This window comes from Hylobates moloch, unplaced genomic scaffold (assembly GCF_009828535.3).
Source record: "Hylobates moloch isolate HMO894 unplaced genomic scaffold, HMol_V3 SCAFFOLD_13, whole genome shotgun sequence".
NCBI lineage: Eukaryota > Metazoa > Chordata > Mammalia > Primates > Hylobatidae > Hylobates > Hylobates moloch.
Genome location: NW_026652288.1, coordinates 7,325,908 through 7,397,996, shown reverse-complemented (window position 1 = coordinate 7,397,996; position 72,089 = coordinate 7,325,908). Strand labels below are relative to the sequence as shown.

At 41.0% G+C, this 72,089-nt stretch overlaps 2 long non-coding RNA genes across 3 annotated transcripts in view; both read left to right on the top strand.

Annotated features, from left to right (window-relative positions):
• LOC116480523 (uncharacterized) overlaps positions 1 to 4,122 on the top strand; it is a 13,062-nt gene extending 8,940 nt beyond the window's left edge. The window contains exons 4-6 of the long non-coding RNA XR_004251319.2: positions 1,100 to 1,173; positions 3,082 to 3,116; positions 3,827 to 4,122. This is a non-coding gene — a long non-coding RNA (uncharacterized LOC116480523). The remainder of the gene's footprint in view (positions 1 to 1,099; positions 1,174 to 3,081; positions 3,117 to 3,826) is intronic.
• A 14,566-nt stretch (positions 4,123 to 18,688) lies between these two features.
• On the top strand, positions 18,689 to 57,746 carry LOC131380968 (uncharacterized). 2 transcript variants are annotated; one of them, XR_009209326.1, is made up of 3 exons: positions 18,689 to 18,753; positions 53,683 to 53,863; positions 57,609 to 57,746. It is a non-coding gene; the product is annotated as an uncharacterized LOC131380968 (long non-coding RNA). The 2 variants fall into 2 exon arrangements; XR_009209325.1 differs by lacking the exon at positions 57,609 to 57,746 and adding an exon at positions 54,363 to 54,527.
• The last annotated feature ends 14,343 nt before the right edge of the window (positions 57,747 to 72,089 follow it).

Sequence of the window (72,089 nt, the reverse complement as noted above, 5' to 3'; positions counted from 1 at the left end):
ACTAATGAAAGACAGTTATAAAATCTTAAATTTTCAAAAAAATTCACATCTAGAATACATAGGAGCTCACATAAATCAGGGAGGAAAGGAAAACACAACAGAAAAATGGGCAATGAGTATGAACAGTCAATTTATAGACCTTGAAATATTAGTGATTAATAAATATGTAAAAGGAATGCAAATTCATGAGCAATGAGAAGGATACTGATTTTGAAAAGCACATGAGGTCATTTATTATAGCTTCGTGTAAGGTAGACATCATGACATATGTGTAATATGAGATGCTATTCAATGACCTGAGTATGTAAAAATTGAAAAAACATAACATTGTATCAAAAGCTTTTAAAAGACTTTTATTTTATGTTTAGGGTGAACACAAGTCTTACTTTGGCAAGGATCATCCCAGTTTTTGACTGTTATCTCAGAGTGAATATTACTAGGTGCCCATTTCACTCTCAATATTCCCTGTAAAATCAGTTATATGCCCACTGTACTTGCTGCACAAGACCATTAATTTAAATTTAAAAACACAAAGCCTTCGCACTCATTTTCCAAAGAATACATTGGTTTTATGTACATAAGGCCCAAAGACAAACAAATGGACAAAAAGTATGTGTCGGGGTAGAGCGGAGGGTGCAAGGGATATTTAAGAATAACGTAAGGAATCTGGGACTTGGTGCTCAGGTTAGAATTTAGGAATTTCCTACGACCCCTTCTTTCCACAGTCAACAATTAATTTCCAGATTATGTAAGGGCCACCCATGCTTTCCTGGATAAACCTGAGAAAAGCAATGCTTTTGGAGGACAAAATGGAGTCCTTCTCAGAGGAGTCAAATAAATCCCTCTGTAATGGTATGCAGCCTGTGTCTAGGATGCAAACCAATCTCAGACGTTAATCAGAAGTCTCAGCTGTATAAACCAAAGTTACAGGATGTTAAACTCAGGAAATCTCATTTTACACTAAACAAACAAGGAAAGGGGGTCTAATTGGGCTCCTCTGCAATCAGATCCTATTGCCTTCTTGGGCTCACCAAGCTGTGCTGAGGGATGGTCTGGGGGAGCTCATGCAGCCTTGGGCCGTATGTCTCTTCCTTTACAGGTTTGCACAAAACAAAGGAAGGAATGTGGAACAGAAGTTTCAAAGACCTCTATGGAAAGATAAAGCTCTCAGAGGTATCAACCTCATATGAAAGGGTCTTTTAAAAGGTCATTTTATTAAAGCTATGGAGAAGAAATAACCTTTGGAAATGGCAGTTTTTCATTAGATGGAATATTTATTTTCCCTTGATTTTATACAGTCTACAGTGTACTTTGATTCCTTAACTTATTTAATTGTCAGAACAACCCTATGAGATAAGTAGGATTAGCATTTCCACCCTTGTAGGAGAGCTGGTATGTCAACCCTTGTCTCTTGGACATGAAAATCCATGTTCCTAATTATTATATCAGGATTTGGTCAGGAACACAGGAGCAACTCCAAGTATTGTAAGTAAGGGAAAGTGAGCCTCAAATCTTTTATCAAAAAATAGAACAGAAAATAAAGAAGCACGAATTACAAGCAAATACCTTGTTAAATGGGATCTTTGTAAGCATTGCATCACCTCTTCTATCTTTGCAGGTGTCTGGTCTTTTGCAATAGACTGCAGGAGGGGCAACCTTGTGTTCTCTATATTGTGCCTTTTCCTAGGATCTCAGAAAAACTACATTTCCCAGCCTTCCTTGCGGTTAGGTTGGGGCCATATAACTCAGTTCTGTTCAGTGGAATGAGAGGGGAAATGATGTCTATCACTTTCAGACCTGTACTTCCTCTACCATCTTTTTCTTCTACCACTGAACCCTTGGATTCCAGATTTTCCAGATGCCGTGGCTACAAGCTGGAGGAGAGCCACTTGACCTGTAGGGACTTTGAGTGAAAATAAATAAACCTTTATTGTGTTAAGCCATGCAGATATGGTAGTTGTTATAGCAACTAGCTGGTATTAATTACCCTCTTAAAGGGATGCCAAGACATTGGTATATTTTATCTTGCTTAAGAACAATAGACAGCTGTCAGTCTATTTCCTCTGCTTCCCATAAATAGGAAGAAATCAACACCTGGTAATATTATTGGGTTCCTGACTAGCTTATGGAGTCCTTGTGGGCAGGGATGTTGTAAAACTTCATTTCGTAGCCTTCTCTTCTTCTATTAGGTTGGTACCTGACACATTGAGGGTAGGCAGTAAATGAATCTACAGGGACTAATGAATGATTTGATGAGCCATAATTTTGATGTATTATCATTCAATGCAGACTGAAAGTTTTTAATTATTTGAATGGTAAATAAGACTTGTTGTTTTGCTAAAAAATGATAAGCAACTAAAAGGAGGACTATAATCTCATTTGCACTAAAAATGTAAGCTTATTTGAGTTTATTATGTTTAACATTTTTCTTATTGATTACCACAATAATGAGGAATCATTTGTGCCAATCAAAATCAGTATGGCCTCCACACACAGGGAGCTCTGATCACTGGCTGTTACTTCTGATAAATCTGAGACGCTCTGTGCTCAGCAATGCTCAAGGTTCTGTCAACACGAATATCTCCTTACCCCATGGAACCAAAGGAAACCAATGATGTTCCTGACATCTACAAGAGTGCCTCTGAAATGGGTTAACTTTAAAAAATTTTAAATACGTGTCTTGTCTTTTATAATTCAGTTGGTGTTTGGATTTAAAGTTAATTATCTGGGCCGGGCACGGTGGCTCACGCTTGTAATCCCAGCACTTTGGGAGGCCGAGGCGGGCGGATCACGAGTTCAGGAGATCGAGACCACGGTGAAACCCCATCTCTACTAAAAATAATAAAAAAAAATTAGCCGGGCGTGGTGGCGAGCGCCTGTAGTCCCAGCTACTCGAGGAAGCTGAGACAGGAGAATGGCATGAACCCGGGAGGCGGAGCTTGCAGTGAGCCGAGACTGCGCCACTGCACTCCAGCCTGGGCGACAGAGCGAGACTCTGTCTCAAAAAAAAGTTAATTATCTGATTTCCTAAACTAACTTCTCTGTGCATTTTTCTCCCTCTGATTTTGAACATTCCTAAAGATTGGTTGGCCTACAGTATCTAAGTGGTCTATAATGTAAGTTGGAAGGCTGTGATGCAAAATGGAACTGGAGTGGCTTAATCCCTCCTCTTAGTGACCTAAGCTATTTAGAGGACATGAAGAAATGCTTGAAACGCTTTTAATTAACCAAATAGCTGTTGGAAAGCCATGTAGCCCACTGCCTGCCAGAAGCTGTCATAGCTCAACTATTTCAGGGTTTCTTTCACACAAACAAGACTGATTAAAAGCGACCAAAGTTATGTAATTGCCATTGTCTTGTTCATAACTATAAAGGTTTTCTCAGAGAAGCCACTGAGTCTGCTCATTTCCACAGTTATTGGCTGCTTCTCCCTGGCCGTGGAGATTCAGCCCCTAACTGGTGTCTGGAAGGAACAGTCAGGAAAGCTTCTGCTGAATGATGTGTGCTGTGTGCCGTGTTCTATGGGCCACGTGCTGTGTTCTGTGTGCTCCTGCCACACTGGCAGGCAGGGAGGTGATAGTAGGGAGGAGATGGGCCTGGGGTAAGGAGGAGGCTGAAGGAGAAATGGCCAAGTGGGTACATTCATTATCTGCCCTTCTGGAGCAATCGTGGACTCTAAGAAGAAATTATTAAGGAGCAGGCATTTGACTGTCATTTGAGTCTCATTTGTACTTTTAAAAATGATTATGAATAGTAATAATGAAAAATAGAAATGTTTAGGAATATAATAGTGCTAAAGACTGTCCATTCAATCTTGTCCTTTTAGATATTTGTAACCCCAATGACCTGCTGCTGATGGACAATCAAACCATAGCGACTAGGAAATCATTTCATCATTCCGTAAAGATCTGCTGAGCCCCTCTAGGTGCTGAGGACTGTGGAAAGAGGCCGCAGGGAGGGGAGATGGTCTTTGCCCTTAATTGCTCAAGAATGAAGTGGGTGCAATCCTGGAACTCACAGTTGTGCGGGGGCAGTTTTCAGATATGACAGGCCTGCTTTCCTGAGGTATGACTCAGCCCAGAATAAATATTTGTGCTGCATCTAAGGGTTTTACCATTAGAAGTTCTGTTCATTGTTTTCACTGATGCCCACATGACCAAAAGTGAATATAAGGGTTTGACTTGTCTTTTATTAAATCCAGATTTGCCTTTCCAACCAAATAATAGAGGCTTGAAGCTAGTATAATGTTTAGGTGAATATAAAACATGGAACTACCACAGGCAATGATATCTAGTCCTGAGAGTTTGTATTTATCAAAGCTTTGAGCCCAAAAGGGAAAAGGAATCAGAAGTCTCCCACCAGCAAAAATCTGGTGCTGTCTCCTGAGCACTTCTGGCTACACTGCACCTTCCTAGGTGAGAAATGCTCTTTCTCTCCATGGGGCTGGGTACCACTCTCCTTGTTTTGAAGGCTTCTCTCCCTAAAGTTTGACAATGGAGAAGGGCACAGCCTCTTGTTCCTACAAACATTGGTCCACATGTCTTTTGGGTTTTAAAGATTGAAGCACAGTATTTAGGGCCACTGAGTTTGGATTTGAATCATATCATATTTCCATCACCATGGCTGTGTGGCTTTAGGACCTGTGTACTCTTTTAGACATTCCGCTTTAGCTTTCTCATCCTTAAAAGCAAAAATAAAGCCATTCAAAGGAGAGCACTCGGCGTGCCATCTCATGCAGATCACACACTCTGTAAAGAAACTCTCCCTTCTTCCTGCCACCCTGTGCCAAAACTGCCTCTTTTAGAAGAGGGGTGAGGATTTACACTCTGCTACATGCTTTATGTGGATTGTTCCTTTACTACAAAGTTATAAAATAGGTGCTTTTAATATTCAGAATATGGATGAGAAAGCTGAAGGCAAGGAGAGAATGAGAAATATACTCAATTTTACCCAGAAGCAAGCACTAATGGCAAGATTTGAACTGAGGCATTTACAACCTAGAACCCTTACTCTCTCTTATTTTTTGAGAGTCTGACATTTGTGCTTCTCTATTTTCCCTGGACACAATTATTGGACATTGAAGAACAGGACACACACACACACACACACACACACACACACAGAGAGAGAGAGAGAGAGAGGAAGAGATAAAATTCTCTATTCTCAGTGGGAGAGCTGTAATTTATATCTTAGGACTCCAACATATAAATTGCAAAGGTTGAGGGGAGCTTAGTTCAACCCACAACACACAATCATCTCTACTATAAAAAGTCACATTTCTGAGCATGACTTTTCCTCTCTAGTCTTCTGTTTTGCTTAGCCCCATCACCAACATGGTAGCGATGATAAGAACTAGCAGAACATGCTCATCTCTCTGTGTAATGCACAAGCCAGTTTTCTAATTCAACCTTCCCACCCTCTCTGCAAGGCAGCAAGGTGTGTCCAGATCACACACCTAGAGGATTGTGTGATCTTGTAGGGCCTTAACCCCAGGCCTTCTCCGAGTGTTGTGTTCTTTTCATAACATCCTGCTGTTCTGCTGTTAGAAATAACCAAGTGTACTGCTGGAAAACTAGTGACGTGGTTGGGGGCAGTCTGAATGCACTGTGATTTCATAGTAGCATCCCTTTCTCGTGCCACCAAAACATAGATTCACAACAAAAGGAGAAAAGATGCTGGATGAGGACTCGTTTAGAGCAAGAGTGGTGAACCCTGCCAAGGGCCAAGCCTCTTCCGGTGAATAAAGTTTTATAATAACACAGCCACAGCCATTCAGCTAGACTTTTCCTGTGTCTTCTTCCATGTTGCAATGCAGGCCTGAGTAATTGTGCTGAAGACTGTGTGTTCCTCAAAGCCAGAAAGCAAGGGGGCTCTCAGAGCACTCAGTGACTAAGGGGATGATGTCAAAGGACATTGAAACTGGAGGGAAGGGCTCTGGATGTCCTAACTTGGGACACTGGAGCATGAAAAAGGAAGAGGATGGAAATTGACATATTGAATACATAAAAATCCATGAGCCCATAGCAATATTCAAAATATTAATAAGAGAGACAGGGCAGAAAAATAAAAAGTGTGGAGGGGAAGAAGTTCTTTAGCAAAGAAAGCCAGCTAATAGGTGAATAATAGAATTAGAAAACCACAATTCTTATTGGTACTGTTGCTATGAAAAATATAAAATAAAGGTATCTTGAAGACTCTAATTACTGTATTAATCTGTAATTCTTATAGGTAAAAGTATTATAATGCACAGAATAAGAAACCCAGATTAGGAATCAAGGAAAAAACAACAAAATCAAGCCCTTAGGCTTCCTGGATGGTATTCACTGGCCTGCGATGGAGTCGAGCCTCTTCCTGTAAGTATGTGGCAAGGCCCCAGGCTGGGTAATGGAGGAGATTCCCCCCCAGTTCCCTCCCTACCCCCAGGCTCCTGGCTTCCAGATGTCACTTCCCAGGCCCCCTTGCTCTTTGCTAGGCCAGGACAAGCCAGAGTTGAATGGCCCCTAGAGGAGACCATCCTGTTCATCCCCCTCTCTTTCTGCAAGATGTGACAGTGTTTCATTTGTTTGATTATCTCATTTTGTAACTTTTATTTGAAAGGGTGCAAATTTTGCAACTTCCCTAGTGCTGATGTTTGACAATCCGTATGCATGGAGTTTCTCCTCCCTCATAGTTCACCTCCATCTAAGGGTTTTCACTGTTCTCCTCGTTAAGACTTCATGCAGAGTCACCTAGGTTGTTGTATTAGTCCATTTTCACACTGCTGATAAATACATACCCAAGACTGGGCAACTGGAAAAAAAAAAAAAAAAGGTTTATTGGACTTACTGCACCATGTGGCTTGGGAGGCCTCACAATAATGACGGAAGGTAAAAGGCACATCTCAGATGGTGGCAGACGAGAGAAGAGAGCTTGCGCGGGGAAACTCCCCTTTTTAAAACTATCAGATCTCGTGAGATTTATTCACTCTCGTGAGAACAGCACGGGAAAGACCTGCCCCCATGATTCGATTACCTTCCACTGGGTCCCTCCCACAACACGTGGGAATTCAAGATGAGATTTGGGTGGGGACATGGCCAAAACATATCAGTTGTCATTATCTATTTCTCAAGTCTCCATGACAACCAAGGGGCTGCAATGTGTGATGGACTGTACAGTCAGTTGACTTAAGTTTGAATCCAGATTCTGCCATTGATTTGTGGTGATGGAGGATGAGTTACTTAGCCTTTTGAGCCTCAGCTTACTCATCTGTAAAATAAGACTATTCAACACTGTATCTATTTGCTAGAGTTGTTATTACAAAGTACCCCAGACCATGTGGCTTAAATAACAGAAATTATTGTCTCACCATTCTGGATGCCAGAAGTCTGAGATCAAGGTGTGACCAGGGCTGATTCCTTCTGAGGCTGCAAGGGAGAATCTGCTCCAAGCCTCTCTCCCTGGCTTGTCTTCTCCTGTGTCTTCTGCATCTTCTCTCTATATCTTTTCACATAATTTTCCTTGTGTGTGTCTGTCTCCAAACTTCCCCTTTTCATAAAAACATCAGTCACAGTATATTAGGGCCCATCCTGATGCCCTCCTTTCAACTTGGCCATCCCTGTAGAGACCCCATCTCCAAATATGGTCACACTCTGAGGTATTGGAGGTTAGGACTCCAACATATAAATTGCAAGAATCGAGGGGAGCTTAGTTCAACCCACGACACACAATCATCTCCACTATAAAACCCATTGGAGATGAAATGTTGTGTAGAATTTAGATGAGAGCCTGCTTCACGGCGAGGCCTGAGTAAGTGTTATTTATTATTAATACATTGACTCTCTCCTTAGTGCTCCTTGAGGAGAGATTTTACTGCCTCCAATCTTTTCTGCAGGTCATTTCTGAGCCTCTAATTATCTTTAGAACTCTCCTGTGAACTCTCTCCTAAAATCCCTTGACTTTTTATTTGCAAAGTCTAGAAGTGGGAGATGGAAGACAAGAGATTATTTGAGAACAGAACATCTCCAAGGAGGGTCTGGTGGCCACTGGGGCCTGGGGGTCCTGGTGGCAGCCTTTGGACTTTCTCCCGAGTGGTCACTCCATACACTCAAGTCCTCCCTGCTCCTTGCAGTAGGAGTCTCCTCCCTTCTCCCTGGGCCTCCATCCCACACCTTTCTTGGAGCAGACCTTGACCTCTTCAGCTTCCACTAAGCAGGTGTAACTTGTCTGCCTGTGAACCAAGTTCCCAGTTTTTCAAGAAGGGAGGTTAGATCTGACCCTAGTGAAAGTGGACCTTGCCTGTCTATCTTGGCTTCAAGCAGTGCAATTAGGTGAACCCTTCAGGCTAGGGATGTCCTAGCAATTTCCTCCAGCCTCTTTGTATTTCTCATTTATTCCTGCAGCCGACACTTTCTGGACCCCTACTGGCCAGTCCCTCCTAGCACTGGTTGTGGGATATCCCAGGTAGGCCAGACATGGCCCCTGCCCTCAGGAAGCTCACAGGCTAGTGGTGAGGACACAAAAATGTCTGAGGCTGCCCCCTTTACTTCTGGATACCCCTCCTGTCCTATGGGGTCAAGATTTAGCCTTCTTCTCTGGGAAGCCTTTCCTGACCATGGGAGTCTGAAGGGTTCACGCCCTCTCTTAATTTCCTCCTGCACTTGTCTGTCCTGCTCAGCTATCAGCCCTCACCTGCCTTCCCATCTCCAACACAATGGAACTCTCTGCAATCCTGCCCCACCAGACTCAGCCTCATTTCTGACCGCACATATATGAAGAACTGCAGCTGTGTTCTTGAAGTCACAGAAAACAGCGAGGCTCCTATCACTGCCTCTGGTTGGGCTGGGCTTCACACCCTGACGCAGCCCTGCTTACCTGTGACCACTGCTGGTGGTGGCGTCAGAGTCCCTGCACAGACCCGCACCAAATGTCCCTGATCTGCTCTTTTACAGAGCTTTTATACCAAGGCACAAGCCATGGTAAGAAAGAGCTTCAAGAATAAATGTGAGCGTCCTCGGTGCCTTGTACTTGAGAACTGCCTCTCTGTCTCAGCCCAGGAAGCAGCCTGGTGTCCCATTGCCCTAAGGGCACTAGGAACCTGCATTGGTCTTGCAATCTAGTAGGACTACCACAGAGAAAGTCAAGTGGGTGGCCTCACAATTTTAGGAAGTCTTTTAGACCTCATCTCTGTGCACCTGCCTTGCCTCTGCCCTGCCACTCAGCGAGCAGATAGAAACCCCCTTTGTTCCTCTCTGGATTGTGACATCCACCCACTAAAGTAACTCGGTCCTTTGGGCTGGATGTAGTGATGATATTTTACTCATGCAAACAATACTGACAAGAAATGAACCTGTGGGAGACTGCAGTTATTGGAGCTCCGTGATTTCAGAAGAAAATTAAAACTCACCAGGAAGTCAGAAATGCTGTCCCAGCCTCCCACTTCTGCCTGCAATAATTCAGGCCCTTCCGCTTTCTGAGATGCTGATGAGTCTCGGTACAAAGAGACCCCCACGTAGGCCTTCCTACTTCATAGCTTCCTGAGAGTATGGATAACAGAACCTTGGAAAAAGACTGGGTTCAAGGAAGTGATTTGTTTAATCATTAAGTTTCTGGCTTGACTCTAGGATATGGATTCCCAGTCACATTCTTTCCATGCAACTAGCCTAACCTAAGCTGGCCTATGGACACTATTTTATCGAGTTGATTGTTGTTGTTTAGTCTTTGCATGAGACTAGAAGGAAAACCAGAGAAAGGTGAGGCCCCTGTTAAGACTTTCAGAGGAAAGGGAATCCTTTAGAGCCCGCATTCCATATTTAACCACAGTGCCACACACATACTTCTTTCTCTGCTATTCAAAAGAGGAAATATCAGAGAATAATACACCAAAAAATGTATTTGTATTCTGCTTGGGAATGGTGTTTTCAAGTTCTGCAGTTGAGAAGGAGTGTATTGTTATACCATTTACCCTCTCATAGAAATTTTATTGTTTTATTGAAATAATTAATCTACTATATTAGGAAGACCAAACATTAAACTGAAACAAAAGCCTAAAGCTGTTTTATTGATACTTAATACAATAGTACTTGAAATCAATTATATACTATCCTAATGGCTTTCTTCCAACCTCTTCAACGCCCCCATTACTATTCTTAAATACACACACATGAACACACACACTCAGGAACACACACACACCAGGAAGAGAAAGAAGCTGTTCCTGCTTTCCAATTCCCCAAGTCCCCTCACCAGAAATTCTTAATTCTTAAACTCAGTATGGATAAAATAACCAGGAACTTGTTAAAATGTAGATTTGGTGCTCAAATCTCCTAGAGATTTTGATTTAACAATACAGTTGATATGGTCCATGAGCTGTCCTTGAGAAACACAGCTCTATACCTACAAATTCAATCTAAGCTCACCCTGGCCAAAGCAAAGCATTCTGCAGGAGCTTCCATTGCACCAGTGGCTAGCACCTTTCATTAGCTGAACTTTCAGTGTCTTGGTCAATGCCTGTTAGCTCTTCAGGCATTACCTGTGATGAGTTACTGTGCTGATCCGACAACCTCTAATGTAAGACATAACACAATACTTACCAACGAGAGATTCTCAGTCTGAATCCTGCACTGCAAGGGAGGGCTGGCCTGGTTCCTATTTTAAGCCTTGGATAGGATGGTCACTTTCCTGATGAGATCTCTCAGTTTGTGAACTTTCACATGTTCTTCTCCTGTGGTACTTATCACTCAACCTTGTATTGCAATTTATTTAGTTCATGCTCGCAGGGCCTTAATTAGGTTTAGTTTTCACCTTATGTAAAACTTAACACAACGACTGGCATCACCATTAAATTCAACAATGGAATAAATAAACTCATTCAAATAAACATCAACCATACTTTCAACCTCTCTGGCTACTAAAAAGATAGATCACTAATTCATGCTGCCACTCAACCAAAGCTAAATCTCCATTTACATTACTTCCTCATTATTGAGGTATTTACGAATCCTTCAAATCCAATTGATTAGTCAATGAATTTATTTGCCTAAACAGACAGCAGATTTCTGCTTTGTCCTCCTAAGCTGCATGGCTTTTATCTCCCAAGGCTTGAACTCTTTCAGCTGGAGGCTCATTCATTCATTTAATTAGGTGACAAATATTTATTGAACAATTATTCTGTGATAGGCATTAGTGTTAGCACAAGGGATACAGAGAAGAAAATAAGTAGTTTCTGTCCTGAAGAAATGTAATCTAGGAAAGGCAGAAAAGCAGGCAATCAAATGATTACCTGCAGCATGTAGAGTTCAGGTGTGCACAGGGAGCATTGCTCAACTCTTTCTAGAGGGAATAGGAAAGAATTGAGAAAATCCTTAAAGAAAACAGGCAGAGTGGGAGAAGAGCATCCCAGATAAAGGTCATCTAGAAACCTAGAAGGGAAAAGATGCACTATATAATATAGAAATCCTAAGTGACTTCAGTTGGGTTTCCCAGGGCACGGATCTTTGAAATGGAGATTTGCATGCAATACATTTCTTGAGGAATTTCCCCCGGGATCACCCAGTAGGGTTGCACAGAGGGAGCATGTGAACCGTGATTAGTTGCAATGCAAGCCAATCTCAACAGGAAGCTCTGGGGGTGGGGCAGCCTGCAACACTGTCCTGCTTAGAGCAAGGACCAGGCTTTCACACACGGAGCCTTCATAAAGTTCAATCCCTACCTCTCCCCTCCTCCTGCCCCAAAAGGTATTGCTTTAAGCTAGGTAGGTCTCTTCCTTTGGCTGGGGACAATTCTTGGGGAAGGATTTCCCTGTAAGCTGTCCGCTACCAACAATCCCAGCAGTCGGGGAATGAATGTGTCAGTCCTAGAAGTGCACCTGGGCCATAGGACAGCATCCACTCCAGTAAGCCCAGGAAGTATGAAGTGTGAGAGTGGCAGATACCTTGTAGAGGGGACAGGAAATAAAGCTGGGGAAGTGGTCAGGAGTCAGATTGTAAAGGACACTTGTACATCAGAGGCTTGGATTTATCCCAAGAACAATGGAAGCCATTTACAGGTTTTAAGAAAACAAACAAATAAACAAACAAAAACCATGACCAGTTTTGCATTTTAGAAGGATCTGTAAGTATAGTATGATGAGGATGGTTGGAAATCACTTAAGAAACTTCTGAAAACTTTCAGGTGAGGGGTAAAAGGGAGGTAAGGATGTGAGAGCTTTTTAGAAGGTAAAAGAATTAAAGATGAGTGGCTGATTATTTGTGATTAATGTGGGAGAGGAACAGAGTTATAAAACTGGTGAACAAAGAAAACTTTGGCTCCTGCAGTAAAGAGATTTGAAACCACACACAGAACTTCTTAGTTCCTAAAGCGTAGTTCGCTTAAGAGAGCCGGCAGTGGAAAAGATGCCTCCAGAGTTGCGAGGGAATAATGAATGTGATGGTTTGAAAAAGAGAGATGTTGTTTTCATGTTTCAGTAATTCATGTATGACAAAAAAAACCACTGGAGGAGACTGGTGGGCACTTGCTGAACAAATTGCATATTTTTTAAGATAGCAGACTCAAACTCAATTAAAATTATTACTAATTAAGGACATGTGAATAAATTTGAATATCTAAGTGTGTGTGAAGCTCTGTATTTATGATCCTCATGGTCTCCGACTAATAGATTCCTCAACCCTAAAGCAGTTGTGTGTGGGGTTATCTGGTGGAGGGAGAAGCAGCAGAGGAACTGAGGAGAGAAGACATCCAATTAATTAAAAGGGTATTAGTTCTTGCTCCTAATTAAAATCAACTAAAAATAGGAATTTGACAGGTGTTTGGCCAGAAAGAGCATATTAAACAATATTCAATCTTTAGGGAAAGAGCAGAAAAAACCCACAGAAGCATCCAGAGGCCATTTCCTAAAAGCTTCTCTTTTGCAATATAATGCCTTCCACATATTTTAGGAACCCCCTCCCCGCTTTTCCCCAGAACCAGTAGAGAGCTATCCTACTCTACACAACTGAGTTATATGGACTCACACCTAACCATACATCTTCATAAAATTTGTTAAATTATCTTATTATATATATATATATTAGAGTTATAACTGGACAGAAAATAAGTTAGACAAAATGCTCGAGCTGTCAATTTGATTATTCCTAAAAAGCAAAGTTTTTCATCAACTACATCGAATATGAACTCTATAAGGACATGGATTTTCCCTCTCATCTGTTCACTGATGTATCTTCTGTGTTCAGAACAGCACTGGGGCCATATTTTCTCTGAAGGCTATAGGGAAAGTTACTTTCTGGCCTCTTCCAGCTTTTGGTGGGGGTCGGCAGTGCTTGGTGTCTATTGACTTGTAGACACAATGCTCCAATCATTGCTTCCTTGTTCATGGGCATTCTCCCTGGGCCTGTCTCTGTGTCTCCTCTCTTCTAAAAACACCAGCCACGTTAGGTGTAGGGCTCACTGTAGTCCAGCATGGTCCCATTTTAACTTAATTACACCTGCTTCCAAATAAGATCTCGTTCATGGGTGAGGACTTGAACATATGTTTTCAGAGGGTGCAATTCAGCCAACAAAATGTTCTTCCAAGGTTGTTTATTCATACGTATCATACTCTTGGAGTGCATCTTCAAGGAAACCAAATGTCTGTTGATATTGCCAAATACTTTCTTAACTCTCTCCTGGGTTTCTCACTGCCCATTTTCCCCAGGTCAAATATAATACATAAAATATCTCCACTCTCCTGAGACATGACACCTACTGGGATTTTTCTGAAGATAGTTTAGGTGAAGAGGGGGCAAAACAAAAGACACAAAGGAATGGTTGATTTACAGGGATTAGAACAGGTTGAAAAGAGGTATCTTAATGAAGGATAAAAGGATTTTGTAAGAGGAGATTCAGGATAAATTTCACTGATTTTTTTCTCCAGCCAGCTGTGTTTCTGATGATAACATGAATTGTCACTTTATTTGCATTTTACTGCATTCTTTATTTGTAGAAAAAACATTTCATACATATATGTGTGTATACACACACACACACACATATGTGTGTGTATATATATATACACATATATACATATATATACATATATATAAAAAATGCCTTCATGGGAAAATTTTCTAACGTCAGCTTTTATTCAACAGATTCTTATAAAATATGATTTGTTATGCACTGTATTAGGTATTGGAGGAACAAAGGACATGTCACTGACATGAGAAGGGCTGCATTTGAGGAAGGTTAAATGGGGCATTGTAAGGGGAATGGAGTGGAAGAAGAGACAGACAGACTGGATGAGGGGACTGGTTTAGATACTTTTATAGTAGTTCAGGTGAGAGGCAATGAGAGTTTGAATTATAGCATAACCACAGGGCTGGGAGGCAGGAGCTAAATCAAGACCTTGGACAAAAGTGGACACAGAATCTTGTGACACATCAGTCATCAGATGTGGGTAAATAAATGTAACTCATATGACCCTTGGAATTTACTTGACCCATAGAGATATAGATCATCCTGACCCGATATTCCCAATGGGAAAAACTAGTTAGTCCAGCACCCTCTCTGTAACTCTTGTGGATCATCTGTCTTCCATGTGGCTACCTCTTCCTATGTCCTGTGTTAGCTTGTGATGTTTAGGTTTCTTCTTTGCTGACCGAGACCTCTTAATTCATCTTTTGGTTGATATCACTATAAATTAATTCACATGAAGATTTTTGAAATTTTGTGCACAAGTTTTGGATCACACTACAAGATAGTCTTATCAGAGCACACATGGTTGATCATGATTTTATAGGAATCCTCTGACATCTCTCTCTTAACCACCCTTCTCAAGCTCTCAGCATCTCGCATCTGCAAAATTCTCCAGGCATGTGACCATTTCTTGATCATTTATGTACAATTGGATAAGAAAAGAAGAATCACTGTGGGTGATAAGAAGTCATTCTCATGCTTTATTTAGGTATAGATATAGGCCTTGTTGTTGACCTCATGGGTTATACAGTCTACTTAAGATAGTTATGTATGTGCTTGCCTTTGAGTTTGAAGTCATCAGGGCTGGTGCTTAAGAAGGAAAGATGAATGTGACATGGGAGAGAGAGGACAAATGGGAATTTGAGGGAACAAACTTGGTCTCACATCTCTCTGTCACCCCCTCCAATCTCAGTGATAAGGTGCAGATAGGTGAGTGTCCCTCACCAAGGAGCTGCACAACCGCCTGACTCAAGGCTCAGAGAAGCTGAAGAGGAAGGTCATGTGGGAGCTGGGAGCACTGGGCCTGGCCACTGCCCACAATCCCCCAGGGGAATCCACAGAGGAGCACCTGGATGCACAGCAACCCTCCAGGTGGCAACACAGCTGCTGCTTCTATTCTGGCTTCCAAATTACATGCAGAGTTCCTTTGTAGAAGAATTGAAAATTCAGAGAAGTGGATTCTGGGAAAGAATTTCCAGCTTAGCTAAGTCATCTGGGGCTGTGGGGCACAATCCGCAGATCTACCATCATTATGGAAAGATGGCCCCACTCTGTTGTGTTTTCAGGAAAAATGAAAGGGCTCCCAGGCCTGCTTGATGCTTCCAGATGCCTGGTGAGAGGAATCAAGAACCGGGGAAAGGCCTCAGGATGCTGAGTTCAGATCGAGAAATCTAGAGCAGGTAATTACCTTGGAGAGATCAGCAGCAACACTAACAATAGCTGATGAGGTAAAAAAAAAAATAACAAAAAAATCTCATAATGTTTTAAGAAAGCTTACTAATTTGTGTTGGACCACATTCAAAGCTGTCCTGAGCTGCATGCACCTCGTGGCCTGTGGGTTGGACAAGCTTGCCCTACAATATAGCACCATCTGCCAGGTGCATTATGTAGGTTAACTCTTCCAACCTTATAAATATGTATTATGTTAGTATTCATCCTATTTTGCAAATCAATGACCTGAAGTTCAAAATGTTATGAAAGATCATTCAATTAATAAGTGGTAGAGTTGAGATTTGATAATTGGATAATTATGACTAGATTCTTACTATAGTTTACCTGTTGTTTCAAGTTCAGTATGTTGATTTTATTTAATTTTTTTTCCAAAAACAATCATTAAAAGTTGGAGAAATTCCCTTCAGGTTACTCTTCCTATTGACTAATTCAAAAATGTTTTCCTGAACAAAACTTTATATTTCCCAACTTGTCCATTAACTCAGTTATTTTGAAACTAAATCTCCTTAAAACTCAATAAACACTTTTAAAATTTATTTCACAAAATCATATAACACAATTTTTCTCCCTCTTGGAAATAATCATAAAATGCTAATTTGGTCATTTTTACGCTAACTTTTTTTCAAAGCTGTAGTTGGGAAATGTATTGGCACTACATCTAATTGTATAATATTCCATTCAGAACAATGGTACAAAAAAATCACCTAGCCCTGAAGTCTCAACACATTTTCTCTTTTTTTAGAGTTTTACTGTGTTTATAATTCCATTCTGATTACTCTTTCTCTTCTTTTCACCTATATTTTTATATTGCCTGTCAGAAGAGATGAAGTTGAAACCTCAGGAAACACATAACATTTTTCTGTTTTAGAAATCTCTTAAAAAGAATCTTCTTTCAAAACTTTTTTGTTTGAAGATATTTGCTAATTGGAGACTCATAACTGGGGAAGTCTTTTGCTTCACTGAGACAAATTCTAAGACGATATCTTTTAGGAGTTAGAAAATATAGCCACATTCATCCATCTATCCATCTATCCATTCATCCATCCATTTGTCTGTCCTTCCATCCATCCATCCATCCATCAATCCATCCATCCCTCCATCACTGTGCAACACCTACTGAGCCATGCCAGTGTGGAGCATGTGAATCCACCTGTGCTCACATTTACATACTCTCCTTTTATAATGAATGAACAGACCCTGCTCCTGGTTATGAGATTTCATCCTATTCCGTAAATTTTGACTCTGCTCTTGAAATGGTGCCCTGTCTTCTACATCACTATTATTACCTCTTCTACTGGATCATTCCTAGTAGTAGAGAACATTTCAATACTTTTCTTTTTTTTTGAGATATGGTCTTGCTCTGTCACTCAGGCTGGAGTGCAGTGGCATGATCACAGCTCACTGCAGCCTCGACCTCCTGGGCTCGAGTGATCCTCCCACCTCAGCCTCCGGAGTAGCAGGAACTACAGTTGCATACCACCATGCCTGAATAATTTTTGTATTCTTTGGCCAGATGGGGTCTTGCTGTGTTGTCCAAATATCCCTCTGACTACCACTTTATTTCTCTTTTCTCCTAGACAGCATAATTCCTTGAGAATAATTATTCTATTTTTCTCAGACTCCACATTAGTACATCTTACTGGCTCCACCTCCAAAATACAGCTCGAAGGAGGCCACTTTTCACCACCTCTGTCATCTTCTACTCCCAATCTTGCTTCCGGTTATCATCAATTCTCCACATGGCAGGATAATCAATGGGGGCATATATATCAGCTAATTAGACCAGAGCCCATCAATGCCCTCCCCAGCTTCTAATTACACGTGGATTGTGACCCCACATGGAATCTGTAGCCCAGCAGCCTGCATTCTTCTTTCTATACTTCTGTCTACACGTGCTTCTCTATTGCCTTGCCTTTCATTTTCATCTCAGGTCATTTCTACTGGGCTTTGGTTCCCATCACTCCACTGAACAGGAGCTCCTTATTAAGGAGACAGTGATCAATTCTCAATCCTCATCTTTCACCTGAAAAAGGAATTTATTTTATTATTCCTAAAGTGCTTTCTTCACTGGCCTTCCTGACCCTGTATTCTCTCGTTTTCTTTTTACCCTCGCTGATCATTCCTTTTTAGCTTCCTTCCCTAGCTGCTGCTTCTCTCTCAGATGTCTGAAGCTTTTCATAACACATGACTCACCCTATCCTTCTCTCCTCTGATACTCTCCTCTAATGCTATTTTAAGGCCTAATTGAATTTTCTTTAATCGACTTTATTCTTAGGCAGTTTGGCTCACAGTAAAATTGAATGAAAGATACAGAGAGTTCTCAAATGCCCCCATCCCCAACACAGGCACAGCCCCTACCCCACCTCAGATCAACATTCCCCATCAGCGTGGTCTTTGTTACAATTAATAGACCTACACTGACACATCATTATCACTCAGGGTCCACAGTTTATGTGAGGGTTCATAATACTAACTCTTCAGGTGACCTCATCCCAGTCCCTTGTCTTTATGGCTGAAGATTCCCAAATTCCATCTTCAGCCCCAAACTGTTTCCTGGTCTCTGATTTCCTGATGTCTCCATTTGAGTATCTAGTTGATACCTCAAATTCAGCATGTCCAAAATAACTTTTAATTTCTTGATTTCTTCCATATCACAGAAAGTGTCACCAACATTCACTGAAGAGCTCGGGTCAAAATCTGGGCATCATTTCTGATGCCTCTATTTTTCTCAAACTCCCTATTAGTAGATCTTACTGATTCTACCTCCAAAATACAGTTTGAAGGAAGCCACTTTTCAACATCGTCTTCTGCTCCCAATCTTGCTTCCCCCCACCATCAATTTTCCACATAGCAGGATAATCAATGGGAAAATATATATCAGCTAATTAGGCCACAGCTCATCAATACACTCCCCAGCTTCTAATCACATATAGATTGTGACCTCACATGGAATCTATAGCCCAGCAGCCTGCATTCTTCTTTCTGATGTCATCTCCCCCTGGCTCCATGTCAGGCTTTGTTCTCTAGCGGATTGTCCTTCTTACTCTTCCTGGAACAAAGGCCTGCATGGAGCCATTTGCACTGATGCTTCCAAAGGTAGCTACAGAGCTCACTCTCTGCCTTCCAGTGACCCTGTCTAGAATTCCTCCTGCCATCCTTCTTTTCCCATCACTCTCCCTTTCCTATCCTGCTTATTTTTCTTTTCTTTATGCGACATTTATTAACAATTATTTGACATTTGATTTTTTTCTTTTTCCTTTCTTTTTTTTTTTTGACAGAGTCTCCCTCTGTCGCCCAGGCTGCAGTGCTGGGGCATGGTCTCGGCTCACCACAACCTCTGCCTCTTGGGTTCAAGCGATTCTCCTGCCTCAGCCTTTTGAGTAGCCAGGATTACAGGCGTGCACCACCACGCCTGGCTAATCTTTTTGTATTTTTAGTAGAGAGGGGGTTTCACCATTGTTGGCCAGGCTGGTCTCGAACTCCTGACCTTATAATCTGCCTGACTTAGCCTCCCAAAGTGCTGGAATTACAGGCATGAGCCACTGCATCATTTGATTTACTGTGTTATACATTGACAAACAGGATAGTTCACTATCTCCTCTCTAGAGCATAAACTCCATGAGGGTAGGAACTTGGTCCTGTTCACTGTCCCAAGAATTAACACATGTCTATTGAATGAGTGATCAATATCGTTTCTTCAAAAAAAGGAGCTGACCCTTTTATCAGTGGGGAAAGTACGTGACTGCAAGTAACTGAAAACTCAACGAAAACTGGTTTAAGCCTTTAATGGTATGTTTTTAATATAAAATAAAAAGTCTGGAGGTAAAAGGCCAAGCTGAGTGCAGTTGCTCAGGTGTCACCAGGGACCGTGATCCTCGCCCTCCTGCACCACGGTCCCTGACTGTGGCTTTTGTCCTCTGCAGGCAGTGCAGTGTTGCTTTTCCGGGAAGGGCACCACATTCCGGACTAAAGGGAAAAGAGCCTTCTCCTAGGAAGACTTTGCTTTTTTATTTGGCAAAGGGTTTCTGTCTGTCTTTCCTAGCCAGGACTCGAGCTGGGCATGTTTGTAGCTGAAGCTCAGTTCTGCTCTGACAAAACTGAGCTCTGTTAGGAGGGAGGGAAGGGAAAATGTGGAGTTGCAGGCAATGGGCCACAATGAGCCCTGTCTGCTACAGGCTCCGTGGGTGCCTGGCCCTGTGCTACGAGACACTACAGAGATATCCTCTCTGAAGGAATATGTGCTGTAGAGAAGATGGAGGGTAAAAATAATCATCATAAGGAAACCAAAACTCTTGTGAGAACCCAGAAGGAGCTATTGGATACTTGGGCTGTCAATCAGAAAACACTTTGCAAGGCTTATGATTGCATCTTGAGGGAGGCTTGCTAATTGAAAAATTCTGAGAGGGTCTTCCAAGCACAGGGAAGACTATTCACAAAGGCGTGTAGTTGTGAACATCCAGAGCGTGCTTGAAAAAGGAAACTCATTTAAAATATCTGAAGCATAGATTAGCAGTGCCTGAGGGTGGGCAGGGAAGTAGAAACTGTGGGTTACAGAGAACTTTCGAAAGCTTATAGTAGAGGAGTAATAGAATCAACACATTCATTTCTGAAAGTTCAGTCACTTTCCATGAGGAGAAGGCACTAAAGAAATAGAGACTTGAAGCAGGGAGATACATTTGTAGATGATTGTCTTGGTATTAAATCAACCCTCTCCCAAACTCGTATGTTAGGCTCTTGTGTTACAGGTAGGTGTGACTAGATGTGGGCATAGTTCAGAGCAGTGGTCATAATTTCCAATGGCCTACAGACCCTGGAAGGTGATATCTTATAGGAATCAAATCAGATCAGAGGCACAGGGAGTAGTGGGACTGTAGCAAAATGAAGGGTGCACCTCTACTCCCCAACAAAAACATGCAAATTTAATTTAAAACAACATATGAAATGCTGTGCCTAGGAGAATGATCATCGGGACAAATTGAGTCCAATGTTACTGGCTCCAAGCACAAATAGTAGAGTAACCTTTCACTTAAACACATACAGTGACATTCATCATGCAGAATACGGAGGTTTGTACCCCACAGGTTGAACTGGAAACAGAGAAAATGAGATATTCTTGACTCATTTACAAACTCCCATGACTGGCATTGAATTGAACCAACCAGAGGAAGAAACACTCTCAATTAGGGAATTTAATGAAGGAGGCCTGAGTTTGTGTCACTGAGCATGATTTTTGGCAGCACCCACAAATAGCAGGAAATAGAAATGGAAAAAGTCCAGTTTCTCTCAAAAAAACCCGTTTAAACCACAATAACAATACAAGAATTAAAATAATAAAAATAGTTGTTGGTGACTTACAATATGCCAGAATTCTCCCACATGTAATTTCATTCTCATAATATCCCTATAAAAGAAACATCATTTCACCCATTTTATAGATAATAAAACTGAGGCTTGGAGGGGATGTATAATGTACTTGAGGTTACAAAGCTAGTATATGCAGGATATCAGATTTCAGTTAACCCAAGTCCAACACTAGTCCCAATATGTTACGGTTTCCTATTTATGTCCCAGGAGAATAAAACAGTGTTAATCCAAACCCCCTTGCGTTATGCCTAAATTAGTAAGCACTCTGGTTTGAACTTGCTTTCCTTTTGCAAACATTAATGTGCGCCTCTCAGCTGGCAAAAACCACTGCCCCCTTCCCTGTGGAGTCAAGTTAAGGGCTGAATTGAGATGTGTGGTGTAGCCTCACTCTGTTTCATCACGTGCTGAAGAAAAGATAGATCTAGGTCAGATTGAGGTTCCTTTATTTCATGTTTATTGAGAACCTACTCCTTACACGTGTAGTGTCAGCAGAAGAGAATCAATAGCTGTTTTCTGACTGACGATTGACATTTCCACTAAAATTCAGATATTATTACCAATGAGACACCCTCTCCTCTGTGCCCTGGGTGCTGTTTATTTTACTAATCTGGCATTGACCACATTTTACTTGAATTCAGGTGTGCACCTGCCTCTACAGAGAGGAGGCTCCAAGCATCCACATTTCCTAATCCCCGTTCTGGCTCAGAGTAGAGGCTCCATTTTAAAAATAAATGAATAAAAACAAGACAAATAAGCATTCCACTGGGCACCTACCCCCTTCTCTAGACATTGTCTAAGCCACTATCTCATGGCAGAATGAAAAAATTTATTTTCACAGGGAAGAAACGACCACCCGTGGCTTTTTTCTTTCTCCTACAAGGGTGGAGGAGAAAGGGAGAAATAAATAATATACTTTCACAGCCTTCTCATTGTTATTTCTGGGAAAACATAATAAAGCTACAGCTGGCAGGCACTTATTTTTTTCTTAGCATTTAATAATAGAATTAATTGCTAAGTGGAAAGCTTGCAACCCCCTTTCTGTTGTGCGTTGCCCTCTGCTATCATTATGAATAGACGGAAAAATCAAAGCTAATTATCATTCAGAATGTTTGAAGAAATAGACTGAACCACACACACAAAACTCATTTTACCCTCTACCCTGGCCCAGGTTATAAAGTTGAAATATGCACACATACACATACATACACACACTCTAGGGTACCAACAATTCCCACGGATAATTAACTATGCTAATAATTTAGGTTTTTGTGCTGTGACCATTGATGTAGTTTGGCCCTTTCACATAGAGAGGGACCAGAGCCAGTTGGAAGTCAAGGACTTGGGTTACCTCAAGAAGCCCACTACCAAGCAAGCATGCAGCTTATCTTCTCCAAACATGAAATGAGGGACCTCTGAGCTACCAATGCCACCTGGCAATGTGTAGTGTCAAAAAGCAAGAGTGGAGGCCAGAAAAGTGGAAATACAACCCATTTCCCAAATGTGGAAATGCAACCATCTCCTTTTAGAAAGGAAACGGCCGTAGGTAGCGAATAAATACAGGTAAAGGGGAATTTAGCACGGTAAGACCTTTCATGTTACAGGATGATATGCAAACATGACCGAGAAAAGAAAAGGATAGACCGGGCGCGGTGGCTCACGTCTGTAATCCCAGCACTTTGGGAGGCCGAGGCAGGTGGACCACGAGGTCAGGAGATCGAGACCATCCTGGCTAACACGGTGAAACCCCGTCTCTACTGAAAACAAGGGCCTGTAGTCCAGTTAGGAGGCCGAGGAGTGGATGAACCGGAGGGGTTGCAGTGGCGGAGTGGCCATGTCCGCCTGGGTGACAGAGTGAGATCCGTCTCAAAAAAAAAAACGAAAAGGATAATGATAATGATAAGGACATAGGAGATGACGTTCCTCCCTTAGCTACGGATCCATGAAGGCCTTCCAAAAGAGATCTGGAATGAGCATGAGTGATGGCTACTTGCCAAAAGAATAGTTGTTGAGGAAATAGACTGTAAGAATGGAGGTGGTAAAGGTAATTTCCTAAAGGGTTTTTGATGTTATTTAAGGATATCAACGTATAATCTTTAAACAGTTAAAGTCACTGTTCTCAAGTAAATATAGAATAAGCACATGTCAAAGATTCTCTTTGACCCATGAGTGAATGGGTGAACAGTGAGATGCTACACTTAATTCAAAGAGCATTAAGAAGCTCAAAATGAACATAGACACAGCTGGAGTACAGAGCTGGCTAATGTCCAACACAGCCAGCAGCCTAAAAAGTTATAGTATATGTTCTTTCACGTAAGAATTATTTATATATTTAACAGGCAAACTTTTGCAAGTTAACATGCAACTTTAGAAAACAGAAGTCAAGGCGTCTAATTGAAAGGAAACAGTGAAACTCAGTACATCCTTCTAGGTCATGTTTAGGTGGCCTCTGCCATCATATGACATGGAGAGTCCACAGTCTCCAACTCTGAGACTTATTTCCATGTTTTGGATCATTTTTCTGACCATCCATGGGGGTATCCTGTGAGCACTGAAGTGGAAGAAGAGTGGGGCACAGGAATGGAGTGAGGGTGTGCTTTAAGGATGAGCTGCTTGCTGCTGGGTGGAGAATGGTATGGTGGAGACATGGAAAAGTTTTGCTGCATGTGATATTAAGCTTCATTTCAAAACTCTGTCTTTGAAATCTTTAAGGAATTTACATTACTTGCTAATGCATTATAGAGTTGGGTCAAGACGCAAGACAGGCACACAGGGACTGGCTGGGGTCTGCTGGCGGGAGGCATGCAAGCTTCTGTCCCTGCATTACATCATCAGTCCTCAGAAAAGGCCTCTGAAGTGGATCCCATTGTCACCACTTTAGAGATGGAGTAACTGAAATACAGAGAGATTAAGCAAGTCGTGCAAGCTCATCCACACAAGTATCAACCCAGAGTTGAGTCAGTTCTGCTAACCTCTAGCTGGTGCTGCATTTTTTCCATGAACTTTCCAGATGACAAGAGTCAGAAAAATGTAGGCAAACTCTGTCATTCTTCAGCTTTGAAGTAAAGCAGTCTAAGGGTATATTGTGGAATACATTCCCAGAGAGCATGGTCATTTGAAATACCACTCCATAATTTTCCCTTTTTCTATATTTAGTTCCCCCACCCCCAACCTTCACACATCTGCAGCCATTTCATTGGGAGAGCTAAGCTGAAAGACTTGACTTTCTTCCCCAGATAAACAAGGCCACCTAGAACCAGGAATCTTTGATCAGCTTGAATTTCATACTAGACTTTTAGAATTCTGTAGCAAGGCAATAGTTATTTCAAGAGGAAAAGGGGTTTAGCTAGGAACTCTCAATGCTTGCATTTTGCTTATCAGGACTCAAGGCTGTTAAAACTTATCATAGAATAACTAGCAGGGATGGAGGTGAGAGAGGAAGGTGAGAAAGGCAGAGATGAGACCCTTTGGTCCATCTTTCCATTTGGGAGCCTGACCTCTTCTGAGAGGCAGACACTATCTAATAAATATGGGAGGGAGATGCATTTGGGACCATTCAGGTGGGCCCCGGACCCCTGAGCACAGCCTGCGGGGCTGCAAGCCTCAGCTTCTTGTGGTGCCAGTGGGTGGTTGAAGGGGCAGGCTGAGCCATGGCTGAGAGTGAAGTCCAGTCAGCTGGTGGGAAGTCATCCTCCCAGAGTCTCACAAGACAGCTGTGCAGAAAGCTGCTAGGAGTAAGCGGGACTCCCAGTGGGTCACAGGCTGCTTAGAGGACAGGTCAACAACAGGGGCCTAAACAAGAGGGTTCCCAAGCACAGGAAACTTGTAACAAGAACAGTGGAAGATTTTCAGTCGCCATCAATGGGCACCTACCTGTGCAGTATCTGTGCTAACCGGAGCAGGTGGGAGCAGCCACACTCACTAGTCCCACAGCCACCTTTCCATCACATGGTCTTTTCTTACCAATATGTAAGAATTATCTCCATATAATGGGTATGAACTTTTGATGATTGCTTATATGAAGCAAATATCTTTAAAAATTCTTTTTATGGTTTCTTTTGGTTAACATAAAATTTTAATTTTAATGTAGGCTAATTTATCATCCTTATCTTTTAGATTAGTGCCTTTTGTATTCTAGTTAAGGAAGCCTTCTCTACCCCAAGGACATGAAGATACTATCCTACAGACTGTATTATCTTCTAGAAGACTGTTTTGGTTTTACCTTTCATTCTCTATTTTAATATGGTATGAGATAGAATCAAGTTTCATCTATTTTTATAACTGGTCTCAACTTTGTTTATTGAAAAGACCTTTTTTTTGCCCTCTTCTCTATAATTTCACCTCTAACATAAATCAGTGTCCACATAAGTAGACGTTCTTTTTGGTGGATTTTTCTGTCCCGCTGGTGTCTTATCTATCCATATGCCCATGTCACCCTCTCTTCTTTACTGTAAGTGTTTAATAAATTTTGATAGCCATTAGAGTAAGGTTTTCTGTGTGGTTCTTTCTTCAAGAATGCCTTATTCTTGTTCCACTGCATTGCCATATATATTTTAGAATCAACTTTTCAAGTTCCACAAAAGAATATTGTTTGGATTTTGGTTGGAATTGCATTGAATTTTGAGATAGTTTAGGAAGAACCATCATATTTAATTAAAATTTTGAGTCTTCCAATCTGTAAATATGGTATATCTTCCCATTAGAATTTCTTTACCATATCTTTTTATTTATGTTTTAGTGTGCAGATATTGTATATGTATATATTTCTTATTTTTCCTATGTATTTAATTTTTATTCTATTATAAATTATAACTTTTCTCTAAAAATTTTATTTTTAACTCCTGATTGCTGATACACAAAAGTAAAATTGATTTTATGTTTCCACTTTATACCTAATAGTTCACTAAGTTTATTTACAATATTCTATCTGTAGATTCTTTTGAATTTCCTATGTAGGCAGGCAATCAAATTATCTCTGAAAAATGGTGTTTTAATTTTTTTCCAAATAATATAACTTTAATTTCTTGCCTCTCCTTTTGACATAGACTGAAACCTACAGTAAAAAGTTTAATAGAACTTCCCTCAGATCAGAAAAGAAGGCTTACAATCAATAACTAATAAGGCCAGTATTCACTATTAGTGTTTTCCCATAACCCTTTATCAGGATTTCTCCTGGGTTGCTCAGATATTTTTTCCCCTTCCTTCCTTTTCTTTCTTCTTTCTTTCTTTCTCCTTCTTTTCTTTTCTTTTTTTTTTTTTTTTTTTTTTTTTTGAGAAGGAGTCTCGCTCTTTCACCCAGGCTGGAGTGCAGTGGCACGATCTTGGCTCACTGAAGGCTCCGTCCCCCGGGGTTCACGCCATTCTCCTGCCTCAGCCTCCCGCGTAGCTGAGACTACAGGCGCCCGCCACCTCGCCCGGCTAAATTTTTTTTTTTTTTTTTTGTATTTTTTAGTAGAGACGGGGTTTCACCGTGTTAGCCAGGATGGTCTCGATCTCCTGACCTTCTTTTCTTTTCTTTTCTTTCTTCCTTCCTTCCTTTCTTCCGAGTGTTGAATTTTATCCATTTCCTTACATCTCTTGAGATGATCATGATTTTCCTCCTAGATTATCTTAATGCCATCAATTATAATTGATTTAATATATTAAATCTTGCATGTTGAATACAAGTAACTTAGTAGTAATATAGTATCATTTTATACATTCCTGGATTTGTTTCATATTATTTATTTAGGATTTTTACATGGGTATTCAACAGTGCAATTGACCTACAATTTTTTCTTTCTTGCTATGTCCTTGTTTCAGAACTAAGGCTATGGTGGTTCCTAAGAGAAGTTGAGGTAACCTCTCACTTTGCCTTTTCTCCAGAAGAGTTTCTTTTACTTTTTTTAATCACTTTTTTTGTGTAGACACATTTATCTATATATTTATAATGTCTGTGCTTCTTCATGCCTATCTGAATCATTACCTCTGCACTTAGGATTTTCTTTCCCCTAAGACACCTTTAGCACTTACTTTTTTCAGGTTTGCTAGTGACAAATTCTCTCAGATGCAGTTTAAATGAAAATCTCTTCATTCTAGAAGGATAATTCTTACATAATATAAAGTTTCATGTTTGTAGTTTTTTTTTTTATTTTTTTTTTTGAGACGGAGTCTCGCTCTGTCACCCAGGCTGGAGTGCAGTGGCGCGATCTCAGCTCACTGCAAGTTCCGCCTCCCAGGTTCACGCCATTCTCCTGCCTCAGCCTCCCGAGTAGCTGGGACTACAGGCGCCCGCCACCACGCCTGGCTAATGTTCTGTATTTTTAGTAGAGGCAGGGTTTCACCGCGTTAGCCAGGATGGTCTCGATCTCCTGACCTCGTGATCTGCCCGCCGCAGCCTCCCGAAACGCTGGGATTACAGGCGTGAGCCACTGCGCCCGGCCTTGTAGCTCTTTCTTGCAGTACCTTGAAGATATCACTCTAATCACTTCTGGTTTCCTTTTTTTAACTGAAAAGTCAACTGTCAGTCCATTTTTTAAGTAATTAGAAAGTAATCTCTCTTTTTAAATCTGTTTTTAAGAATTCCTCTTTGGCTTTGATTTTTTAGCAGTTTTGCTGTGAAAGCCTTCAAGGTGCATTCTTTTTATTTATTCTGCTTGAGGTTCTTATGGATTCTTGAATTTCCTGCTTCACGTCTTTTTTCACTTTTGAAATTTTTTCATCCATTATCTCCTCAAATATTGAGTTTGTCACTTGCTCTCTCTTGTCTTCTGGGATTCCTACTTCATGAATTTATTTTAATTTCATTTTGTCTAATTTGTTGCTTATTATCTTTTCTGTGTTGACTAATTCTCTGTTCAGTATGTCTAATCAGCTGTTAATCACATACATTGAGTTTGTAATTTTGCTTATAATATTTTTGATTTTTAAACTTTCTATTTGTTTCTTTTTAATAAATCTGCTATGTCATCTTTATAGTATTTCAATGTCTCTACCAAAACTCTCAGTCCTTTTTTGTGTGTATGTGTTTGTTTGTTTGTTTTAGCATTTTGTAACATAGTAATCATAATTATTTTAAAATATGTGTCTGATTAATACTTGGAAGCTCTGTGGTTTTATAATTGGCCTGTATTCTCTTTAGTTCTTGTACATGTTGTCTTGTTTCTTCACTTGCTTTTTTTAAATTGAAATATTGTTTGTATAAATTTTTTGAGACTAGGATGATATTCTCTTCCTATAAAGAGTATCTCTGTGCGATGCATCCTTACTCTTGTGAAAAGCTCATTGAGTTCTAATGCAAGTAATCTACATGTTAATTATGGACCCAATGGTCTTACATGAATTGGTCAAACAGACTGTTCAATTTCTTGCCCTCAGAGCCAACTTTTTCCATATCGACCAAACTCCTAAAGGAGAAGTGGCTCGAGAAGTTGAGCTTTTAGCCCTTTGCATATCTGTTTTCTCCATAATCTGGACCCGGGACATTTTTTACTTTCTTACAAATTTCTAATGCCACGAAGACACTTAAAAAACATATATATTTCCAGCTTTTCTACTTTCTTTACAGTAAATGGGTAACTTTGAATTACCAAATCTGCCATTACTTGAAAAAGAGGTCAAAAATTGTTTTTATCAGTGAAATTTGTTGTATTCGAGATACATGAATTATCTAAGATGTTTTGGAGACATTCCTCCTCCTTATATGAACACAGTTAAGTAGCTGGGGAGCCCTCTGGGCTTCATCATTAGGAATAGCAACTCAGCTTACTTGCTAAGTGTCTATGTTCAGGTATTAGCCTAATGCTAAATGACGAGTTAATGGGTGCAGCACACCAACATGGCACATGTATACGTATGTAACAAACCTGCACATTGTGCACATGTACCCTAAAACTTAAAGTATAATAATAATAAAATTTTTAAAAAAAGCTCTTGGTCACTTGGTTCATCTTTATAGTCAGGTCATTCTTGTGGCTAGAATATTACTGCTTTTGCCTCATATAAGCTTTTAATGCAGAGTATTAATGGGGCACCAAATAGACAGAGCTGGAATTCCATTGAGCCCCGAATGCAGGTAGCAATGCTGCTCTGTGTTTGCATATGATAAAAGCCAATCTATATGCTGATGTACTTCCATGAAACTTGATAGAGAGGTTATGGCTGCAGAGAAAACTCACCTGTCTGGCCATATCTACTGAAAATTGCCTCATATTTGTGTACAACTAAATTGGCAAGCTTGAAACAGGATTTAGAAATATCTTTATGTAGTACACAATCAATAGTCAAAGATTAGCTGGGACTAGTAAGATGAAGTCTAAAACATGGAGGAGCCTTTTCCATAAGGCATATCTGGGTAAGAGCAACGCAGGAACTATGGTGGGAATCGGGAGAATTGTGTGAGAGAGGAATCCTGCTAGGGCCAGAACAGACATGTTCTTTACTCTCTTAGTGTGGGCTAAGGATATTCATCAACATTTAAGGAAATGTATGGGACCTATAAAACTGGTATAAAATGCCAAAGGAAGAGACAAAGCTGACACGAAACGAGAGACATATTACAGTGGAAATGGGCAAAATAAGGAATGAAGTAGGCAGAATTCTAGAATGGCCTCTAGTTCCTGTTCCCCTCTGTAATCCCCTGACCTCCTGCCCCAGATGTGTTAGTTGGAGAGGGTAGGTTGTGACTATGGTGAGATATCACGCACAGGATCCTATTGTGTTAGATAGCAGAGGGGAAGGAATTTTGCACATATAATTAAAGTTCCAAATCAGTTGTTTTTGAGTTTATAGAGAGTATTGTGGGTGGGCCTGTCTTGATTAGGTGAAGATCCTTAAAAGGAGGTCTTGCCCCTTTCTAGAGTTTCTCCTGCTGGCTTTATAAAAAGCACACCACCAAGACTTCTACAGGTGTAAGGAAACAAATCCTGGCAACAGCCATGGGAAATGGTGAGGCGCTCCAGCCTCAGATGAGCCCCAGCCCCATGGAGACGCCTTGACTGCAGCCTTGGGAGAACCTGGGTAGAGGACCTGGCTGAGCCACGCTTCTGGGGCCCCTGACCCACAGAAACTGACATGATGAGTGTTTCTTCTTTTATGCTGCTAAATTAGTGGTAATTTCTATTTCTATTGGCAATAATAAAAAACTAATAGAAGGAATTACAAATTCAATAACAGAAATTAAAAATATTAAGAAACAAGATCATTCAGAAATTATTGTTGAAAACTAAACAATATCGTAGCCAACTAAAAGATGAATAGAAATTAATAATTCAAAAATGGGTAAATGAAAATATTAATAACAAAAGGGCAAACAAAAGTCTTAATCATTAGAGATTTTAAAAATATAAAAATTGCCTCTGGAATCACTCCTGGACCAAAGAAGGATTTAAAAAAATTAATACAGACTATTTAAAAAATAATAACCTTGAGGCTATTATGCATAAACATTGTAGAAGCGTAAATATTCTACTCCAAGTTACAGTTATAACCCTAAGTATTTTTATTATTAAGCCTTAATGATGAATAAAACATTTAACTCAGATGTTTGGTAAGAGAACAATATTAAATTAATGAAAAAAAGTTGAAGAATATATTTAAGACAAAAGCAGGCATTAACAAATTAGAAAAAAAGAAATGTGAAATATGTAAATATCAAGAGTTGTATCTTTAAGGAAAATAATAAAGCATATAAACCCTGACAGATCTAACTAAGCAAAACAAATAGAAAGAAAGCATAATACATTCAAATAGGAATACAAGCAGAGGATCTATAATCTGAAACACGGAAAAAAATTCAAAAACTGAATGACCTGAATATCCTTTTAAATCTATCTTAATAAGCCATGCCCATTTAATATCTATATCATTATATGTCTCTTAATAATCTCCTTAATCTATCTCTTAACAAGTTTTTTTTTTTCATTCTTTTGTGCTTTCCAAATTTCATGTTTAGTCTGCATTATGTTTAAAATAAGAAGAAAATTGTAGCATCATTTGGGGCCCATCTTCCTCTCCCAAATCCTAAAGAACCAGGAGGACTGGAATTCATTTTTTCTCTTCCTATGAAAACTCGGGTGAGCCTCTCACCTTCCTGGGCCTCCATGTAAAAAGTGAATAATCTCAAGGACCCACGGGATGGAAGGCAGTCCTTTTGCTCACCGCCTCCTAATCTCAAGGACCCACGGGATGGAAGGCAGTCCTTTTGCTCACCGCCTCCTAATCTCAAGGACCCACGGGATGGAAGGCAGTCCTTTTGCTCACCGCCTCCTAATCTCAAGGACGCACGGGATGGAAGGCAGTCCTTTTGCTCACCGCCTCCTGATCTCAAGGACCCACGGGATGGAAGGCAGTCCTTTTGCTCACCGCCTCCTCGTGCAGTCAGGATAATCAGGGCTCACTGTCAGGTGTCTTGGAGACCACGTTCCCGATGGGTTTCTTGGTTAGCTGGGAGCTAAGCAGAAGCCCTTTGGTGCCAGCCCTGCTAATAAAAAATCTCCCAGAAACTAGAAATGGAAAAATGTTTCCAGTTATGAATTTGAGAGATGAAATCACACATCTAGAGAAAACGAGCCCACACCTGGAAAGAAGACTGCCTGGAACTAATGGAGGGGAGGCTGCAGAGGAGGACAGCATCCCTTAGGACGGCCCCAGGGCTCTTTATCCTGTGGCCTTTTACCTGTTGTAAGTGTAGGAAGCCACGTGTTCTCATTTGTGCTTGATGGTGTATTTCACAAAGCCCCTGTCTCTGTGAGGACGTGCAACTCTCCAGAAGGATGTTTTGAAGACGAAACAGGATGGAACACAGTCCCACCATACTTCTTGCCTGGGGCAGTGGTAGAAAATGCACAGGCTCCCAAGCCCCTCAGAATAGGGTTAGGTTCAAGAGTGATGTTCAAAATATCTATCAGCCACTGAGGCCCAGGAACCACATAATCAGAATAGACCACAGCGTTTGTCCTGATGTTGGGTCCCAGAGGCCTGTGCAGTACCAGGATGTACCCATTAGTTGGTGGATTTAGGTGCCGTTTGGAATTTCCAAGGCAGGTAGCGGAGAAAGACAAGGGGCTGTGGGGCTAGGGAGAAGGGGTTCAGGGAGCTTGGAGAAGTGGTGATTTGCCAAGCTGTGTAAAGCGTGCATTTCAAGATCTTGGCAGCCAGTGTGTCCGATGGGAATTCCATTATGGTTAGTGACCTCCTTCGTCTCCCCAGACCCACATTTATAATCATCACAATGTGGATCACAGTCTACTGTAATGGTCTGATCATGTGCCTAATGCCCCAACCAAGTAAAAACACTTTAAAGACAGGAGTTATGTCCTTTTAATAAGTGCACCCAATGTCAAGAGTGATACCTGCCTGGTTTCTGTTTCATGCCTGGAGAATTCGCATTAGTGAGTCGAGGAGAGCCGTCAAGGTGTCAGGGCAGGGATGGTGGGCACAGTAGGCAGCCTGTGGCCGGTGTCTTGCCATGGTGAGGAGGCATGAGTCTCCACCAGGAAGCAGGGCCGTGGGAGGCCAGCTAAGGCATGGATCCCACCCTCAACCCCCAGAGTGGCTCCCATGCTCCATCCGGGTGGCAAGAGAGAATGGCCAATGCCAGCAGTCAGTTCGGGACTCTGCCTCCATTGCTGTGTTTTCCCAGCTTTCTGTGCAGATCCTGGAGCATCCAGAGGCAGCGTAAAGCCGGGGAGAGAGGAGGAGGAGGAAAGATGGAAGAGACCGCACTCCTCCTTCCTCCAAGGCTCCAGGAGAGGAACAGCTCCCTGGACTGGAAGGTTCCAATTAGACAGTACTAGTCTTTTAAAATAGCTGACGATGACTCTTAATTATCTAAAATAATTATATATAATTGAGATCTGGCACAGGCTGGAGAAAGAAATCAAGCTTTTTATATTTGTCCCCTCATTGAGTTTAGCTCACTTAATCCACTGGATACACATCTACCCTTACAACAAATACTTACTGAGAAACTATTACAGATAAGACACGGTCCTGAGGAGCAAGGGCCTGAGGATACAAATTGTTCAATGATCTCTAACCTCTGACACCTCAGCCCAACAGTGGGAATGGTGGCTCAGCAACTCAATACAGCATAACACCAAGAGGGCTGTCATAAAAGGACAAACACATTAAAAGTTACTATGGAGAAGGATGAAGGTAATTGTCTAGGTGTCTGGCAGCCGTGGCCTCTGCCCTTGTGTGCCCGTGCTGTGGTCTCCACTAACACCCCATGATGGGAAATGCCCCAGGAGACTGATCCTGCCTGTGGGTAGGGGGTGCTTTTGAAGAAAGTGAGATGGAAACAGACTAGCTAGGAAGCCACTGGATGTGGGGCAGGATGGTGCGTAGGGACAAATAGAAAAGACAAGAACCCATTTTGATAGAATTGCTCACTGGGAACATCTCTTTTTATGAATATCAAACTAATCCTCCAAGTCAGCCTGGAGTGGAGAGTGGCCAGTGGGAATGCATGCCGCGGAAATTGCTTAATTAAAGGCATGATATCCTGTGTTCATTTAATGCGTTAGTTCATGGTCACTGTTTCTTATCTCACAGCAAGGTCCAGGCCTCAGCATCATGCAGAGAACACTGCATCATCCAGAGGCCAGCACCAGAGCCTCCTGGGTAACTGCAGGAAGGGGTCCTCATCTTGGTGGCCCCAAGTAGAACACCTTTCAGATGAATGCCCCCACCTATAGGGTGGGTGTATGGAAGGTGAAGGAGAAGCAATCACACTTATGGTTTCAGGACTCAGGGAAGATAAAAAAGCAGAGGTGACTGAGCGTCTGGGGAAGAAGGTGATAAACAGCTTCTCAGAGCTTGCAGCACAGACAGCTCCATTCATAACCTGTTAAATGGAAGCTCAGGAATGCTTTCAACAAGCGGGGACATCTTATCTGCAGCACGGATGAGAAATTTCACTCACAACAAAGCTCAGCATAGAAAGGGCTCTTATCTCAGAGTCCAGAATGAGGATATTAGTAACACTGCCTGCTTCTTTCTCAAACCCTATTAGCGTCAGGTAATAGGTTTCACCAATGGCTTTTAGCATTTGCTCAGCTGCAGAGAGCTACTGAAAAAGAAAGTTTCTTTGGAAACAAGAAGACTTATACTGAGAAACATTACCCAATCATTGAGGTTGCTATTGATTCAGGTATTTATGAATAGTTGCCTGGAAAGCACTTCTGTAGAGTGAGTCAGGCTTTTCCCCTTCACTTTTGTTATGAAGATGAGAGTAGTTGCTTCTGGGCAAGGTTTCAGGAAGCCTCACACACACACACACACACGCAACTGTGTATGTGTGTGTTTCTGTGAATGTAACATGTCTTTATGATTTTATGCTTTACTGAAATCATTTGAAACTAAGGGAATACACTTCTAGGGATCCCTGAAGTTCATGAATTTGTATAGAAGACATCTGTGGCTTTTTAAAATTTGTACTGGAGAGGAGGGTCATGCTCTAATTAATGACACAAGTAAATATACAAAGCACTTCTGCCTACATTACTGGAGAAAAGGCCTGAAAGAGGTAGGTGAGAGCTACTCTTTCTGTAAGGCTGGAGCAAACAACAAATGCAAAAGCCCTGAGTCAGGAACGTTCCTGAGATGCTCCAGAAATAGCCAGGAGGGCAGTGTGGATGGAGCAGCAGGAGTGGGGAAGGGAGCTGTAAGTGATGAGGCCAGAGAGAGAACTGAAGTGTAATGGTGTGGGTATGGCTTACACTCCATCACGCATCAGTTCTGGTGGCCAGTGCAGTGGCTCCCACCTGTGATCCCAGCTACTGGGGAGGCCAAGGCAGGAAGGATAGCTTGAGACCAAGAATTTCAGACCTGCCTGGGCAACATAGTGAGACCCTGACTCTACGAAAAAATTTTTTAAAAATGCCTGATGAACCATTCTGAGGATTTCAGCTTCTGTGTCTGTGTGAGATGAAAAGCTAAGGGAAGCTTTTGAGTCCAGAAGTGTCGTGATTGGATTTTCATTCTGAATGAATTCCACAGGTTGTCCTGTTGAGAATAGAATTAAGGAGGTTGGGGGATAGAGAGGCTCAGGGTTGATCAAGGGGTGATTGCAATCATTGAGGTAAGAAATTATGGGGATTTCACTTAAACTAGAAGCCATGGAGGAGATTAGAGGAAGCCATTTTCTGGATGTGTTTTGTGGAGCCACTAGGATTGTTGATGGATAGGTTTTAAGTGTCATAGAATGAATGGAACCATGGATGACACTGACTTCCAAAGCAATCTCTCTATCTCTTTGTATCTAAAAATCCTGGCACCGCAGCGGCTCTGATCTTGGAAGCTGGTGAGCAGCAGTGGCCTCACACTCGTGATCCATGCCCATGAGGAGCTGTTCCCTGCAGAGGAGGTTCCTGGCTCTTGTGGTCACCTTCTGAAGGGATCATGGGGCCGAGGGCCCACTTAGGGAAATCCCACACCCACTGATCTGTCCTGATCAAATCCTGAATGGACGGTATCAGAGAAATGAGCGCCCCTCACACCTTTGCACTAAAGGCAGGACTAGAAAGAGGTGGGTAGGGGGTTGGGGGAGAGCTGATGCCCCCAGAGCATTGGAAATCAAATAGCGGCAGGTGCTCAGCGAGACCATGCTGGCCACCCTCTGTTTGCCTTTCAGACCCTTCTGCCTCCTTCTGAGTCCAGCCCGTGCCCAGGACACGCCCTTAGGGACTGCCTCCGGGGCCTCTGGCTTCAGGTTGAACTTGGGTATTGAGGAGCACCCGCATAAGGAGAGTTAGAGAAGGGTCAGGTGTGTATGTATTTGTTTATTCATCTTATTTGTTTCTCTGTTTCTCCTTTGACGTCTTCTTTTGTGTAAAACAAATTATTTTCAGTATGCTGTTAGTAATGTATTAAATTTTATGTCTGTATGTACTGGCTCCTTAAAGGAATGCAATACATGTCTTTAACTCATCGCAATCTAATAATTAGTGACTTAATTTTTGTAACACCTAATAACTTTGCACATATATATTTCTATGCCTTTGTCCTCTCTCTGAGGGGCTCAGGGTCCGGCTGGATCTCTTGACTGTCCTGAGGCCCCCACCCCTGCTTAGTGGCCTTCCCACACTGCTGACCTCTCTGGGGGCTCAACTTCTCCCACCTCTCTCCTCTCAGGCTGGAAGGTTTGGCAGCTCTAGGATGTTTCTAGCCCAGGAAATTAGACTGTTCTCGTGCTCACCCTACACCTTGCCTGCTTCTTTATAAACAATCCCTTTACTGAATTATACTAAAATTCTCTCATTTGGGTGTGCCATCTACTTTCTGCAGAAATATTGACTGTAACAGAGGCATACTTTTTGGATTTTCAAAGGCAGTTAAGAATTATAGCCTAAGGATTATAACTTTGAAGACTGTTTTTAATAAACTTTATTGAAGCATAATCTACATGCAATAAAATTCATTAATTTTTAAGTGTACAATTTGATTAGTTTTGACACATGTAAATAGTCCTGTGACGAATAATACAATAAAAATGCAGAGTATTTGTATCAAGATGTTCTGAAATTTTCCAATTCCCCTTTGCAGTCCAATCTCTCACTCCACACCCTGGTCCCTAGAGACCCTTGTTCTGGTTTCTGAGGTTTTATCTGTGTTCTGACTTCAGCTGGCGTGTCCTCTGCAAGATGTCCCAGCCTCATGGAAGTGATTAAGCATACAATCTTTTAAACAGAAAGACCTTGCATGCCTCAGAAATGTTTGGGATATTTGAACTCATTTCAAAGTCAGGCTCTATGAGTAATAGGATGCTGTCTGCTGCCTGAAAGGCAAGGAGGCAGGATGACAATCGAAACGAAAGATTGGCATTGCCTGGGCACAGATCTCACTCTGAGATGGAGTTCCGAGGGGAGTCATGGAAAGGTTTGTCCTTGACAGTTCAGAAGAAAGGAATGGGCTCTGGCTTCCAACAAATGCCAAGTTCAAATCCTGGCTCTCCCACTAACCAGCCTGATGTTTCAATTCTGTAGACTTCTACTAGTATCTTTTTCTCTGTAAAATAGAAATAATCATACATAGCTTATGTATTATTGTGAAAATTAAGGTGTATTATTGTATAGAATGAGCCCAGAGCAGTATAACAAATATATTTGTACAGTACATATGATATGTAAAGTGCATAGGCTTATCAGTTAATATTATTATAATCATTACTATCTATATTCTCGAAAAGTTTACCAGGATATACAATTTGTAAGACCTTTATGGTTCTTGACATTAGTCTTAGCTTTTCTCAGTCTAAGAGTTTACTTTGTTTGATGTAAAAATCCCAGTACTAATTTCTAGAAATTTGAACAAGGCTGACAAAATTTTGAAGTTTACTATTGTTTTGATGCCTGGAGTGAAATGCTGGCTCGGCTGCTCCCTAGCTGTGATGGGAGGGGAGGGATTATCCCTGCCCTCTGCTTTGTTCCTTCCTCCTTAAAATGATCTGGTTGGGCTGAGCGATTTCTACTGTCTGTGCCAGCTCTAGAATATGAGGGCTCAGATTCAAAACAGGAATGCGATCTCTAAGGAAAAATGCTTTGGGTGTCTCCAAACCTGATTTGGACAGAGCATGCAGAGCAGCCTAATGCAGCTGTATTCCTGGTGTTCAGTGGGCTCTTCCTGCTGAACCTAAGCAGAAAGAGTCAGGACAAGTTGAGTTGGATAATACTGTATTATCCTGTCATTAAAATGTCAAGATGCGAGAAGGCATTCTCTGTCTTCCCAAATAAATAGAGCAGACCTTCTGGATTTCTCATAGGCACATTTCTCCTTTAATAATGCTAGTGAACAAGGTGATTATTGATGCTCACAGGTGTCAGGGCTCAGACACAAACAGGTATTAGCCAGACCCCCAGCAAGGAGCTCTTTCCTATAACTTTATACATGGAAAGTTAATACTACACAGGAATAAAGCTGGGCAACTTAAATACTACAATGGGATTTAGCATTCAGGTTTCAGAAGCAGCTAGGGGCTATCCTAATTTCATTCTTCAGAAAATTATTCTCCTGAGTTTCTCAAAAGAAGATACTCTAGTATATATTTTGGCAATAGTAAGAAGCTTATTTTAAGGTAGCCAGCTTCTCTACTAGCTTATTTTTAAATGATCTATCCCAGTTGCCACAGGTCTTGAGTTAGGTCCTATTATCCTCATCTTACACAGGAGGAAACTGAAGATCCATCGCTTGGCCAATGCCATGGTGTAGACAGTGAGTGAACTGGGATTTGGTCTGAGCTGTCTGATGTCCACACCCAGGTAGGATCTTTCTCCTGGACCTTAAAAAGCCTTTCATCATCTTATTCGGCCAGTGAGCCAGAAACATTAGTATTGGTATTAGAGCAATGCTTTTGTGCTCAGCAATTATTAAAATGCAAAGAGGTAGAGAGAGCCAAGAAAATGAAAGCAGAGACAGGTTTACCTGGGAAGAACTGGCTTTGAGATGAGCACTGTGAAGGCTTGCATGGACATCCCTGATAGTTCACTTACATTTCTATGATATGGTGAAGAAGATGTGTAGACCACAGTAACAAATATGGCTGTTCCTACCGTGCCCCTGTCCACACTGTGCAGAAAGAGAACTCCCCAGCACCCCAAACTGGAGGGGCTTCGGTGTTTATTTCCCTTCCTTTTTTTCAAGAAAGTGTGCTTTACCAAGCTCAGAAACATATCCTAGCCAGACAACAGCCTCCTTTCTAGGTGAAGTAAGGATAATTTAGGGTGTCTAAGCCAGAAAGCCAGCACCCATTTGAACCCCGGACATGCATATTAAAGAGTTATGCAGCAATGATGGTTTTGTGTAATCAACAGTGTGTTAGTAAATGTTTAACAACTGTCTCTTGTGGGAGGTAGTAGGGGAACCCTGACTTTGTAGCATTTGCTGATTTCCATGCTGTAAACATCGTGCTTCGGCTGATTTCAACCTATCAAGGTGATGTCACTGAACAGGTAGTTGGGAAGAGATGCTGAGAAAAATACTGTTATGTGGTATTTATACCATACAGATGTAATGGAAGTAAATAACCTTCATGAAAGCATAGCTGCTGGTATACAAGCAAAACACCTAAAGCAAAGAACATGCACATTTCTATGCGACATGGTTTTCAGTGTGTTATTCCAGGTCAGTGGCACCAGCATCACCTGAGAGCTTGTTGAAGATGCAAATTCTTGTGTGCATCCCCAACTACTGAATCTACAACTTTGGTGGAATGAGACTCAAAATCTGTGTTAATAAGCCCCCCTATGATTCTGCGGCATACTGAAGTTTGGAAACCACAGGTATAGAAGCTCAGATGAGTTCTAGAAACAATATTTTGAGAAACATTGTGGTGTAATAGGAAGCAAAACTTATCTTTGAGGCACTTGTTTTAACAGTCTTGTGTATGGGAGAAAAAAGAGAAAAAGGCTGTTAAAAAAAGGGAAAATGCTCCATCCATGTCCCTGCAAAGGACATGATCTCATTCCTTTTTATGGCTGCATAATATTCCATGGTGTATATGTACCACATTTTCTTTATCCAGTCTATCATTGTGGGCATTTGGGTTGATTCTATGACATTGTTATTGTGAATAGTGCTTCAGTGAGCATACACATGCCTGTATCTTTGTAATAGAATGATTTATATTCCTTTGGGTATATACTCAGTAATGGGATTGCTGGGTCAAATGCTATTTCTGGTTCTAGATCTTTGAGGAATCTCCACACTGTCTTCCACAATGGTTGAACTAGTTTACATTCCTACCAACAGTGTAAAAGTGTCCTTATTTCTCCTCAAGCTCACCAACATCTGTTGTTTCTTAAGAGCATTAGGAAATATAGCTAATGCATTCTAGGCTTGATACGTAGATGATGGGTTGATAGGTGCAGCAAACCACCACGGCACATGTTTATTTATGTAACAAATCTGCACTTCCTATACATGTACCCCAGAACTTAAAATAAAAATAAAATTTTAATAAAAAAAGAAAAAGAAAAAATCCACATATCACTTCCCAATGGCCTCAAAATTCCCCCAAAATCAGAGCTATAGAACACCATCTTCATTATCAACCTTATTTTTTATTATATTAGTAATGAACAAACACACTCATTTTATTGAAAACTATTCAAATATCACTTCTATGTGCACACTCTCCTTTTCCCTTTGACCACAGTCTGAATCCCAACAAAGTCTCTGAGATAACCTTTGCTACCCATTAGGGCAGGGGTCCCCAAGCCCCAGGCCACAGAGCAGTACCAGTCTGTGGCCTGTTAGGAACTGGGCCGCCCAGCAGGAGGAATTGGGCCTCCCAGCAGGAAGTGAGCAGCGAGTAAGCATCACTGCCTGAGCTCTGCCTCCTGTCAGTTCAGTGGCAGCATTAGATTCTCATAGGAGTGCAAACCCTATTGTGAACTGTGCACACAAGGGATCCAGGTTGCACACTCCTTATGACAATCTAATGACTGATGATCTGTCACTGTCTCCCGTCACCCCCAGATGGGACCATCTTGTTGCAGGAAAACAAGCTTAGGACTTCCAGTGATTCTACATTATGGTGAGTTGTATAATAATTTCATTATATATTACAGTAGGATAATAATAGGAATAAAGTGCACAATAAATGTAATGCGCTTGAATCATCCCAAAACCATCCCCCAACCCTAGTCTGAAATCATCCACCCAACCTAGTCCATGAAAAAATTGTCTTCCACGAAATCAGTTCCTGGTGCCAAAAAGGTTGGGGACCACTGCATTCGAGTACGTCCTTACTCACTGTGTCCTATGCATTCATGTGTCTCTAAATAAATATGATAGTGATGTTGTTATTTTACAGTAAATGGCATCATTTTCTTTATTTCTGCGTTTTCATTTTTATTTCTGACTTGAAAGGATACATGTACATTCACCTCAATCTCTATGTATGGAATGTTGTCCTACAGTTAGATGTTTCTCTCCTGTTAGACACTGAGGCACAGACAGCTTAGAGTTCACCGAACGTTACTTCCCTTGGCCATGGACACATTTCCCAGCATGCTCTGCAGCTGGATGGAGGTGACTGAATTCTAGCCAGTGGAGACCTTGTAGATGCTGCTTCTGGGTCTGGCCCCTTTACACCCCCTTGGGCTTTTGTTCCATGATCTTTCCTCTCCCCCAGCCGGATATAGACTATAGACTCAGAAAACTCCACAGGTTGGCTGAGCCCTAAAATAAAAGGAGCCAAACAAAAAAAGCAGGAGTGCAGCCCATTGACCAAACATCTATCAGGACAGTCACTGAGCAAGAATTAAACTGTCTGTTGAGTCATTACCATTTGGTTTCATTTATTATAGCAGTTAGCCTATTCTACCTAAGGCCAATACTTACGTTGTTTACAACTCTTCGCTAAACAAATACTACAGGCTGGGCGTGGTGGCTCATGCCTGTAATCCCAGCACTTTGGGAGGCCGAGGCTGGTGGATCACAAGGTCAGGAGATTGAGACCATCCTGGCTACCACAGTGAAACACCGTCTGTACTAAAAATACAGAACGTTAGTCAGGCGTGGTGGCGGGCGCCTGTAGTCCCAGCTACTCCAGAGGCTGAGGCAGGAGAATGGTGCGAACCCGGGAGGTGGAGCTTGCAGTGAGCCGAGATCACGCCACTGCACTCCAGCCTGGGTGATGGGGCGGGATTCCATTTCAAAAAACAAAACAAAACAAAACAAAACAAAATAATGCAAAGATAGCCTTGTGCTGGGTATCTTTGCATTAACATTTTAGTGCAATCTACCCGAAAGTTCTCCAAAGACCAATTTACATTCCCACCAGTACTGTGTGAGAGTAACAGCAGTTTTTTCATTGTAGTCAACATTAAACATTGCCAATCCTTTGAAACTGTCAATTCTATGGATCTAAAATTGCTTTTTAGATTAGATTTATACGTAAATTTTCTGTTTACTTCTTAGATGGGTTCTTTTTCCATATATTTTGTAAACTTCTGTGTGCCTTTTTCCTTTTCTTCTTTTTTTTTGGACAATTTCCTATTCATTCATTCTTCCCGTTTTTTTGTTGAGTCTTTCATATATTTTTTATTAATAACCAAGATTTCTTTTTATTTTCTCTTCCTACTCTCTCCTTTGTACTTAAATATTTCATGACATCTTTAGTCATATAAAAATTCTACCTTTTAATGTAGAGAAAGGAATTATTTATTACTCTATAGATATTGTCTTACTGTTTCAATTATGAATCCCTTTTCTAAACTAACATAATAAACATATTTTAATATTTGTCTGTTTTTATATTTGTCAAGTGTTTCTATAGTTCTAATTTACTTATTTGATTTCTTACAAACAACTTTTTTTGTGAATGGTACAATGTAGAAATATAACTCAAGACTGTTTTCTGAATCAATAACTACTTTTTTTAAACATCATTTCTAGAATAGCTTCTACTTTCCCTATAGATTATCACCTGTGTAAAACCTGTGACGTACTCTGGAATCTGTCATGACCATTGACCTATTTTTAATTAATGTGCTATTACTGTACTCTTTTAAATACTATGGAAAAACATTTCAACTTGACTTTTGTGGAAACATGTTTGGAACTGAGAAATTGAATTATATTCATTTTATTTTCTTTGTACAATGTAAAAACAAAACAAAACAACACAACAGCAACAACTTTCACTCTTACTGCCAAAATTGGTTCTAATAAGTCAATCCTCTTTTTGAAATTTAAACCTTTTGAATAAATTATTGATGTTTGATTTTAGCCCTGTTTATTCTCACATTCGAAGGCAGGATAAAAAATAGGCGAGGAAATTTTTTCCACCCTATCTCAGACACAGGGCACCAGAAGCCTTGACCAGGTGCCTGGGGAGCATGAGGAAGACTTACAACTCCATGAGAAGTTTTAGGTTCACCCAATTATACATGCTTTCCTGAATGGGCAGGTCCTGAAATTTCTTTCCTGACCATTTATCTTTAATTGATGATTTTCTAATAATCCAAAGCAACTTCTACAGATACAACACTTTCCTTGAACTTAAAGGGGATAGAAAGAAACAAGTGTGTGTATGTCACACACATGAATTTTGACTGGATTGTTAAAAATGAATCTTAAGTCCTTAGAGCAACACCACCTGAAATTTGGTACATAATTTTTTAGGTAGAAAAGGAGAAAATATGAGGGTCGATTTTCAGAACATGCTGATCCTCTATTTCAGGGATGCTAAAGCCATGGCCTTTGCTAAAATGATGTTCAATAGGCGTTAGGTGTATAAATAGGATGACCGTATTTCCCAGTCTACCCAGGAGAGCCACCATTTATATCTGCTGTCCTAGTGCTGGGATTTATAGCACTTCTCCACTCTCTTCTCCAGAGGGTCTTATTTTGGATTATGAATCATGTGGTAACTGTGTGCATGAGGTTAGTAAGCATGTTTGTGCCCAGTCAGGGCTTGGGATTCCTCTGGGGTGAGGAAGTGGGGCCCCTCTCTTATGTTTAGAGGTGGTGTTTGAGGATTTATGAGTAAGAGCTGGACACATGCTCATGGAAAATGCAGATATTGAGAAGACAAATCAATCATTCTTGATGAGTAGGGGTGTGTGTTTCTAAAGGAGATGCCTGGGGAGAGTGGAGTTGTTGGACTGTAGACATTTACCTTCAGGGAACCCTGCATTTGTACCAGGTTTGCAGAGAGTCACATGGTCTGGACACTTTAACAGTAGAGGGGCTGGGGCTTTGATATCACGGCAGCTGTGGTGAAATGGGAAAATCACTGAATTTGAATACTAGATGTAGCTTGCTAGCTACGTGACTTTAGGGTGCCATAAAGCCTTTTTGAGCCCTTTAGGATGGGAAGAATAATACCACTGTATTAGTCAGTGTTTTCCAGAGAAACACACACACACACACACACACACTCTTATATGTATGTGTGTGTGTATATGTATATGGAATTGACTTGTGCAATTGGCAAACTGCAGGCTCAGGAGAGTTCAGTGGTATACTTCTCATGAGAATCCAAAGGCCTGAGAACCAGGAGAGGCTTCTGATGTTGTGAGTTCTAGTCCAAAAGCTGGCAGATTTGAGATCCATGGAGAGCCATTTTTTTCAATTAGAATCTGAAAGCAGGAAAAAACCAACATCCCAATCAGCCACTTAGGCAGGGGAATTCCTTCTCACTCAGATATTTGTTCAGGTCTTCAGTTGACTGATGAAGCCCACCCAATGTAGGGAGGACAGTCTTCTCTATCCAGTCTGCCAATTCACATGTCAATCTCACCCTAAAACACCCTCACAGACACACCCAGAATAACGCTTAACCAAATGTCTGGGCAGTCTGTGGCCCAGTCAAGTAAAATTAATCATTACACCTAACTCACAGGATTTTTGTGTGAATTAAAATGTATAAATATGTGTGTGTAGATATATACTAAATTTACTTGCTGAAATTGTATGTAAAGAAAAGGGAATCAAATATCATGGACTGAGGACAGTGCAATGACTTGAAGCTTCAAAGCCTGCTTTTATAGAAATTTGTGTAAGACTCTCTAGCAATTTTAATGTTGTTTCTCACTAAGTGTGGTCTCTGTGTGTGTCTAGGAGAAAAAGAGAGATCTTTGTTACCACGTCTAGTTACTTTGAAGAAAATGAATTAGAATACCCAAGTTTGACCTTCATTTTTTTGTTTCTAAAAACACTTGCTGTCATAGAATTCAATTCCTTACTGTCCCGGTTTGACAAATTCAACAAGCCTTAGACAGAACCCCATTGTTTGGTGCCTGGGGAGAGTGGGAAGCTGGATGCACAGACGGCTCTCCAAACAGGGAAGTCTGTGCAGAGCAAGTGCCTGTCCTCGAGGGTGCTTCAGAGGGTCCTCCTTCAGGAGAGTAACAGAAGTGCCACTTATGTCACAGAAGACTACTGTAATTAAAAAGGAAAAAAGAATATGCGTATAATGAAGTCCAAGGATTACTATATGCTGTTTCTTGTATGCCCACAATTGTGTCTGCTCAATGGGCACAATGAACAGCAATTATCTTCTCCAAGCCATGAAAACCCAAGTAGCCATTGTCAGTGATGGTGGCATCCCACGGGCTCTCGGTTTAAAAAAGCTTATTGGTAATCACATGACGTCTCCTCCCTGGGTCAAGCCTCGGAGACGTAGGCATCAGTGCTCCTTCTGCACGCCGCCCGAACCCAAGCAGCAATGAGTGCTTGCTTGTAAAAGCCACTGTTTGGTGAGAAGGTGAGGACATGGAGCTCTAGCTTCAGTTTTCCCAAACTATCCAGCTGTGCATTTGATCTTGCACCAAACAATGGCAACTTAGATGACAAGCTGAGGCCTTAATCCCCCAAACCAAATGAAATTTCAATGGCCACAAAGGGGTTTCTTCTTTTATTCAGCAGATGTAAGATCAAGGCAAAGTTTTCCCCTGTTCCCTAAGCCCACTACAGCAATGGAATTTCCTTCTCACCTCTCCAGTGATAGAGAAAGGCCAACTTAAAAAAAAAAAAAAAAAGTAACCCAATCAACCAGAAGCAGAGCCTTTCTTCCAGCTATGTCATTTTTAAAGCAATCAAGCTACCATTTTCCACCTAAAAATCGGGCTCCGTGAATGTTCTTGAACTTGAGATTCTATCTCCTCTCCTGTTCTCTGATGATGGAATGTGGATGCAGATCCAGAGAGAAGTTCTTTTGTTCTAGATCATAGCTTTCCAAACTGAGTTCTTGAACGCTCATAGGTTTGTTGAGCTATTGATTCTCCTGTTCTCAGGGCAGAAATTCCTGAACCTGATCAGTATATTTTATAAATACCACTACTTTCTATGTGTACCATAACATAAAAACTTGGGGAAGTGGTGTTCCTGCAAACACTTTCCAGCAATTTTGTTCTTTGCCATCCTGTTTATCTCAGCTGCCACATCCAGGATTCATCAAGGTGCTGCTATCCTCATGTAGGTCAGAAGGTCTCCGGAATATAAGAAAATCCTATAGCCACCTACATAGACACATGCTCCAAGTACACTCTGTTTTTCCTTTGTAACTACTATTCAAAGTTCAGACATGTGGAGTACAGGTCACGCCTTTGTGAATTAATGGTTCTTTGATGTTATGACCTAGAGTTATGAAATAAGTGAGGACCAAATATTACTTAAGTTTACCTACCAAGCCTACTCTGAAGTTAGCTGATTAGTTACGTTGGTTTATTTCCCTTCTCAAAAATATGCTTAGCTACTACTGTGGTTTGGATATAGTTTGTCCCCACCAAATCTCATGCTGAAATTTGATCCCCAGTGTGGTGGGAGGTGTTGGCTCAGGGTAGTGAGTGAGTTCTGGCTCTCCTAAGACTGGATTGGTTCTTGAGAAACAAATTAATTCCCTGGATAGTGGGTTGTTATAAAGGCAGGAAGCCCATCAGGTGCGGTCTCTCTTTGCACTTGCATGTTCCCACTTCCCCTTTGAACTTCCCTGTCATGCTTCAGTGCAGCACAAATGGCCGCACCAGAAGCCGAGCACATGCTGCTGCCACTCTTCTTGCACAGCCTGCAAAACCGTGAGCTAAATAAACCTCTTTCTGAACTAAATTACACAGCCTCAGGTTTTTTTTTATAGCAACAAAAAATAAACCAAGATTGCTCTTGTCCATCCAAGTTCACAGGCAGTGATAAATAAAGTGTACCAGGTTTGGGTGATGATGTTGCTTAAAAAATATATCAACCTTGAAATTTGCAGCCACACTAGTGATGTGACAAAGCAAATCCTTGACCAGTAGCACATTTCAAAAATGAAATATTCTCCAGCCTTTCCCACAGAGAAATCAGAGACCAAACATTTCAATTTCCTTTATCCTGTTACCACAGACATTAGGCCTGAGAGATGCAATGAAGCATATCCTGTCTTCTATGTATTTCTGCTTAACCCCAGTTGGAACAGCATCTCTGAGTAGCCAGGTTCAGGTCTGATTTCCTTCCTGAAATTGCAGTCTGGGTCGTCCTCCACTGACGCTGATACAGAGCCAACAGAACATTCCATAGAGTTAATAAGACACAGGCAACTCTGACTCCCAATTTGAATAACTTAAAGCATCTGCAACTACACAGCTCACTGTCCACATTAGCAAGACTTTAACCTTTGACTGTCTAAATGTAATTTTTCTATTCTAGGAAATCTTTGCTGAGATGATAAACTTACAAATATGTTTATGGTATCTGGATCTTCTCAAAAATCTATTTATCTGGAGAATAGACTTGTCAACTGGGTCCTTATCCTCATCTCAGGCAATAGATTTCTTAACTAGTCTCAGTAAATAACTGTTTTCTCACCAAACAAGGGCCTATTCTTGGAGACTTTCTTCAAAGTCTCCTTTTGCTGCACACACCGGTTCCAAACTATAATGCATGCACTTTACGTAATCCTAATTATTTCATGCTATTCTTAACAGCATGAAAAGACTTATCTTAAAACAGAAACTCAACCCTCACCAAAACCATAGAACTCCCCTCAGATGCTATTTAGATGCTGTCATAATGGTTTAGTGGATTCCTTGCTGCAGCAAGCAGTAAACTCAGCTTTACTATATCAACGGGTTGTTTTGGTGCCCTTTTGGGGAAGTTAGAAGTTAACAGTTCCTATCCACAAAATGTAGAAAATATAAACAGATGTCATATTTATATGTTGCCATTATAGCAGTTTGCAAGCTAAATACCAATTTTCTGGTATATGTAATAATATTTCTCAGATAGACATGAAATTCCCAAAGCTAATACATGAAATCAACAGGAGGTTCTGATTAACAATGGAGATCTGTGAGCCCACTAGGTGGATTCTGCTTCATTATGTCTGGGAAGGGAGTCAAACGTCTCCCATTCCAGCTATGCAGGTAGCTGATGCAGATGGTCTTCAGGCAATATTGGAGAAACAGTAACCTAGACCACATGGCTGTTTTCAGCTACAGACCATAGTGGAGAGTTAATATTATCTATTGTCAGAGTTCAGGCTGCTATAACAACATACCATAGACAGGGTATCTTATAAACAACAGAAATTTATTCTTCAGAGCTCTGGAGGCTGAGATGTCCAAGACCAGGGTGCCAGCATAGTGGGATTCTGATGAAGACTCTCTTTTGAGTGGCAGACTGCCAACTACTCATTGTGCCCTCACATGGCCAAAAGAGTGCAAGGGAACTCTCTGGGGTCCCTTTATAAGGGCACTAATCCCGTTCATAAGGGCTATACCGTCCTGACCTAATTACCTCCCAATTGTCTCCCAAAGGCCCCACCTCCTAATACCATCACACTGAGGTCAAGACTTCAACACATGAATTTTGAGGGACACAAACATTCGGTCAGTTGCACTGGGGAGAAGATATAAAGAAAATATATATCTTCTCTCATTTCAGCAAAATAAAGTGCCAGTCAGCCCAGGCTGGGCATACATAGATGAAGACCTTCATCAAATGGTTAACTAGGAAATCATGCTTCTATTTCCTATGTGTGGGAAGTAAGGGTGATGGGCTGGAAAACCACACCTGTAAAAACAATTTCCTCCTTCAGTGGCATCAAAAGTTCCTTTTTTACCTTAATTTAAGAAAAGTGCTATGGTGGGACAAATGTTTATTGAGGAATTTTCTTTGCCAATTCCTTAAAGCCTCTCACTTCTTATTCAGTGTGCTCATTGATTCTAACATCTCTGATATTCCCACGCTGCATCAGTTCCAGTCTCTGACAGGGGACATCAGCTTCACTTTCTACCAGCATTCACAGCAGACAACATCCATGTCTTGCATCCCGCGTAGCACTGGCTCCTGATCTTTGGTCATTTCTTCATTCTCCAACAGGAGGTCAAGGCTCTGTTTGTCTATCCCTTCTATCCCAGGGGCTTGCTTTCTGCACAGAAATGACTTGGACCATGGAGTTTTGCTTAACATGGGCCATTTTCCTTTCACTCCCACATTTGTTATGGTGGATCTTTCACCTCAATCCTTTCAGGCCATTATTTTCATTCTCATTCTCAGGTCTGTGTGAGATGGGCAGGCAGGTTTATTCTTCAACCTCTGGGATTTCAGCCACACACATAGTGTATCCCTTATGGAGAAGCATTCGTTCTTCTAACAGTCTCCTTCATTTCTGTCATATAAGCCCATCAGGAACCACTGTGATGACGCTGATGGGACCTGAGTCTGTCCGAAGCACCCTTTGCTGAAATGCAGCATGCCCGCGTTGCCTCTTTGGCAGGGTGACTCTGCACGGGAGGTTTTACCGACACAGTACCAGCAGCACACTGAAGCTCAGCTTATGCTGAGTGATACTTTATTAACATTTGACATTCGGACTATGGGACTAGCTATTATTTATGTATTCTTTTGTTATTTTTCGGAGTCCGTGTTTCCATACTGTGCCTTCCCCATGGGACAAACCTTTTACCTGTATGTGGTAATTGTTATGTCAGATGGTTTTCTGGACCTTTGGGAACCCCTTCTTTTACCTGTGTGAATAGACCCAATTCCACAATTACAGATACATCTCTTTGACTTAAAACAAATACTAATTGGTATGATGGATAAGACTCTCAGGTCACTTTTGTAAGGCAGTTTCCTTAGAAGCTGACCTTGATATGAGAACTTGCGTGCAAGAAATTTAATAAGAATGCACTCTCCAGGGAGATCACTAAGAAGAGGGGGCACCTGGGGAACCTGGAACTAAAATTTGGATCCATCATCCAGGAGAAACTCATTTCTCCCGACTAGGACAATTTAATTGCCCTGACCCAGGAGACATCCTATGTGTTCTACTTGAACCATGCCCTTTAATAATAAAAGCCAATTTCACATTGTGCTGAGGACAGGCACTGGGCATACACTGCCTGGGGTTGCAGAGGACCCTTTAGGAATAACATGGCAGAGAATATTCTTTTTCATTATTCCACGCTCCTTCTGGTAACACAGCCAGTATGTGTCCTTGAAAAGGTGCATGTATGTGTGCTGGAAATGAACACAGTCTCCTCTGAAATCTCTGAAATTACAGAACTTTATGAAGCCTATCACTTCTGATTGGTTGTAAAAGCACCAGCTTGACCAATTATAATCTACTAGCGTCTTTCAGTTGCAATTTTGCAAAGTCTTCTTACTGCAAAAGAGTTGAATTCTTCTAAAGAATGTCTTCTTCTTTACAATCTGTATTTATGATTGAGGAAATTATTGAATATGGCAACTCACTTAAGTTTTGTTGTATTTTTTTCACACCATTCCCTTTGCTAGGCCCAATATTTATATCTATGATTTGCAAGCCCATTTAACAGTTAAATATTTTGTCTTAACTATTCATCCTAATTAAGTTAGCGTAATTGCAATACCTGGTATTGTTTTTGTCCTGTTTCTGTGGATCTTATTATGATTTCCCTTTGATACATCTTGAAATTCTACAGGCATTTCTTCTGACCCAGAGTAGATTTCAATTTTTGACCCTCTGCCATCCTAAATTTCATCATCTTATTTTATTTCTAATTTGCTTAGAATTCACCGGACAGTAATGTTGTTAGATGTCTCATGTAAGACTCTGAATTTGAAAAGGATATCTCTTCTTACTTTTTCTTTCCAAATTATCTCCATAATTGTAAAAGAGAATGAAAACAAAATGAAATGAAACAGAATAATGTATAAGAGAACTTTGAGAATAAGTTGGTTATATAAAAACAGAAACAAAAACAAAACAAAAACGAAGAAGCAGCCCTAGGATTGACCTATTTCACCTTGACCACTTCGATGCTCCACGCAGTGGATGACCTTCCAAGTTCCTGCATCAGTGACTTGATGAGTAGCCTAGTTGCCTCTAAGTTTCATTTTACCACGTGTTTTCCCAGGACCTGTTTTAGAAATCACACCAAAATGCCTGCCAACTCCCTCCCACCTCCCCCTGCACCCTGTGATCTTATTTCGAACATTTTACAACATATATGTTCAGAGTTGGGCGTTATTACAGATCGGTGATACCAAGTAACAACAAAAAATAAAACCTGATATATCTTTTAAAAACCAGATGACATGAGAGTATAATTTACTAATTTAATAAATATTTCTTAAGTTCTTATAATGAGCCAGGCACTGCATTATGTTTAGGTTTAATGGGGACCAAAACCAAACACCTTCCCCACCCCCATGGAACTCCTGGGGAGGGTAGATATTCATATTTCCAGATGCATAAGATGTCCAAACAAAATGACTGTAATTCCTGGTGAGCTTATAAAACAGACAGGCTTATCAGGGAATGACATTCAGAGGAAGTTGTGCTTGGGCTAAGATTCTCAGGTGATAACTAAGTAAAGCAAAATGGAACCATGTAGGTATCGTTCCAAGAATGGAGAGTAGCCTGTCCAATAATAAGCACAGAAAAAAAACACAGATTTTCAAGGAATGGAAACCAGTCTGGTGCAGCTGAGCACAAGGAGCAAGAGAAATCACAGGAGGTGACGTAGGCAGAGGCCAGGAAATGGACAATGTTCTCGGTCACATGTTAGCAATGCTAGACTTTATTCTAAGAGATGGGAAGCTGTTGATGTTTCCCATATCATCAACTGTGCACTTAAAATGGATACTTCACTTGCTCTAGTGTGGAGAACTAAATGGACACACACAGCATACACTCAGGGAGGCTAGTAGAAAACTGTAGCTGTAGCTGAAAGGTGACATAGCTTAGACTAAGGTTTTGTAGAGGGCACAGAAAGAAACATGGACTTGAGAAGTGATTTGGAGGAAAACCTGATAGACCTTTCTGAGAAATTATGTATGGGAGAGACAGGAAAGTCAAAATGCCCTCTAGGTTTCTGCCTTGTGCAACACTTGGAGATTGAGAACACTAAAAATAACAGATTTGGAGGAAAATAATAATTTTGGTTTTGAAGTTAAAATTGTGACGCCTTTGAAACATCCAAGTGAGCATACTGAGAAATAGTTGGATTTAAGATGTGAAGCTAGAAATTAGATCTTGTCTAGAAATATAAAATCAGAAGTAATTTGCATACATATGGTAGGACTAGATGGTAACTGAGAGTAGATGGGATTATATGAGAAGAAAGAAGCTTAAGAAGAAAAGAGAGCCCGAGACTGAGCTTTAAGAACACTAATACATGGCAGAAGAGAACTGAATAAACACGCAAAGGCAATACAGGAGAGAAAGACCACCCATAGATAAATGAGCAAAAGACACGAATGGCATTTCATAGAACAGAAAAAGCAAATAGGCAATAAAAGCATGAAAATATGCCCACTCTTACGAGTAATCAAAAAATACAAAGTAAAATAACAATGAGATATCACCACTTTACAAGACAAATTAAAAAGTAATAAAACCAAGTATTGGGGAGTATGTGGAGCAATGAGGATACTTTTTGTTTGTTTGTTTGTTTTGAGACAGAGTCTCACTCTGTCACCCAAGCTGGAGGGCGGTGGCGCAATCTCCTCGGCTCACTGCAATCTCTGCCTCCTGGGTTCAAGCGATTCTCCTGCCTCAGCCTCCTGAGTAGGTGGGATTGCAGGCTCCCGCCATCACACCCAGCTAATTTTTATATTTTTAGTGGAGACGGGGTTTCTCCATATTGGACAAGCTAGTCATGGACTCCTGACCTTAAGTAATCCACCCACCTCAACCTCCCAAAATGCTGGGATTACAGGCATGAGCCGCTGCACCTGACTGCAATGAGGATTCTTAAACAATGCTGGGAAAGGTACAAAATATCTATGAGAGTGTGGAGAAGCAGTTTGGCATTGTCTTGCGAATTTGAAGATGCACATATGCTATAGCCCAGCAACTTTGCTTCCTGGCATATCCCCAGTGCATACCGGTGTGCATGAGCAAGAATGTTCGTGGCAGCATTACTTCTAATAGCCAAAAATTGCAAACCATGCAAAGGTCCAATGACAGGACAATAGAGAAATATATTGTTATATACTTATACAATGTGTCCATAGAATGAAAAACTCAGCTGCAAAAATGAATTACTTGTATTGATAACATTATCATGGCCAAATCACAAACATGGCATTGTATGTAAATACAAGACACAGAAGAAGACATCCATACAGTATGATAACCATTCATATAAAATTCTAACACACAACACTAAATTATTTAGGGAAATAATAAGACTAGAATGAATGCAGGAGAATAATTGTAAAATATTCAAAGTGATACTTACCTTTGGTACTGAGGTTGAGGTTTTGCATTGGGAATGATCACATGTGGCCTCCAAAGCTTGGGTAAGAGTGCTTTTATTATGCTGGGTGACATGCGTATATTTTTTATATCCATGTACACTTTCTTTATATTCTTTTATATGCATAGTATGCACAAAATAAAATAAAAACTTAATCAGGAATCAAATCAGAAATAAAAAGTAAATAAGGCAAAACTCACATTTAGAAGGTGGTGTACTTTGGGATGGCGCAAAGGTCTGAGGGCTGACCAGAGAAAAGATGGCAAATATGCAGATGAGGTGAAGGCCATTGACATTATGGAGGTCAAGAATTCAGCAGGTCCATATCTTTGGGTAATCAACAAAGTGAGTATAGGCAGCAACCAGGACCATCTGAGGCATCGACAGCACGTGGAACTGAGAAGGCACTGGGGTCTCTTTGCATGTAGGGGTCTACACATTGGATGCTGTTGGGAACAGCCACTGAAGAAAGCCTTCACTCATTTTCAGTCACTCCTTTTTCTTCCAGATGAGGGTCCCAAAGCTGTAAGAGAGAAAACTACTTGAGCAGAGGCCCTGGCTGGGCTGGTGGCCCCAAGGCTGACTGCGGTGTGTGCTCCTCCCTCAGGAGGCCATTGCCTTGCTTGACATCTCCTGGGCAAGTCTCCACAGAACCTCTTATCAAGCTCCAAAGTCATCTTCTTCCACAAGTATGTTCTAGTTTAAGTGGAAATGACAATAACCACGTTTGCATAACCTACTGATTATGCCCAATGGATGGCAAGAGCTTTGTGTTGAGTGCCTCGTGTGCGCTAATTCTAATTATTCCCCATGATTTTTCTATACAGTAGTTAGTTTCCAGACTGATGATGGGAAGACTGCTCAGTGCGGATGGGAAATGCTTATTATGCTAATTGAGTTCTGCATTGTTAGTGGAAATTATTAACTGGAGATGTTAGCAATACCTCTGGTAGAATTAAGGGGGTGACAAAGTAAAAGGCCAAGATAAATGGCACCATGTCTGTAGGATGGGCTGGGCCAGGGCTCCAAGTTCAAAGGAAGAAAATAGAGATTTTGTTTGTTAAAAATTTTAATTTAAAGGGTATCATATTTTTACAGTAAAATTTACTGGAAAAAATGAGATAAAATGATAGGGAAATGGTTTCTGTTTATTTACTGATTCTAAATATGATAATTGCATTAAAATAGAGTATTTTAACAAGAAGACACTCAGGAAATGTCAAGAAGAATAAAAGACAGAGCAATGAATCCAATGGAAACTCTGATGTAACATTCATATATTTAGACAGGAACACTGAACAAAAAAAGAAGAAAAGAAGTCAGATAGAAGAAGAGTCTCTAACAACACTTACAGAGGACAGTTGTTGAAACTAGTTGAAGAAATAACTTTAACTCTTACCAACACTCTGAAAAGCTAGAAATTGATTATTTTTCTAGAAAAATATAGATTAAAAATTGATTCAAGCAGGTAAATAACTTGAACATACCAATAAACATGGAAGGCCTTAAAAAATCCAAAGAATTCACTTTAATGAGTGTCCTGAAACGAGACAGTTCTAAAATTATGTTTTTTCATGCATTTGTGTTTTAGGTAAATCTGATGTTTCATAACGTATTCCATAGAATATGGTGGTGAGTAGGGAAAGAAAAGGAAATTTTATTTTATTTACTTTTGAAGAGAGCATAACTCTTATACTAACATCTGAAAAATAAATTATAGAAAAATTATAGCTCATCTTTATTTTATATGCTAATATCTATAATGAAATTAAACAATAAGGTATAAATGTCTGTAATGAAATTGAACAGTAGAATATATAAAATATTAAAACCAGAAAGGGCTTATAACTCAGGAATTAAATAATCCTTCTCTATTAAGTAATGTATAGCTATTTCACAATATACTTTCAAGAAAGATAACATATATTCAAAAATACGGTAGGTGCTAAAAATACTTGCTAAATCTTCATTTCCGTTTAAAAATGTAGTGTTACATAGTAGAATGGTAGCCTCTCAAATCATATGTCCACATCCTATTCCCTGGAACCTGCAACCTTACTTGGAAAAAGACTCTTTGCAGATGTAAACAAGTTAAAGACCTCGAGATGAGATCATCTGTATTATTTGAGTGGGCCCTAAATCAAATGACGAGCATATTATAAGAGACACACAGAAGAAAGGCAGGCACAATAGTAGGAAGCAACTGACCAGAGAGGCAGAGATTGGAGTGTTGCGGCCATAAGCCAAATGCCTGCTGGAGCCGCCAGCAGCTGGAAGAGGCAAAGGAAGAAAGTCTGTGTTGCTTTGGAGGCACTAAAAGGACACCTTGATTTTGGACTTCCGGCCTCTAGAATATGAAAGAACACATTTCTGTTATTTTAAACCACCAGTTGGTGGTAAGTTTTTACATCAGTCTCAGAAAACTAATTTAAAAACTTTAAAGTATTAATAGATGGATACTTATGTATTATGATGAAAAGTATCTATCTGCCAATGCTGGACTCTGTAAGTGCTCAAAATATAACTGCAACTTATCCCGGATAGAGCAAAGGATTTGATTGCTAAATCTTTTGGACCACTCATGAGTTTATGACAGTGGACAAGTTTGCTTGTAGGTAAACCTCAATTTCTTCATCTCTAAAACGTGGTTAACAAAACACCATTCAGAGTAATTATTACAATTTGACATAATGCATTAAAAAGTTTACACAGTTCCCAGCACACAATAAGCACGTGATAAATATATTCCATACACACAAGGACATGGTAGCTGGGGCCACGCTGATTGACATCTGGCAGCTTCTAATTTCATTATGCGGTTCAGTAAGACAAGTGCTATTGTGCAAAAGTAAAGCTAACAAAAAAGCTTAAACCAAAGTTTATTTTTTTCTTCATATGACTCAAAAAGTAATAACATCAAAGAAAAATCAGTAACAATTACAAAATGACTAAACTACAAGAAAAGTGTAAGGACCTTTTGTATCGGCTATGAATGAGAACATACTTTCCCAAATGCTGTCTTTAAAAGCTGTGAACACCAGAGAAAAGCAGTGCTGCACACCCAGGTGTTCTCTGTGGGCGTGTTCTGCAGATGACTTGGGGTTAGGAAAGTGAGTTTCTAGAATTCTTGGCTTGTGCATCTGAGAGGTACTTTCCTCGGCTTGTTTGTTTTGCATGAAGAGTTGCTAGGAATGATTCAGAATGTACATGTTTGTGTAGTGAAAGTCCTGAGGTTCTGGCATCCAGTGGGGATCCTGGCCCCTGTAGAAAGGCTTCTTTCTGATATGGGAGCTGGCTGCTCCCCGGAAGTGGATATAAAAGTCAGACAGCATTCCTCTCATTCCCAACCAAACAGGTCTCTCACAGAGAGGGAAATAAATGTCCCACTGGCCTGTATGAGAATGTTCTGGAAAAGGGCCTATTTCCATTCCCCAGGCACTTCTACAACTGCCCTGATGTCTGGAAGAGCCTTAGTGATTGGTGAAAATACAACTGATTTTCTAGTAGAAATATGGCTTCCCTCCAGAAGCTCTATTCCACCTGAGCAAGAAGCTGGTTCTTTAGGCTGAGGAGATGGTATGGAGACTGTCTTAGTCTGTTTTGTGCTCGTATAACAAACCACCAGAGACTGAATAATTTGTAAACAACAGAAACGTATTCCTCACAGTTCTGGAGGCTGGGAAGTCGAAGACCAAGGTGCCAGCAGATTTGGTGTCTGGTGAGGGCTACTCTCCGTTTCTAAGGTGGCACCTTGTTACTTCATCTTCCAGAAGATACAAAGGGTGTGCCCTCACATGACAGAAGGCCAAGTGAGCTGAATGCTGCTTGAAGTCTCTTCTATAAAGGCCTCAATTCCATTCTCAAGAGAGGGGCCCACATAGCTTAATCACCTCTTAAAGGTCTCATCTCTTAATACCACCACATTGACCATTAAGAGTCAACATCTGAAGTTTGGAGGGGACCCATCCAACCCATAGCAGGGATTGCCTCTCCTGTCCTCCCACTCATCAGTGAAAGGATGCCTCTGTCCCCCTCTCCTATTTCTGGACCTATTAGATTTAAGGACATTTAGAAAGAGAGAAATGCCTGAGGAAGTTAAAAAAATGGTTTGATAAACTATGGAATAAAAATAACCTCCATAGAATTTAATTGGTACTTTTTACTTGAGGGAAATCCATGTGGCCCCAGTTAGCATGATTATTTTTGGTCACGCTTACATCTATGTTTGCAAGAATATTAATTTATTTGGCTGACAAGCCATGAAATGTCTATCTTTGTGTTTCCCATTTGGTTATTCATCCTATGCATTAGGCAAAACACAAAGAAACCTAAAGACACCAGTAGATGGTCCAAGTGGGGAGGCAAACACTGGCAACTGACACATCTTTCTATGTGTAAAAAACTATGTTCACATTGCTCTGTTTTATTCCACAGGTTGTGCTAATAGAGATTAGAGAAGTTAACGTAGGTGCAGCTTCCTCACAGAAAATGTAGGACACACAAGGGCTGCTTTCAGCATTCGGCTTGACTGTGCACAGCCTAGACGCAGAGCACTCAGGAGCACACAGGAGGGTAATAAAAATCACATCCACCATGCTTTCCGGTTTGCAAAAGCCCTTTGGGAATGTCATCTCACGTGCCTGAATGCAGTGCTCCCTACCTCTGCCTCTCACAGTGGGGTTCTCCTTCCAGATCCTGGTGTCCAGGAGAAACCTAGACATGGTCTTTATCACATTCAGACACTTCTCCATCTGCATGAGCAAGTACAGGATAAGGTGCTATGTTTTACTATCTTTGTACTGTCAGGGATGCAGATGGATAAGTGGTATTTTGGCACTAATTTGCAAAGCTAAAGGCCCCAGCTCCTAGTTACAAAGAATTTTTTGCTTCTCTTTAGTGGTTTCCATAGCAGTGTGTTTCTCCCCACAGAACACGCTCTGGAAGAATTAGCACAAGAGTTTTGGAGATGATACTACTTGTTTCATTTTAGAGTGCTTACCCTTTGACAATAGCTGCGTTCTTTGCTACATCTGAGGTTCAGGATATTTTTATACCAACTCAAGAACTTAATTTAAAATACTGTCCAGAATAACATCTCATCCAAACTTGGAAATCTTGGGAAAAAAAATAACCAACCATTATGAAACTTTTAACCCACTCTATAATTTCAAGGGATAAAAAGCTCTTTATGTGAAAATGTATTGATAACATTTTGCCAGCCACACAAGGACTCGAATCTTTCCCATGATAAAAGCTTTCTTCACCCATTGGGAAGATGTGTTTGCTCCTTATTTCATGCAACGAACACTTACTACACGCAAGGTACATGCCCGCATTGCTTCAACCCTTGGAGATATACAGCCCTAGGACATTGTCCTCAAAGAACAGCAAGAGTGTAGTGTGAGATTTTTTAAAAAGGAAAAGATGAAGGCACTATGGCAGTGGTTGAGGGAGGGCTTTCCAGTGTCTGTGGAGTATGAGGGAGGGGCATGGAGGTGGGAGTGGCGGTCCTCACTCCTCCGTCTGCGTGGAGGGTCAAAAGAAGAAATATAACAGCATGTGCTGGATTTGTGCTATAAGCCAGACACTGCACTGGGCTGGTGGACACTCTGGCCAAACACCTTGCAAGTATGTTTGTACATATAGATTTTAAGAATTCAACAATTCTAGGAGGTAGCTAGCCTTAATCCCATTTTCCAAATGATAAAACTCAGTCCAAAAGTGTTCCCAAATATAACCTTCACCCATCCCATTCTAAAGCCAAGTGTCTTAACACCTCCTCATCAATCTTCAAAAATATGTAGGAATTGGCCAGATTTCACCATGAGCAAATGGACAAATGCCCAAATTGGCAAAAGTCGGGGTTTAACTTTTGAATTAAAATTAATTCAGGATTAATTCAGATTAATTAATTAATTAGGATTGAGATGGGAAAGGAGCAGGGGCAGATTGGGCAACCCTTGTATGCTTCAGTCAGGAAGGAAAACTAAGTGTGGGTTGGTGCCGAAGGATTTTATAATGGGGAGGGATGTTTTTAGGAGATAGCAGGTACAGACTGCATTGACAGGCGAAAATAGGAAGCTGTTGCCCAGGGAAGACCCCTTCATACCCTGGCTATGAGATGCAGAGGAGTCATTGTTGTACTGGCTTCATGATTTTTCAGGTACCAAAGTCTGAAAACAACATCGGGTTTAGTTCTGGAGGCCCTGGTGATCCCTTCCTTCCAATCAATTGCTCTTCCTTCTGTGGAAGAATTGAATAAAGAGGGAACTTTCCATGAGGCTGAAATGTCATCCTTTGATCTCAAATCCACTATGCACCTGGATGGGATTAGCCTCATGACACCAGGATAGGACCTAATTCCAGCATTCAAGCAACTCCATGTCTGTACATATAAAACATGGTTAAGAGGCAATCAAATAAAGACCACTGCCCCTTCTCCCTGGCTGGGCAGCGGCCCTGGCAGGCAGTCAGGTCCCTGGTGCCTGCTCCTGCTGCTGCCCAGCACGAGATGGGCACAGTGGTCCAGGAGGACTGTGGCCTCCATGCTCCTAGACTGAGAAAGCCCCCATATGGCAGCTCCAGATTTGCAAGGGATTTGGGGGATTGCCTCTACAGGAGCCTTTTCAAATATGCACCAAGTGTAGACAGTTCTGCAGGCCTGGGACTTCTGGACATCCTGGACTTTAGTCTTTCAGGCTCAGCTCAGGTGCAATGGGTAGGCAGAGGCTTTGTTAGTGCTTTGGACTACCTGGGACCTACCAGGAGTTAGCAACTGTCATGTCCACAGCAAACCCTTGCTGCTTCTGTCCTTGGACCTTGGGCACGTGGCTCATCTGGAGGCTAGAGGATGAGCAGATCCTGAAAAGGGTGCAGTTGGGAGGTCCAACACCCCTCCTGGGCTCAATCAGTCACCTCCTTCCTGGTTATGGCTGGGACCAAGGCCCTGGGACCCTGGAACTGTGTTACCTGGGGCCTGGGACCCAGGCACTGAGACCTCAAGCTGTGACCAGGAGCTGCACCCGGGGAGCTGGGTGGGCAGGTGGGATTCTGGGCACAATCTTTGCAGCTTTATCTTCCTGAGCAATGTAGAATAAGAACCGGGATATGGGCTTCTCTGTCTGATTTCTGAGTAAAAGGGAACTGTCTATATTTTCACCGTTAAGCATGATATTCGCTATAGATTGCTGGTTTTCCTATTTCTAAAGTACTCAGTTTTTATACCAGTGGATTATGAATCTTATATGTAATTTTTCTGCATCTAGTATGAATATTTTTCCTTTTGACATCTATATATATGGTAAGTTTGTTAACACATTTGTAATGTTGTTATTTCAACCTCTAATTCCTGAATTATAACAAATTTGGCATGGTCTATTGTTTTTTTTGTTTTTTTTTTTTGAGATGGAGTCTTGCTCTGTTCCCCAGGCTGGAGTCCTGTGGCGCAATCTTGGCCCACTGCAACCTCCACCTCCTGGGTTCAAGCGATTCTCCTGCCTCAGCCTCCTGAGTAGCTGGGATCACAGGTGCGTGCCACCATGCCCAGCTAACTCTTATATTTTTAGTAGAGGTGGGGTTTCACCATGTTAGTCAGGTTGGTCTCAAACTCCTGACCTCATGATCTGCCCACCTCAGCCTCCCAAAGTGCTGGGATTACAGGCTTGAGCCACCATGCCCGGCTGGTCTATTGTATTTTTATGTATATTACTTAGATTCAATTTCCCAATATTTTGCTAAGGAACTTTTTGCATCCTCATTCAGGAATGAAATTGCCTGCAGTTTACTTTTCTTTTGCTTCTCTTATATAATTTTTATGAAGGTTTTGATATGAAAGCTTAAATTTTTACATCTCGTAAATGGACATAGTGAGTGTTCTCTTATTTTCTGTTGTCTTAAAGACCTTGTGTAAGACTAAAATAATCTACTTAACATTTTGTAGAGCCCACCCAGAAAACTGCCTGAGTGTGATGTTCTCTCTGTAGAAAGATTATTAACTAAGGATTTCTTAAGTATGTGTTATTCAACTAGTTGTGGTTTCTATTCTTCCTTGACCTAATTTTGTTCAATAGGATTTTTGAGATGTTTGTATAATGAAAAGTTGTCCATTTTAGGGTAGACAGGCCTCCCCAGTATTCTTTTACTATCTTTTTGAAAGATTTGATTTTGGCTATAGTGATCTTCATTTGCATATCTCATCTTTTACCTATTACCTTACTGCCTTTATTTTCTTTGGTTTGAATCCTTTCTGAAATCTCAGCCTTTTATTCTAGCATGTATTTCAGACTACACATTTTTTTTCCTAAAATACTGTTCTAGCTATATCTTCAAATTTTTAATTAGAGTATTTTGTTGCCATTCGTTTCCAAGTGTTGTATGATTTCTCTTATGCAATCTTCTACGATCAATTTTAAAGTGTGGTTTAAATTTTCTAAACATATCTTAGATTATTTCTTGTTATTGTCCTTTAATTATATTTTAGAGCCATATTTGTGTTTAGATATGCAATATATTACATGTGATGATCCTGATGCTTTGGTATTTGAGACTTGTTTAGGAAACGGCATGTGGTGAATATTTGTAATTGCTCTGTGTGCCTGAGAAAAATACATATTCCCTGACTGTTGGGTAAAGACTGTTTTAAAACAAAATCAAATAATTACAGTCATGGAAATATATACTTCTGCCACAACTGGGACCATCTGACAGAATTCAAGAAAGGGATGCAGCTGTAGCATTTCATTGATTTTTATCTTTCAGTCATTCAATATACATTTGAAGTATCTACCATGTACCAAACACTGTTTTAGTTTTTGTGGAGCTTATATTTTAATTAGAGAAAGCAGATCATTAAGTGTGCAGATAAGTGAATACATAATGCCATATTAGTTAGTCATACATGCCACAAAGACACCAGAATAGTGTGATGAGATTGGAACGCGGAGGAAGATCAGGATGAAGCTGTTGGAGTGGCACTGGAGCTGACATCAGCAGAACGAGCCGGTACAAAGTCCCCGAGGAAAGGACAAGCTTTGTGTGCTCATGGGACAGAAGGACGTTCAGTAAGGGAAGGACAAGTGGAAGGTTACTATGTGGACTATCAGAGCTGAGACACTGAAGTTCAGCAGTCTCGTTGCCAGGCTCCAGAAGAGGTAGTTTTCCAATCAAGATGGGAGCTCACCTTCTATTGGTGCTCAGCCATGCATTAGAAGTTTCGTGTCTCCAGTGGCTTGTTCAACTAGACTTCTCTCCCTCTAATTGCCATTTCATTTTAGAAAAACTAAATGAATGGGTGTGCGTATAATTACCATTTAGGAAAGAGAGTGGCAACTAAATATAATTAATAAGGACCCAAGTTACTAGGAATATACAGTGTTGAAGCTGAACTGAATCTGAAATTTACCACAGCTCATTGCCCAAGCAAATTGCTGTTATGTAGCATAACTCTTAATTTATTAATAGAATTTTAAAATATTATAGTTTGTTTGTGCACGTGTGCATCTAGGATAAAATGATGCATTTAAAATGTTCCTAAAGGCCAGCCTCGGTGACTCACACCTGTAATCCCAGCACTTTGGGAGGCCAAGGCAGGTAGATGGCTTGAGCCCAGGAGTTTGAGACCAGTCTGGGCAACATGGCAAAACCCTGTCTCTGCAAAAGAATACAAAAATAACTGAGCATGGTGGCATGCACCTGTAGTCCCAGCTCCTTGGGAGGCTGAGGTGGGAGGATTGATTGAGCCTGGGAGGTCAAGGTTGCAGTGAGCCGTCATCATGCCACTGCACTCCAGCCTGGGCAACAGAGTGAGACTTTGTTTCAAAAAACAAAAATTAAATAAAAATGAAAAATAAAATGTTACTGGAATAAAATTTGCAGAATTTACAAGTAAAAAACCCATCAAATTGTGTTTCTTGTTAATGAGGAAGCTGGGGTTTGAGTTGGATGCATCCCCTTACTTTCTTGAAGCACTCTACCTCCCTCACTGAAGAATTATCATAGTGCAGTGTAGTCACACGAGGGCAGGACTCATGTCTATTTGGTCCACCACTGCATTACCAGTGCCCATCACTGTTACTGATATGTAGGAGCTTATTTTGTTGAGTTAATGATTAATTGCATGCAATCAGTTGGTCTATTCCACACTTCTGTCTGTAGATCATTCCTACACATAACATATTAATTTTATATATATAGATAAAAGTTCTAATTTAGAAATGGATTTAATCAGAACAGAAAACGTGTGGCTCTTTTTGTTAAGATTTAAAACACATAACCCTATAAAGACAATGATAAAATATACTAATAGAGACTACTCAGGTAATTAAGTACTTAATTTTAATTAAAATAGGCAACAATGGGGCTGCCTGAGGACACATCTATAAAAACACAAAGCAAAGAACTCACTGGGTTTTTGTGGGTATGACTTGTTTTTAAGCGTAAAGGAGCATTGATTCTTTGACCTCCACATGCCCCATGTGCTCATACCTGCTGTCAGCCTCCATATCCATGGATTCTCTGGTCCATAACAGGAAAGGCAAATGGAAGCTGCTTAGGGACTACTTCACATTATGGTGGAGATGGGCTGGGAAGAATGGAAATGAAATTGGAGAAGAGAAAGAGTGGGGCTCTCCAGTTAGCCTTGGGACTTGGTATGGGTCCAATGTTTCTTTTTTTTTTTTTAATTTTTCTTTTTTTTATTTCCATCGGTTATTGAGGAACAGGTGGTGTTTGGGTACATGAGTAAGTTTTTAGTGGTGATTTGTGAGATATTGGTGCATCCATCTCCCGAGCCATATACACTGCACCCAATTTGTAGTCTTTTATCTCTCACCCCCTTCCCACCCTTTACCCCCAAGTCCCCCAAATCCATTGTGCCATTCTTATGCCTTTGCATTCTCAGAGCTTAGCTCCTACTTATGAGTGAGAACACATGATATTTGGTTTTCCATTCCTGAGTTACTTCATTCACTTAGAGTAATAGCTCCAATCTCATCCAGGTTGCTGCAAATGCCATTAATTCATTTCTTTTGATGGCTGAGTAGTATTCCATATGTTGAAGCCTTAACCCCTAATGTGACTGCATTTGGAGGTAGGACCTTTAAGGAGGCAACCAAGAATAAATGGGGTCATAAGAGAAGGGCCCTAATCAGATAGTGCTGGTGTCACTGTAAGAATTGAAATGCCAGAGTTCCAGGGTTCTCTCTCTCTCTTTCTCCCTTTGTCCTCCCCTCCCACCGACATCTGCATGAGGATACAGTGAGAAGGCAGCCATCTACAAGCCAGGAAGCAAGCCCTCAGTGGAAACCAACTGTCACAGAACCTTTATCTTGGACTTCCAGCCTCCAGAACTGTGAGAATTAAACATCTGTTGTTGAAACCATCCAGTCTGAGGTATTTGGCTATAGCAGCCTGAGCAGACTAGGACATCCAGTATGTAATTTTAAGACTAAACACAGGGAGAAGCTCATAACAGCAGCTTATATTTGCACAGTACTTTATGATATGTAAGCTATTTTCATTTATCTTATATAATTTAATTATTCCAAAAACCTTGCAAAATAGGTACAATTTACAGATTCAACAATGGCATAAATAACCAAGGCTAAGAGAGTTCATTTACCTTATCGAAACCCGAACTAAACCAGATTTTATTCTTTCAATTTATTCATCAAAAAAAAAAAAATACCACCAAAGAGAGGATGCATCCATTCTCACATTTCTTTGGTCAAAGTGAGACAAATTGTAATCACTCATCCTGCCTTTCTACCCTTTTCTAAAAATAATTTTATCTTGGTACATTAATCCTATTCGGCTTCAGGTGCTTAGAAAATCTGTCTCTATCTCTCTGTCTTAGCCAAGCCTGGCTTTACACATTCATATGCAATCTTTCTTTTGAGACAAGGTCCAGAACATCAATTCAGGCTGTGCCTGTGAATTGCTGGTGTCACATAGCTCCATGCTCCACCTCTTTACAATGAAATGCCGGTAAAGTCTTCAGTGACCAATGTCAGCAAAAGCCTCATCTTCCTTCATGTATCCTATTTCTGGGCACTACCCAACTCTCCTGGCTTTTACCATTAAGTTTGTAAATATCACATCAAAGCCACAACAATTTAGAAGCTATGGATCGTGTTTGATAATTATTCAATAAGCTTGGAATTTTACCTAAAATCCATCTCTGGGGAAGGACACTCTTGAATAAATCTTGTCATTAAGCACATTTCTGGGGAGTATTTGTCCACTTACCTTACCTCAAAAAATTGCTTTTTAAATTTGCAAGGTGACATTTTTTATGATACCTTAAAGGAACTTAATTCAGCAAAGGTCACCCAAGTCATGCAGGACCCATGAAATAAGATATGGGCATTTCCTAATCAGGAGAATAGGGCTAAAGCCTCTGTACTTGTTGCATGGTGGAAATACTAACCACCTATATTCAACTGGAAATAATTTAATCTTTTCATGAAGTCCCATGACATCTAGGTTTATGCCAGTCCAGTAAAATAAAATATATATACATATATGTGTGTGTGTGTGTGTGTGTGTGTGTGTGTAATTCCATAGTGACTCATCCCTCATCTCTTCCCAGGACTACAGCAGCCTCACAGTGCTGTCCCCTCTTCCGCTCTTGTACTCTTAACATTTATGCATTAATTCAGCAGCCAGGATGTTTCTTGGAAACATAAATCAGATCTTGCCCCTGACTCTGTGTTCAAGGTCCCCAGTGGCTTCCCGCTAGAATCAGCACAGCGTTCTCTCTCTGTGCTGTGGTCCAAAGTCTCTCTTAGACTGCCGACTTTCCCATCACACTTCCCCCTGCTCTTCTTTCCAGCCCCAGCCTCCAGACTTTGCAAGGATTTTCAACACTTCAAGTTCACCTTTGCCTCAGGCCCTTTGGGGGAGTCTCTTTCCTTACATTTCCGTTCTTCAAATCATGCAGGTCTCAACTCCAACGTCTTCTCCTTGGAGGAACTTCCTTGGCCAACTCACTGAGGTCCTTGTCACCTCTCCCCTCCATGGCATCCTCCATTTCCATCATAGCATGTGTTCCTTGCTGCCACAACTTAGCTTATTTATTTGCTTACTTGCCACTGATTTGCCCCTCCACATGCTCAACTCGAGGTTTCCTAGGCCAAGGACTTCTTTGCTTTCCTCTGCTCAGTCACAGCAGCTACACAAGTCCGTGACCTTGAGAGGCACTCAATAAACATTATGAATCACTTTTGTTTATTTTCTCTTTAGTGGAAAATCAGATAAAATTTGGAAAACTTTCATCTGGATAATCATCAATTAATAAACTTTTAAAGTACATATTGATTTATATAAATGTAAACTATATACAGATGAAGAATAATAGCTGTTAGCAAAAACAGATGGAATAAGACAGGTATTGACAGGGCAGGTGTGCACACACAGTACAGGTAGGAGAAGAGAAGTCCGTTGTGGGGGCAGAGAGGATGTGGCCTGGATGTGACTTCAGCAAGAAATGTTAGTGTCTTCTTGCCCTATCCAGGAAGAGATGCAGGATCTCAAGTTTAAAATCTAAATCACAGAGCATAATTGTTGCAGTGTGTGTTCTCTGCACAGGTTGTTGGTCCCAGAGCTGCCAGCAAATTCTCTTAGGGCAACAGTGCTGAGGGATGCAAAGACCTTCTTAAAGTAGTGAAGACTCAGAGCAGAGTGTGTGCACTTCACCTGCATCCTGGGGAGGCCTGGGCACTCTGTGCACTTTCTGAGTTCTGAAACAGATGGGGGTGGGGGGAGGATCAAACCAGAAACACAAGCTCTGCACGCCCAGGACAAGCCTGAAAGTGAAAATCTGCCAAAGCCACTGTTTCACTCCTTCTTGACATGTGCAGAGCCCTCTGGAGAGCTCAACGGATGAAACAAAGTGATTCAAAGATAAACAGAAATAGAGAATGAAACCAGAAAGTGGCTTTCATGGCAGTCTGTGGTCAGCTGGCCTCATGTAGTTGAGTATGAAATTTCGAGGTCCCACGCTCAACAGGCACAAAACTGGACTCCTGTTTGTTATCCCTAAGGAGAGCCTGTCCTGGTTGGGCCCCCATCTCTAAGAACTGGGGTCCCCTGAGAAAGTCTAAGGTTGTCACACTCTCTTCCCCAAGATGGGTAATTAGAACATGTTTTAATTATGGAAGGAACACCAATTTTGGTCCATCGGTAGTAAAACATCTTAGAAAACCACTGAAGCTCTCTGACCATCTGACCAGGTGTAAAACTTACCTAACAGAGGTGGAACTAAGGTAGTAACTGTGGGAATGGAGAAAGAAAGAAGAGAAGAGAAGAGAAGAGAAGAGAAGAGATCTGAAATAATTTAACAAAATAGAGCTAACTAAACTTAGTGACCAATTAGATCGGAGTGAGAAGCTATTGAATAAGAAGTGGAAATTCTGACTGAATATGGGTAGTGAGTGAAGACAGGCAAGTGAACATTCACCTGCTTGAGTCTGATAAGCCTTAGCCTTCAAAAAAAAAGGGACCGTGGCTGGGCGCAGTGGCTCACCCCTGTAATCCCAGCACTTTGGGAGGCCGGGGCAGGTGAATCACCTGAGGTCAGGAGTTTGAGGCCAGCCTAGCCAACATGGCGAAACTCCATCTCTACTAAAATACAAAAATTAGCCAGGCATGGTGGCACACGCCTGTAATCCCACCTACTAGGGGAGGCCGAGGCAGGAGAATTGCTTGAACCCGGGAGGCAGAGGTTGTAGTGAGCCAAGATCGTGCCACTGCACTCCAGCCTGGGCAACAAAGCAAAACTCCATTTAAAAAAAAAAAAAGAAGGGGACCCTACAGGAAGCCTGATAATTGGTCAAAATTTCAGAAATGGTCTGCACTTTGGTATAGATTTTAGAGACAACAGCAAATATACTAACTGAAAGCAAAAAGGAGGACAGAGAGAGATTTTGTGACAGGGATCGTATTAGTTCGTTCTCACATTGCTATAAAGAAATACCTGAGACTGGGCAATTTCTAATGAAAAGAGGTTTAATTGGTTTGCAGTTCTGTAGACTGTACAGGAAGCATAGTAGCTTCTGTTTTTGTGGAGGCCTCAGGAAGCTTCCAATCATGGCAGAAGGCAAAGGGGAAACAGGTGTCTTACATGGCAGGGGCAGGAGCAAGAGAAAGAGAGGGAGCAGCTGCCACACACTTTTAAACAACCAGATCTCACAAGAATTCACTATCATGAGAACAGTACCAAGAGGATGGTGCTAAACCACATATGAGAAGTCGGCCCCCATGATCCAATCACCTCTTAGCAGGCCCCACCTCCAACACTGGGGGTTAAAATTCAACATGACATTTAGAAGGGAACACGAATCCAAACCATATCTAGGAGAAACACTTACCTTCTGTATTCTAGAGTTTATGTGGTTGCCTCCCATACCTAATGTCTTGAAGCCTGGGAATGGGTTTATTTTGAACTGGCTATATCTCACATGAAGTCTTTTACAACCATCTCTTGAGTTCATTCACTCATTTATTCAATAAAATATTTATTGCATGCCTACTATGTGCCAAACCCTGGTCCTGTCTCTGGGAATATAATGGTGAAATTCCATTTTAGAAGAAGAACAAACTAATTTGTGAGTGAGTAGATGAATGAATGAACTCTTCATGGAGTTTTGGATTATATCAATTAAATAATAAAATTTCACTTCAGTAGGACTGCCCCATGCTGTGAATGAATCACTGGCAAAAAGCTGTTGGCCAGTAACTAAATGTTCGCGTTTCCCTTGAAAGTCACACTGCCATAGTTTAAGACTAAATTCCAGGTCACACCTGCAGCAGCGCTGAAAAAGTGAGCAAGTTCATGAACTGCATTTGGCTGTATTCTCATTCGGCGACATCTGGACATCCTGCTGAAGTCTGAGATGATTATGCAGGCTCACTGAAGGAAAACACAACCTGTGTCTAGCCTTTGTTTTCTCTTTTCCTTTTCTGCAGAGCCTTTCAATCTTCGCTTTATTGTTTTCTTTCATAACCTCCTTATTTTCAACCCCTCAGCTCAGTTTGCAGATGTGGATGAAATCTTCTCTCTTAGACTGTCGTTGATGGACTATGACAGCCAAGGACACCAGCTTGGAGTTTTCAAGGGTGTCTGGTTTATGGGAATTGATACTAGTCTTAGGCAAAAATAGGATGGAAGCCAAGCTATAACTGGTCAATTCACATGGCTGATGTGAGCACAGGAGCAGGTTAAGTAAGGCAGTCAGATCTGGAAGGCCTAAGAAGCTTGACACAAGCAGGTGGGACAGGTATCCCGGTTAGGGTCTACTGCTTTTTGGAAAGGCTTAGCTCTCCAATGAAAATCACTCCACTGCCCCCCTTAGTTTCCATGCAGGTGTCTTGGCTCTGCTAGTCTGATCCCCCATATCAAATACTCCCTGACCCTAAAGACCCTCTGCTCAGATATGTGGGTCATTTGCAGTCCTTTGAATAGGCCCATCTTCCTCAGAGGGCTTGAGGTCAGCTTCTTGGGTTGGTCTCCATTACAATGGCATTCACCAAGGAGCCACACTCCCAGAAGGTTGAGATTCTAGAAGCAGAGTCTAGGCCTGTGCCTTCTTGCTGATATCAAACGCCATACATTAGAGAAGTTCCCCAACTCTCATTACCTCCTTCAAGCTGCCTTCCATAAATATATGTCCATAGAACGTATCACTCAGTCCATTTTCTCCACTGATCTTGAGCATTTACCGTCAGCTTGTAGCAATCCTTGGGGAAACACAGTCACAATTGTTAAAGTGAACTAACTATGGCCTTCAAAGGACTCCATACTTCTATATTTGAGTCCCTGTGGATGAACCGTAACTTAGCTTAATAGGTAGACAAGACTGAAAACCTAACTTAGGAGTACGTGCCTGTAACAATAGCTGAGTGTTGGCCAATCCCAGTTGCCATACTTCAACCACTCAGAGACTGATGAGTGTTCAAACTGTGTTCAAATAAGGCAAACACCAGCCTGTAACCAATCCAGCTGTTTCTGTACCTCACTTTCAATTTCTGTAGATCGCTTTTGTTTTTTGTCTATAGATTTGTTCGGACCACGAGGCTTCCCTGGAGTCTCTCTGAATCTGCTGTGATTCTGTGGGCTGCCCAGTCCGTGAATCATTCATTGCTCAAACTCCTTTAAATTTAATTTGGCTGAAGTTTTTCTTTTAATGCTAACCATATCTCCATTCCGGAGAGCACCTCCGGGCTGTGTGTGTGTGTGTGTGTGTGTGTGTTGTTATCTTAACTACCCAAGCATTTTAAGGTATGCTTCCTAGAATTAATGTTTGAAGATGAATAAAAAATATTTTTATGCAGTGCTGGTATTTCACTCTTTAAAATCAATTTTTATTTTATCTATGTTTAATATTCTCTGCTAGTTAATTGTTGGAATCGATTCTGTGTTTAATGGGATATAAAGAGCAATGACTAAGAATCAAAGCACAAATGTTATAGTCCACTCATATGACTGTGTGATCTTGAGTGAGTCACAACATTCCTGAGTCTTAAAAAATGTTACTTGAGAAACAGCATAAATCCCTGTCCAACTGGTACAGTGTTTTAAAAAATCAATTAGATGTAAATTATGAAATTATTAACTCTATTAGACTATGTAAATGTAAGGTGGTTATGGTACAATTATCATCCTCTTCACAATTGCCTTATTAATACTCAACCATTTAGTTGCCTTTCTGTAAATTTTCATGAGGATAGAAATTATATTTGAATGTGCACAGTATGTTGGCCATTGAAGATGCTCAATAAATATTAGGTACAGAATAAATACATCTTCCAGATGAAAGTTTTCCAAAGAGAGGATAATAAGCCACTGGTGAATCATAAACTGAATTTAATGAGCCATTACAAACATTTAAAAAAAGTAGAATAGAGTGAAAAAAGAAAATATTAGTGCAGTATACTGGCAAAACTGAGAATTATTTGGTTGTTATTTGTTATAGATGTGTATGTATATTTGCAAATGTATGAATCTCAGGGTAGAGTGCACTTATACTTTTTACCTGAAGATATAATCAAAAAGTCTAAAAAGTACTTCTTTAAACAAGAGGAATTTAAATTTTTAAATCCTCGGAACGTTACACAACAGATAATATGAGCGAAGAAAGTTTTGTGTCGAAAGTACTGAAGAAACTTCCTGGGTGAACACAGGTACAAGTCAGCATTTTTTGGTTCTCCGCATGGACATTATACCAAAGCAGCAGGGAGAACGTTAAAAGACAAAACAAAACAAAAACAAGCATATAATCTCCACTTTAGTGGAACTTGATGATACACATAAATCCACAGATCTCTAAATACATACAAAGCTTGCCCAAATCCTCCAAGATCATGCAGAAACACTGGTGTAAGGAAGGAAGGAGGAGAAGGTCAGCGGTAGTGAGAGACCCAGCAGGCGACCTTAGAACAGGCCAGCAAAAGACACTCCTGAAGGCAAGCAGGTCCCCCAAAAAGAACATATTTTGCTGCCTGTGTGGCAACAATGGGTTGGGAAACTGGGGAGAACAAGGATGGTGGAATAATTGTCTCTGTATCTATTTTAAATCAGGGCAAAGATAACCTAAGGGTAGAGAATGACTCACCTGAGGTATTAGAGAAAAACAGTTCGTTTCTGTGGCAGTGGGAATCTACTGAACCTTCCAGCTCTGAACCCTAGATTGTCAGCCTGCCAGTCTTAGTTTCTCCCCCAACAGCCACCACTCTCAGAAATTCCTGTGAATACGACTTAAGAAAATCCAACCTATTCAATGCTAAGTGTTGTTGTTTTTTTTTATTGAGACGGAGTCTTGCTCTGTCCCCCAGGCTGGAGTGCAGTGGCGCAATCTCGGCTCACTGCAAGCTCTGCCTCCCGGGTTCACGCCGTTCTCCTGCCTCAGCCTCCTGAGTAGC